The following is a 71,780-nucleotide window of genomic DNA, read 5'->3' as shown; positions in this document are numbered from 1 at the left end:
CCCCCCCCTAGTATGTATCAGGAGTATCGGGGAGATATTATAGACAGTATGATGTATCAGGAGTATCGGGGGAGATATTATAGACAGTATGATGTATCAGGAGTATCGGGGGAGATATTATAGACAGTATGATGTTCAGGAGTATCGGGGGAGATATTATAGACAGTATGATGTATCAGGAGTATCGGGGGAGATATTATAGACAGTATGATGTATCAGGAGTATCGGGGGAGATATTATAGACAGTATGATGTATCAGGAGTATCGGGGAGATATTATAGACAGTATGATGTATCAGGAGTATCGGGGGAGATATTATAGACAGTATGATGTATCAGGAGTATCGGGGGAGATATTATAGACAGTATGATGTATCAGGAGTATCGGGGGAGATATTATAGACAGTATGATGTATCAGGAGTATCGGGGGAGATATTATAGACAGTATGATGTATCAGGAGTATCGGGGGAGATATTATAGACAGTATGATGTATCAGGAGTATCGGGGGAGATATTATAGACAGTATGATGTATCAGGAGTATCGGGGGAGATATTATAGACAGTATGATGTATCAGGAGTATCGGGGGGAGATATTATAGACAGTATGATGTATCAGGAGTATCGGGGGAGGATATTATAGACAGTATGATGTATCAGAGTATCGGGGGGAGATATTATAGACAGTATGATGTATCAGGAGTATCGGGGGAGGATATTATAGACAGTATGATGTATCAGGAGTATCAGGGGGAGGATATTATAGACAGTATGATGTATCAGGAGTATCGGGGGAGATATTATAGACAGTATGATGTATCAGGAGTATCGGAGATATTATAGACAGTATGATGTATCAGGAGTATCAGGGGAGGATATTATAGACAGTATGATGTATCAGGAGTATCGGGGGGAGATATTATAGACAGTATGATGTATCAGGAGTATCGGGGGAGATATTATAGACAGTATGATGTATCAGGAGTATCGGGGAGAGATATTATAGACAGTATGATGTATCAGGAGTATCGGGGGAGATATTATAGACAGTATGATGTATCAGGAGTATCGGGGGAGATATTATAGACAGTATGATGTATCAGGAGTATCGGGGGAGATATTATAGACAGTATGATGTATCAGGAGTATCGGGGGGAGATATTATAGACAGTATGATGTATCAGGAGTATCGGGGGAGATATTATAGACAGTATGATGTATCAGGAGTATCGGGGAGGATATTATAGACAGTATGATGTATCAGGAGTATCGGGGGAGATATTATAGACAGTATGATGTATCAGGAGTATCGGGGGGAGATATTATAGACAGTATGATGTATCAGGAGTATCGGGGGAGATATTATAGACAGTATGATGTATCAGGAGTATCGGGGGGAGATATTATAGACAGTATGATGTATCAGGAGTATCGGGGGAGATATTATAGACAGTATGATGTATCAGGAGTATCGGGGGAGATATTATAGACAGTATGATGTATCAGGAGTATCGGGGAGATATTATAGACAGTATGATGTATCAGGAGTATCGGGGGAGATATTATAGACAGTATGATGTATCAGGAGTATCGGGGGAGATATTATAGACAGTATGATGTATCAGGAGTATCGGGGGAGATATTATAGACAGTATGATGTATCAGGAGTATCGGGGGAGATATTATAGACAGTATGATGTATCAGGAGTATCGGGGGAGATATTATAGACAGTATGATGTATCAGGAGTATCGGGGGAGATATTATAGACAGTATGATGTATCAGGAGTATCGGGGGAGGATATTATAGACAGTATGATGTATCAGGAGTATCGGGGGAGGATATTATAGACAGTATGATTTTATAGAGTATCAGGAGTTTCGGGGGAGATATTATAGACAGTATGATGTATCAGGAGTATCGGGGGAGGATATTATAGACAGTATGATGTATCAGGAGTATCGGGGGGATATTATAGACAGTATGATGTATCAGGAGTATCGGGGGAGATATTATAGACAGTATGATGTATCAGGAGTATCGGGGGAGGATATTATAGACAGTATGATGTATCAGGAGTATCAGGGGAGGATATTATAGACAGTATGATGTATCAGGAGTATCGGGGGGAGATATTATAGACAGTATGATGTATCAGGAGTATCGGGGGGAGATATTATAGACAGTATGATGTATCAGGAGTATCGGGGGGAGATATTATAGACAGTATGATGTATCAGGAGTATCGGGGGAGATATTATAGACAGTATGATGTATCAGGAGTATCGGGGGGAGATATTATAGACAGTATGATGTATCAGGAGTATCGGGGGAGATATTATAGACAGTATGATGTATCAGGAGTATCGGGGGGAGATATTATAGACAGTATGATGTATCAGGAGTATCGGGGGAGATATTATAGACAGTATGATGTATCAGGAGTATCGGGGGGAGATATTATAGACAGTATGATGTATCAGGAGTATCGGGGGAGATATTATAGACAGTATGATGTATCAGGAGTATCGGGGGAGATATTATAGACAGTATGATGTATCAGGAGTATCGGGGGAGATATTATAGACAGTATGATGTATCAGGAGTATCGGGGGGAGATATTATAGACAGTATGATGTATCAGGAGTATCAGGGGAGGATATTATAGACAGTATGATGTATCAGGAGTATCGGGGGAGATATTATAGACAGTATGATGTATCAGGAGTATCAGGGGAGGATATTATAGACAGTATGATGTATCAGGAGTATCGGGGGGAGATATTATAGACAGTATGATGTATCAGGAGTATCAGGGGAGGATATTATAGACAGTATGATGTATCAGGAGTATCAGGGGAGGATATTATAGACAGTATGATGTATCAGGAGTATCGGAGTGAGGATATTATAGACAGTATGATGTATCAGGAGTATCGGGGGAGATATTATAGACAGTATGATGTATCAGGAGTATCGGGGGAGGATATTATAGACAGTATGATGTATCAGGAGTATCGGGGGAGATATTATAGACAGTATGATGTATCAGGAGTATCGGGGGAGATATTATAGACAGTATGATGTATCAGGAGTATCGGGGGAGATATTATAGACAGTATGATGTATCAGGAGTATCGGGGAGGATATTATAGACAGTATGATGTATCAGGAGTATCGGGGGGAGATATTATAGACAGTATGATGTATCAGGAGTATCGGGGGAGATATTATAGACAGTATGATGTATCAGGAGTATCGGGGGGAGATATTATAGACAGTATGATGTATCAGGAGTATCGGGGGAGGATATTATAGACAGTATGATGTATCAGGAGTATCGGGGGAGATATTATAGACAGTATGATGTATCAGGAGTATCGGGGGAGATATTATAGACAGTATGATGTATCAGGAGTATCGGGGGAGATATTATAGACAGTATGATGTATCAGGAGTATCGGGGGGAGATATTATAGACAGTATGATGTATCAGGAGTATCGGGGGAGGATATTATAGACAGTATGATGTATCAGGAGTATCGGGGGAGATATTATAGACAGTATGATGTATCAGGAGTATCAGGGGAGGATATTATAGACAGTATGATGTATCAGGAGTATCGGGGGGAGATATTATAGACAGTATGATGTATCAGGAGTATCGGGGAGGATATTATAGACAGTATGATGTATCAGGAGTATCGGGGGAGATATTATAGACAGTATGATGTATCAGGAGTATCGGGGGAGATATTATAGACAGTATGATGTATCAGGAGTATCGGGGGAGATATTATAGACAGTATGATGTATCAGGAGTATCGGGGGAGATATTATAGACAGTATGATGTATCAGGAGTATCGGGGGGAGATATTATAGACAGTATGATGTATCAGGAGTATCGGGGGAGATATTATAGACAGTATGATGTATCAGGAGTATCGGGGGAGATATTATAGACAGTATGATGTATCAGGAGTATCGGGGGAGATATTATAGACAGTATGATGTATCAGGAGTATCGGGGGAGATATTATAGACAGTATGATGTATCAGGAGTATCGGGGGGAGATATTATAGACAGTATGATGTATCAGGAGTATCAGGGGAGGATATTATAGACAGTATGATGTATCAGGAGTATCGGGGGGAGATATTATAGACAGTATGATGTATCAGGAGTATCGGGGAGGATATTATAGACAGTATGATGTATCAGGAGTATCAGGGGAGGATATTATAGACAGTATGATGTATCAGGAGTGTCAGGGGAGGATATTATAGACAGTATGATGTATCAGGAGTATCGGGGGAGATATTATAGACAGTATGATGTATCAGGAGTATCGGGGGAGGATATTATAGACAGTATGATGTATCAGGAGTATCGGGGGAGATATTATAGACAGTATGATGTATCAGGAGTATCGGGGGGAGATATTATAGACAGTATGATGTATCAGGAGTATCGGGGAGGATATTATAGACAGTATGATGTATCAGGAGTATCGGGGGGGATATTATAGACAGTATGATGTATCAGGAGTATCGGGGAGGATATTATAGACAGTATGATGTATCAGGAGTATCGGGGGGAGATATTATAGACAGTATGATGTATCAGGAGTATCGGGGGGAGATATTATAGACAGTATGATGTATCAGGAGTATCGGGGAGGATATTATAGACAGTATGATGTATCAGGAGTATCAGGGGAGGATATTATAGACAGTATGATGTATCAGGAGTATCGGGGGGAGATATTATAGACAGTATGATGTATCAGGAGTATCAGGGGAGGATATTATAGACAGTATGATGTATCAGGAGTATCGGGGGGAGATATTATAGACAGTATGATGTATCAGGAGTATCAGGGGAGGATATTATAGACAGTATGATGTATCAGAAGTATCGGGGGGGATATTATAGACAGTATGATGTATCAGGAGTATCGGGGGAGATATTATAGACAGTATGATGTATCAGGAGTATCGGGGAGGATATTATAGACAGTATGATGTATCAGGAGTATCGGGGGGAGATATTATAGACAGTATGATGTATCAGGAGTATCGGGGGAGATATTATAGACAGTATGATGTATCAGGAGTATCGGGGGAGATATTATAGACAGTATGATGTATCAGGAGTATCGGGGAGGATATTATAGACAGTATGATGTATCAGGAGTATCGGGGGGAGATATTATAGACAGTATGATGTATCAGGAGTATCGGGGAGGATATTATAGACAGTATGATGTATCAGGAGTATCGGGGGGAGATATTATAGACAGTATGATGTATCAGGAGTATCGGGGGAGATATTATAGACAGTATGATGTATCAGGAGTATCGGGGAGATATTATAGACAGTATGATGTATCAGGAGTATCGGGGGAGATATTATAGACAGTATGATGTATCAGGAGTATCGGGGGGAGATATTATAGACAGTATGATGTATCAGGAGTATCGGGGAGGATATTATAGACAGTATGATGTATCAGGAGTATCGGGGAGGATATTATAGACAGTATGATGTATCAGGAGTATCGGGGGGAGATATTATAGACAGTATGATGTATCAGGAGTATCGGGGGAGATATTATAGACAGTATGATGTATCAGGAGTATCGGGGGGAGATATTATAGACAGTATGATGTATCAGGAGTATCGGGGGAGATATTATAGACAGTATGATGTATCAGGAGTATCGGGGGGAGATATTATAGACAGTATGATGTATCAGGAGTATCGGGGGAGATATTATAGACAGTATGATGTATCAGGAGTATCGGGGAGATATTATAGACAGTATGATGTATCAGGAGTATCGGGGAGATATTATAGACAGTATGATGTATCAGGAGTATCGGGGAGGATATTATAGACAGTATGATGTATCAGGAGTATCGGGGAGGATATTATAGACAGTATGATGTATCAGGAGTATCGGGGGAGATATTATAGACAGTATGATGTATCAGGAGTATCGGGGAGGATATTATAGACAGTATGATGTATCAGGAGTATCGGGGAGGATATTATAGACAGTATGATGTATCAGGAGTATCGGGGGAGATATTATAGACAGTATGATGTATCAGGAGTATCAGGGGGAGATATTATAGACAGTATGATGTATCAGGAGTATCGGGGAGATATTATAGACAGTATGATGTATCAGGAGTATCGGGGAGGATATTATAGACAGTATGATGTATCAGGAGTATCGGGGAGGATATTATAGACAGTATGATGTATCAGGAGTATCGGGGGGAGATATTATAGACAGTATGATGTATCAGGAGTATCGGGGAGGATATTATAGACAGTATGATGTATCAGGAGTATCGGGGGGAGATATTATAGACAGTATGATGTATCAGGAGTATCAGGGAGGATATTATAGACAGTATGATGTATCAGGAGTATCGGGGGAGATATTATAGACAGTATGATGTATCAGGAGGATATTATAGACAGTATGATGTATCAGGAGTATCGGGGGGAGATATTATAGACAGTATGATGTATCAGGAGTATCGGGGGGGGATATTATAGACAGTATGATGTATCAGGAGTATCGGGGGAGATATTATAGACAGTATGATGTATCAGGAGTATCAGGGGAGGATATTATAGACAGTATGATGTATCAGGAGTATCGGGGGAGATATTATAGACAGTATGATGTATCAGGAGTATCAGGGGAGGATATTATAGACAGTATGATGTATCAGGAGTATCGGGGGAGATATTATAGACAGTATGATGTATCAGGAGTGTCGGGGGAGATATTATAGACAGTATGATGTATCAGGAGTATCAGGGGAGGATATTATAGACAGTATGATGTATCAGGAGTATCGGGGGGAGATATTATAGACAGTATGATGTATCAGGAGTATCAGGGGAGGATATTATAGACAGTATGATGTATCAGGAGTATCGGGGGAGATATTATAGACAGTATGATGTATCAGGAGTGTCGGGGGAGATATTATAGACAGTATGATGTATCAGGAGTATCAGGGAGGATATTATAGACAGTATGATGTATCAGGAGTATCGGGGGAGATATTATAGACAGTATGATGTATCAGGAGTATCGGGGAGATATTATAGACAGTATGATGTATCAGGAGTATCGGGGAGGATATTATAGACAGTATGATGTATCAGGAGTATCGGGGGAGATATTATAGACAGTATGATGTATCAGGAGTATCGGGGAGATATTATAGACAGTATGATGTATCAGGAGTATCGGGGGAGATATTATAGACAGTATGATGTATCAGGAGTATCGGGGGGAGATATTATAGACAGTATGATGTATCAGGAGTATCGGGGAGGATATTATAGACAGTATGATGTATCAGGAGTATCGGGGAGGATATTATAGACAGTATGATGTATCAGGAGTATCGGGGAGGATATTATAGACAGTATGATGTATCAGGAGTATCGGGGAGGATATTATAGACAGAATGATGTATCAGGAGTATCGGGGAGGATATTATAGACAGTATGATGTATCAGGAGTATCGGGAGGATATTATAGACAGTATGATGTATCAGGAGTATCGGGGAGATATTATAGACAGTATGATGTATCAGGAGTATCGGGGAGGATATTATAGACAGTATGATGTATCAGGAGTATCGGGGAGGATATTATAGACAGTATGATGTATCAGGAGTATCGGGGGGGATATTATAGACAGTATGATGTATCAGGAGTATCGGGGAGGATATTATAGACAGTATGATGTATCAGGAGTATCGGGGGGAGATATTATAGACAGTATGATGTATCAGGAGTATCAGGAGGATATTATAGACAGTATGATGTATCAGGAGTATCGGGGGAGATATTATAGACAGTATGATGTATCAGGAGGATATTATAGACAGTATGATGTATCAGGAGTATCGGGGGGAGATATTATAGACAGTATGATGTATCAGGAGTATCGGGGGGGATATTATAGACAGTATGATGTATCAGGAGTATCGGGGGGAGATATTATAGACAGTATGATGTATCAGGAGTATCAGGGGAGGATATTATAGACAGTATGATGTATCAGGAGTATCGGGGGAGATATTATAGACAGTATGATGTATCAGGAGTATCAGGGGAGGATATTATAGACAGTATGATGTATCAGGAGTATCGGGGGAGATATTATAGACAGTATGATGTATCAGGAGTGTCGGGGGAGATATTATAGACAGTATGATGTATCAGGAGTATCAGGGGAGGATATTATAGACAGTATGATGTATCAGGAGTATCGGGGGGAGATATTATAGACAGTATGATGTATCAGGAGTATCAGGGGAGGATATTATAGACAGTATGATGTATCAGGAGTATCGGGGGAGATATTATAGACAGTATGATGTATCAGGAGTGTCGGGGGAGATATTATAGACAGTATGATGTATCAGGAGTATCAGGAGGATATTATAGACAGTATGATGTATCAGGAGTATCGGGGGAGATATTATAGACAGTATGATGTATCAGGAGTATCGGGGAGATATTATAGACAGTATGATGTATCAGGAGTATCGGGGAGGATATTATAGACAGTATGATGTATCAGGAGTATCGGGGGAGATATTATAGACAGTATGATGTATCAGGAGTATCGGGGAGATATCATAGACAGTATGATGTATCAGGAGTATCGGGGGAGATATTATAGACAGTATGATGTATCAGGAGTATCGGGGGGAGATATTATAGACAGTATGATGTATCAGGAGTATCGGGGAGGATATTATAGACAGTATGATGTATCAGGAGTATCAGGGGGAGATATTATAGACAGTATGATGTATCAGGAGTATCGGGGAGATATTATAGACAGTATGATGTATCAGGAGTATCGGGGGAGATATTATAGACAGTATGATGTATCAGGAGTATCGGGGAGGATATTATAGACAGTATGATGTATCAGGAGTATCGGGGAGGATATTATAGACAGTATGATGTATCAGGAGTATCGGGGAGGATATTATAGACAGTATGATGTATCAGGAGTATCGGGGAGGATATTATAGACAGTATGATGTATCAGGAGTATCGGGGAGGATATTATAGACAGTATGATGTATCAGGAGTATCGGGGAGATATTATAGACAGTATGATGTATCAGGAGTATCGGGGGAGATATTATAGACAGTATGATGTATCAGGAGTATCGGGGAGGATATTATAGACAGTATGATGTATCAGGAGTATCGGGGGGAGATATTATAGACAGTATGATGTATCAGGAGTATCGGGGGGAGATATTATAGACAGTATGATGTATCAGGAGTATCGGGGAGGATATTATAGACAGTATGATGTATCAGGAGTATCAGGGGAGGATATTATAGACAGTATGATGTATCAGGAGTATCGGGGGGAGATATTATAGACAGTATGATGTATCAGGAGTATCAGGGGAGGATATTATAGACAGTATGATGTATCAGGAGTATCGGGGGGAGATATTATAGACAGTATGATGTATCAGGAGTATCAGGGGAGGATATTATAGACAGTATGATGTATCAGAAGTATCGGGGGGGATATTATAGACAGTATGATGTATCAGGAGTATCGGGGGAGATATTATAGACAGTATGATGTATCAGGAGTATCGGGGAGGATATTATAGACAGTATGATGTATCAGGAGTATCGGGGGGAGATATTATAGACAGTATGATGTATCAGGAGTATCGGGGGAGATATTATAGACAGTATGATGTATCAGGAGTATCGGGGGGAGATATTATAGACAGTATGATGTATCAGGAGTATCGGGGAGGATATTATAGACAGTATGATGTATCAGGAGTATCGGGGGGAGATATTATAGACAGTATGATGTATCAGGAGTATCGGGGAGGATATTATAGACAGTATGATGTATCAGGAGTATCGGGGGGAGATATTATAGACAGTATGATGTATCAGGAGTATCGGGGGAGATATTATAGACAGTATGATGTATCAGGAGTATCGGGGGAGATATTATAGACAGTATGATGTATCAGGAGTATCGGGGGGAGATATTATAGACAGTATGATGTATCAGGAGTATCGGGGGGAGATATTATAGACAGTATGATGTATCAGGAGTATCGGGGAGGATATTATAGACAGTATGATGTATCAGGAGTATCGGGGAGGATATTATAGACAGTATGATGTATCAGGAGTATCGGGGGGAGATATTATAGACAGTATGATGTATCAGGAGTATCGGGGGAGATATTATAGACAGTATGATGTATCAGGAGTATCGGGGGGAGATATTATAGACAGTATGATGTATCAGGAGTATCGGGGGAGATATTATAGACAGTATGATGTATCAGGAGTATCGGGGGGAGATATTATAGACAGTATGATGTATCAGGAGTATCGGGGGAGATATTATAGACAGTATGATGTATCAGGAGTATCGGGGAGATATTATAGACAGTATGATGTATCAGGAGTATCGGGGAGATATTATAGACAGTATGATGTATCAGGAGTATCGGGGAGGATATTATAGACAGTATGATGTATCAGGAGTATCGGGGAGGATATTATAGACAGTATGATGTATCAGGAGTATCGGGGGAGATATTATAGACAGTATGATGTATCAGGAGTATCGGGGAGGATATTATAGACAGTATGATGTATCAGGAGTATCGGGGAGGATATTATAGACAGTATGATGTATCAGGAGTATCGGGGGAGATATTATAGACAGTATGATGTATCAGGAGTATCAGGGGGAGATATTATAGACAGTATGATGTATCAGGAGTATCGGGGAGATATTATAGACAGTATGATGTATCAGGAGTATCGGGGAGGATATTATAGACAGTATGATGTATCAGGAGTATCGGGGAGGATATTATAGACAGTATGATGTATCAGGAGTATCGGGGGGGATATTATAGACAGTATGATGTATCAGGAGTATCGGGGAGGATATTATAGACAGTATGATGTATCAGGAGTATCGGGGGGAGATATTATAGACAGTATGATGTATCAGGAGTATCAGGAGGATATTATAGACAGTATGATGTATCAGGAGTATCGGGGGAGATATTATAGACAGTATGATGTATCAGGAGGATATTATAGACAGTATGATGTATCAGGAGTATCGGGGGGAGATATTATAGACAGTATGATGTATCAGGAGTATCGGGGGGATATTATAGACAGTATGATGTATCAGGAGTATCGGGGGGAGATATTATAGACAGTATGATGTATCAGGAGTATCAGGGGAGGATATTATAGACAGTATGATGTATCAGGAGTATCGGGGGAGATATTATAGACAGTATGATGTATCAGGAGTATCAGGGGAGGATATTATAGACAGTATGATGTATCAGGAGTATCGGGGGAGATATTATAGACAGTATGATGTATCAGGAGTGTCGGGGGAGATATTATAGACAGTATGATGTATCAGGAGTATCAGGGGAGGATATTATAGACAGTATGATGTATCAGGAGTATCGGGGGGAGATATTATAGACAGTATGATGTATCAGGAGTATCAGGGGAGGATATTATAGACAGTATGATGTATCAGGAGTATCGGGGGAGATATTATAGACAGTATGATGTATCAGGAGTGTCGGGGGAGATATTATAGACAGTATGATGTATCAGGAGTATCAGGAGGATATTATAGACAGTATGATGTATCAGGAGTATCGGGGGAGATATTATAGACAGTATGATGTATCAGGAGTATCGGGGAGATATTATAGACAGTATGATGTATCAGGAGTATCGGGGAGGATATTATAGACAGTATGATGTATCAGGAGTATCGGGGGAGATATTATAGACAGTATGATGTATCAGGAGTATCGGGGAGATATTATAGACAGTATGATGTATCAGGAGTATCGGGGGAGATATTATAGACAGTATGATGTATCAGGAGTATCGGGGGGAGATATTATAGACAGTATGATGTATCAGGAGTATCGGGGAGGATATTATAGACAGTATGATGTATCAGGAGTATCGGGGAGGATATTATAGACAGTATGATGTATCAGGAGTATCGGGGAGGATATTATAGACAGTATGATGTATCAGGAGTATCGGGGAGGATATTATAGACAGAATGATGTATCAGGAGTATCGGGGAGGATATTATAGACAGTATGATGTATCAGGAGTATCGGGAGGATATTATAGACAGTATGATGTATCAGGAGTATCGGGGAGATATTATAGACAGTATGATGTATCAGGAGTATCGGGGAGGATATTATAGACAGTATGATGTATCAGGAGTATCGGGGAGGATATTATAGACAGTATGATGTATCAGGAGTATCGGGGGGGATATTATAGACAGTATGATGTATCAGGAGTATCGGGGAGGATATTATAGACAGTATGATGTATCAGGAGTATCGGGGGGAGATATTATAGACAGTATGATGTATCAGGAGTATCGGGGGAGATATTATAGACAGTATGATGTATCAGGAGTATCAGGAGGATATTATAGACAGTATGATGTATCAGGAGTATCGGGGGAGATATTATAGACAGTATGATGTATCAGGAGGATATTATAGACAGTATGATGTATCAGGAGTATCGGGGGGAGATATTATAGACAGTATGATGTATCAGGAGTATCGGGGGGGATATTATAGACAGTATGATGTATCAGGAGTATCGGGGGGAGATATTATAGACAGTATGATGTATCAGGAGTATCAGGGGAGGATATTATAGACAGTATGATGTATCAGGAGTATCGGGGGAGATATTATAGACAGTATGATGTATCAGGAGTATCAGGGGAGGATATTATAGACAGTATGATGTATCAGGAGTATCGGGGGAGATATTATAGACAGTATGATGTATCAGGAGTGTCGGGGGAGATATTATAGACAGTATGATGTATCAGGAGTATCAGGGGAGGATATTATAGACAGTATGATGTATCAGGAGTATCGGGGGGAGATATTATAGACAGTATGATGTATCAGGAGTATCAGGGGAGGATATTATAGACAGTATGATGTATCAGGAGTATCGGGGGAGATATTATAGACAGTATGATGTATCAGGAGTGTCGGGGGAGATATTATAGACAGTATGATGTATCAGGAGTATCAGGAGGATATTATAGACAGTATGATGTATCAGGAGTATCGGGGGAGATATTATAGACAGTATGATGTATCAGGAGTATCGGGGAGATATTATAGACAGTATGATGTATCAGGAGTATCGGGGAGGATATTATAGACAGTATGATGTATCAGGAGTATCGGGGGAGATATTATAGACAGTATGATGTATCAGGAGTATCGGGGAGATATTATAGACAGTATGATGTATCAGGAGTATCGGGGGAGATATTATAGACAGTATGATGTATCAGGAGTATCGGGGGGAGATATTATAGACAGTATGATGTATCAGGAGTATCGGGGAGGATATTATAGACAGTATGATGTATCAGGAGTATCGGGAGGATATTATAGACAGTATGATGTATCAGGAGTATCGGGGAGATATTATAGACAGTATGATGTATCAGGAGTATCGGGGGGAGATATTATAGACAGTATGATGTATCAGGAGTATCGGGGGGGATATTATAGACAGTATGATGTATCAGGAGTATCGGGGAGGATATTATAGACAGTATGATGTATCAGGAGTATCGGGGGAGATATTATAGACAGTATGATGTATCAGGAGTATCGGGGGAGATATTATAGACAGAATGATGTATCAGGAGTATCGGGGAGGATATTATAGACAGTATGATGTATCAGGAGTATCGGGGGGAGATATTATAGACAGTATGATGTATCAGGAGTATCGGGGGGAGATATTATAGACAGTATGATGTATCAGGAGTATCGGGGGGAGATATTATAGACAGTATGATGTATCGGGTCGGGTTCTTCTGGACGGTTTCTATGATGTCAGAGTCTCGGGCTCCTCCTCCCTTTTTCCCGGGGGCCCGGGGCTTTTTGCGTCTTGTTTTGACCTCCTTGTTGCCCCTCTGCCTCCTCCTCCGCAGTAATTTGTATCTTTCATATTTGCTTCTTCTTTTTGATATTTAGAGCAGATGTTGAAATGTTTTTGGTGACGTTTTCTTGAATCTATTTTTTCTTTCTCTCTTTCCCCCTTTCTCTCTCTCCCTCGGTTACTTTTTTTTTTATCTTTTTTTTTATCTTTTCTTTTTTTATTGTATTTTTTTCTTTTTTTTTTTTTTCTTTTTTTTATATATATATTTTTTTCGCCTTGACCTCCAGGTCCCCTTTCCAAATCTCGGGAGGAGTCCAGAAAGTCTCAGCACACTGCAGATGAAGGTAGATCTCACAGTCTTTTCTTGAATTTTTCTTCTTTTTTTGGGGCATTTTGCATGTTGTTCACTTTTCTTGATGAATTCTCCTCTGTCTGTGTATTGCTGGAGGATGCTGTGGTGTGTACGTGTGGGCCGGGAGCCAGGGGCTCCTCCTAGGTGCTCCAGCCAGTCCAGCCTGGAAGATCTGCAGAGTGTTGCTCCTGCTCCAGTCCTTCCTTAGCACAAAGATGTTGTGTCCACCTCAAAGTAATGATACCCTATAAAGGTCCTCAATGAATTGTCTGTACTCCGCATCATGGAGGTGACAGCTCTGTCCCGATGTCTCCTATGACTTCCAGGATCTCCCTGTATGATATGTGTGCTTCTTCTAGTTCATCATCCTTCAAGTCATTGTTTAACACATGTCTATCCAGCCACAAGGATGGAAAAGAATCATCCCAGATAATCAAAGGGTGTGAGGAGCCATAGGTAGGGCTCCCGCGGTTAACCAGAGCTGTAGGGTGCTGCCGATGGTGAAGAACGAGATGGAGCTTCTCTGGAGGACGTGTCATGTGGTAAAGCTGGAGATAATATGCAGTTGAGGGAAAACTGGGTCGGACGGAGGAAAATCTTGAGGACATTTCTTAGAGGATGTGGTAAGACAAGGTAAAGAGGACAAGGTCTCCCATCTAAGGACTGGAGAAGGTGAAAGAAGAGAAGGACCAAGCAAGGCAAAGGCAGATGTGTCTCGTACAGGTTTGTGAATGGTGGAGTTGGGGTAGATAATGATGGAGCTCTGGTAGATTAGTGGTGGATCTAGGAAGCTGGAGGAGAAGGGTTTGAATGTGGATCAGTGACACCGTGGGGGTCGATATACGGTGGCATTGAGGTAGGTGAATGCCACAGCCAAGATAATTCAATTGTGGAGTGAGACTAAATTGGATCAGGGGCAGATGAAAGTAGATAAACTGTGGAGATGAGGAGCTGATGGGTTTAGGGTCGACGATTCGTAGAGCGGGCGTAGACTGTGAGACATAAAGAGTTGAGCTCCGATAGATGAATGATGGAGCCGAGGTGGATGATGCAGGGTAGGGGAATCTTTGAACTGGATAAATGGTAAAACTGTGGAGCTAGGGGGTGGTGGAGCTAGGGGGGGGGGTGGAGCTAGGGGATGGTGGAGCTAGGGGGTGGTGGAGCTAGGGGGTGGTGGAGCTAGGGGGTGGTGGAGCTAGGGGATGGTGGAGCTAGGGGATGGTGGAGCTAGGGGATGGTGGAGCTAGGGGGTGGTGGAGCTAGGGGGTGGTGGAGCTAGGGGGTGGTGGAGCTAGGGGATGGTGGAGCTAGGGGGTGGTGGAGCTAGGGGGTGGTGGAGCTAGGGGATGGTGGAGCTAGGATGTGGTGGAGCTAGGGGATGGTGGAGCTAGGGGGTGGTGGAGCTAGGGGATGGTGGAGCTAGGGGGTGGTGGAGCTAGGGGATGGTGGAGCTAGGGGATGGTGGAGCTAGGGGATGGTGGAGCTAGGGGGTGGTGGAGCTAGGGGGTGGTGGAGCTAGGGGGTGGTGGAGCTAGGGGGTGGTGGAGCTAGGGGATGGTGGAGCTAGGGGGTGGTGGAGCTAGGGGATGGTGGAGCTAGGGGATGGTGGAGCTAGGGGATGGTGGAGCTAGGGGGTGGTGGAGCTAGGGGATGGTGGAGCTAGGGGATGGTGGAGCTAGGGGGTGGTGGAGCTAGGGGATGGTGGAGCTAGGGGGTGGTGGAGCTAGGGGGTGGTGGAGCTAGGGGGTGGTGGAGCTAGGGGGTGGTGGAGCTAGGGGATGGTGGAGCTAGGGGATGGTGGAGCTAGGGGATGGTGGAGCTAGGGGGTGGGGGAGCTAGGGGATGGGGAAGCTAGGGGATGGTGGAGCTAGGGGATGGTGAAGCTAGGGGATGGTGGAGCTATGAGATGGTGGAGCTAGGGGGTGGTGGAGCTAGGGGGTGGTGGAGCTAGGGGATGGTGGAGCTAGGGGGTGGTGGAGCTAGGGGGTGGTGGAGCTAGGGGATGGTGGAGCTAGGAGGTGGTGGAGCTAGGAGGTGGTGGAGCTAGGGGATGGTGGAGCTAGGGGATGGGGAAGCTATCAGATGGTGGAGCTAGGGGATGGTGGAGCTAGGGGTGGTGGAGCTAGGGGTGGTGGAGCTAGGGGGTGGTGGAGCTAGGGGATGGTGGAGCTAGGGGATGGGGAAGCTATCAGATGGTGGAGCTAGGGGATGGTGGAGCTAGGGGATGGTGGAGCTAGGGGGTGGTGGAGCTAGGGGGTGGTGGAGCTAGGGGATGGTGGAGCTAGGGGATGGGGAAGCTATCAGATGGTGGAGCTAGGGGACGGTGGAGCTAGGGGATGGTGGAGCTAGGGGGTGGTGGAGCTAGGGGGTGGTGGAGCTAGGGGATGGTGGAGCTAGGGGATGGTGGAGCTAGGGGGTGGTGGAGCTAGGGGGTGGTGGAGCTAGGGGGTGGTGGAGCTAGGGGGTGGTGGAGCTAGGGGGTGGTAGAGCTAGGGGATGGTGGAGCTAGGGGGTGGGGGAGCTAGAGGATGGTGGAGCTAGGGGATGGTGGAGCTAGGGGATGGTGGAGCTAGGATGTGGTGGAGCTAGGGGGTGGTGGAGCTAGAGGATGGTGGAGCTAGGGGATGGTGAAGCTAGGATGTGGTGGAGCTAGGGGATGGTGGAGCTAGGGGGTGGTGGAGCTAGGGGATGGTGGAGCTAGGGGATGGTGGAGCTAGGATGTGGTGGAGCTAGGGGATGGTGGAGCTAGGGGGTGGTGGAGCTAGGGGATGGTGGAGCTAGGGGGTGGTGGAGCTAGGGGGTGGTGGAGCTAGGGGGTGGTAGAGCTAGGGGATGGTGGAGCTAGGGGATGGTGGAGCTAGGATGTGGTGGAGCTAGGGGATGGTGGAGCTAGGGGGTGGTGGAGCTAGGGGATGGTGGAGCTAGGGGGTGGTGGAGCTAGGGGGTGGTGGAGCTAGGGGGTGGTGGAGCTAGGGGGTGGTGGAGCTAGGGGGTGGTGGAGCTAGGGGATGGTGGAGCTAGGGGGTGGTGGAGCTAGGGGGTGGTAGAGCTAGGGGATGGTGGAGCTAGGGGGTGGTGGAGCTAGGGGATGGTGGAGCTAGGGGATGGTGGAGCTAGGGGGTGGTGGAGCTAGGGGATGGTGGAGCTAGGGGGTGGTGGAGCTATGAGATGGTGGAGCTAGGGGATGGTTGAGCTATGATAGATGAATGATGGAGCTGAGGTGGAGGAATAGGAATGCTGGAGAAGAGATGATGAATGATGGAGCCGAGATAGAGCAATTATGCGAATCTTTGGAAATTTGGGGGTAAATGAATGGAGGAGCAGATGAATGATGGAGCTGTGATTGGTAGATGGTGGCGTAGATTGGATCTATAACTTAGAGGCATGGAGGCAGATTATGAGAACTGGAATAGGAGATGAAGGAATGGCTGGAGAATGGGGCCACCTCCTGTCAGACATGTACCATCAGCCGTGAGAAGAACCTTCAGATCACACAAAAATAAATGGTCTCCGGGACAGGATGTTGTTACTGTCTAAGGTAGAGCCATCTCCTGGTGGACACGAAGACCATGGAGCAGATCCAGGAAGGCTCCGGCCCATCACAAATCCTTCTCTCTGGTCACTCTCAATGTATGGACTGATGGTTCTCCACAGGAACCACCTCATCTTCAGAAGATCATGGACTCTAAAAATAAGGAATTTACTGGCACCAAAGGCCTAGCAAGGACACCACCCAAAGTACTTACAGCAGAGCACAAATGGGGCGTGTCCTCTCCTCCTAATATAAGGACAGACTAGATGGAGGGTGTCCTCTCCTCCTAATATAAGGACAGACTAGATGGAGGGTGTCCTCTCCTCCTAATATAAGGACAGACTAGATGGGGGGTGTCCTCTCCTCCTAATATAAGGACAGACTAGATGGGGGTGTCCTCTCCTCCTAATATAAGGACAGACTAGATGGAGGGTGTCCTCTCCTCCTAATATAAGGACAGACTAGATGGAGCGTGTCCTCTCCTCCTAATATAAGGACAGACTAGATGGGGGGTGTCCTCTCCTCCTAATATAAGCACAGACTAGATGGAGGGTGTCCCCTCCTCCTAATATAAGGACAGACTAGATGGGGGTGTCCTCTCCTCCTAATATAAGGACAGACTAGATGGAGGGTGTCCTCTCCTCCTAATATAAGGACAGACGAGATGGGGGGTGTCCTCTCCTCCTAATATAAGGACAGACTAGATGGGGCGTGTCCTCTCCTCCTAATATAAGGACAGACTAGATGGGGCGTGTCCTCTCCTCCTAATATAAGGACAGACGACATGGGGGGTGTCCTCTCCTCCTAATATAAGGACAGACTAGATGGAGGGTGTCCTCTCCTCCTAATATAAGGACAGACTAGATGGGGCGTGTCCTCTCCTCCTAATATAAGGACAGACTAGATGGAGGGTGTCCTCTCCTCCTAATATAAGGACAGACTAGATGGAGGGTGTCCTCTCCTCCTAATATAAGGACAGACTAGATGGAGGGTGTCCTCTCCTCCTAATATAAGGACAGACTAGATGGGGCGTGTCCTCTCCTCCTAATATAAGGACAGACTAGATGGGGCGTGTCCTCTCCTCCTAATATAAGGACAGACTAGATGGAGGGTGTCCTCCCCTCCTAATATAAGGACAGACTAGATGGAGGGTGTCCTCTCCTCCTAATATAAGGACAGACTAGATGGAGGGTGTCCTCTCCTCCTAATATAAGGACAGACTAGATGGAGGGTGTCCTCTCCTCCTAATATAAGGACAGACTAGATGGAGGGTGTCCCCTCCTCCTAATATAAGAACAGACTAGATGGAGGGTGTCCTCTCCTCCTAATATAAGGACAGACTAGATGGAGGGTGTCCTCTCCTCCTAATATAAGGACAGACTAGATGGAGGGTGTCCTCTCCTCCTAATATAAGGACAGACTAGATGGAGGGTGTCCTCTCCTCCTAATATAAGGACAGACTAGATGGAGGGTGTCCCCTCCTCCTAATATAAGAACAGACTAGATGGAGCGTGTCCTCTCCTCCTAATATAAGGACAGACTAGATGGAGGGTGTCCTCTCCTCCTAATATAAGGACAGACTAGATGGGGGTGTCCTCTCCTCCTAATATAAGGACAGACTAGATGGAGGGTGTCCTCTCCTCCTAATATAAGGACAGACTAGATGGAGGGTGTCCTCTCCTCCTAATATAAGGACAGACTAGATGGAGCGTGTCCTCTCCTCCTAATATAAGGACAGACGAGATGGAGGGTGTCCTCTCCTCCTAATATAAGGACAGACTAGATGGAGGGTGTCCTCTCCTCCTAATATAAGGACAGACTAGATGGAGCGTGTCCTCTCCTCCTAATATAAGGACAGACGACATGGGGGGTGTCCTCTCCTCCTAATATAAGGACAGACTAGATGGAGGGTGTCCTCTCCTCCTAATATAAGGACAGACTAGATGGAGCGTGTCCTCTCCTCCTAATATAAGGACAGACGACATGGGGGGTGTCCTCTCCTCCTAATATAAGGACAGACTAGATGGGGCGTGTCCTCTCCTCCTAATATAAGGACAGACTAGATGGGGCGTGTCCTCTCCTCCTAATATAAGGACAGACTAGATGGAGGGTGTCCTCTCCTCCTAATATAAGGACAGACTAGATGGAGGGTGTCCTCTCCTCCTAATATAAGGACAGACTAGATGGAGGGTGTCCTCTCCTCCTAATATAAGGACAGACTAGATGGAGGGTGTCCTCTCCTCCTAATATAAGGACAGACTAGATGGAGCGTGTCCTCTCCTCCTAATATAAGGACAGACTAGATGGAGGGTGTCCTCTCCTCCTAATATAAGGACAGACGAGATGGAGGGTGTCCTCTCCTCCTAATATAAGAACAGACTAGATGGAGGGTGTCCTCTCCTCCTAATATAAGGACAGACTAGATGGGGCGTGTCCTCTCCTCCTAATATAAGGACAGACTAGATGGGGCGTGTCCTCTCCTCCTAATATAAGGACAGACTAGATGGAGCGTGTCCTCTCCTCCTAATATAAGGACAGACTAGATGGATGGTGTCCTCTCCTCCTAATATAAGGACAGACTAGATGGGGCGTGTCCTCTCCTCCTAATATAAGGACAGACTAGATGGAGCGTGTCCTCTCCTCCTAATATAAGGACAGACTAGATGGAGCGTGTCCTCTCCTCCTAATATAAGGACAGACTAGATGGAGGGTGTCCTCTCCTCCTAATATAAGGACAGACTAGATGGGGGGTGTCCTCTCCTCCTAATATAAGGACAGACTAGATGGAGGGTGTCCTCTCCTCCTAATATAAGGACAGACTAGATGGAGGGTGTCCTCTCCTCCTAATATAAGGACAGACTAGATGGGGGTGTCCCCTCCTCCTAATATAAGGACAGACTAGATGGGGGTGTCCTCTCCTCCTAATATAAGGACAGACTAGATGGAGCGTGTCCTCTCCTCCTAATATAAGGACAGACTAGATGGAGGGTGTCCTCTCCTCCTAATATAAGGACAGACTAGATGGAGGGTGTCCTCTCCTCCTAATATAAGGACAGACTAGATGGGGGTGTCCTCTCCTCCTAATATAAGGACAGACGAGATGGGCGTGTCCTCTCCTCCTAATATAAGGACAGACTAGATGGGCGTGTCCTCTCCTCCTAATATAAGGACAGCCTAGATGGGGCGTGTCCTCTCCTCCTAATATAAGGACAGACGAGATGGGGGGTGTCCTCTCCTCCTAATATAAGGACAGACTAGATGGGGGTGTCCTCTCCTCCTAATATAAGGACAGACTAGATGGGCGTGTCCTCTCCTCCTAATATAAGGACAGACTAGATGGAGCGTGTCCTCTCCTCCTAATATAAAGACTGACTAGATGGAGCGTGTCCTCTCCTCCTAATATAAGGACAGACTAGATGGAGCGTGTCCTCTCCTCCTAATATAAGGACAGACGAGATGGAGGGTGTCCTCTCCTCCTAATATAAGAACAGACGAGATGGGCGTGTCCTCTCCTCCTAATATAAGGACAGACTAGATGGAGGGTGTCCTCTCCTCCTAATTTAAGAACAGACGAGATGGGCGTGTCCTCTCCTCCTAATATAAGGACAGACTACATGGGGGGTGTCCTCTCCTCCTAATATAAGGACAGACTAGATGGGGGGTGTCCTCTCCTCCTAATATAAGGACAGACTAGATGGAGCGTGTCCTCTCCTCCTAATATACAGTAAGGACAGACTAGATGGGGCGTGTCCTCTCCTCCTAATATACAGTAAGGACAGACTAGATGGATGGTGTCCTCTCCTCCTAATATAAGGACAGACTAGATGGGGGGTGTCCTCTCCTCCTAATATAAGAACAGACTAGATGGAGGGTGTCCTCTCCTCCTAATATAAGGACAGACTAGATGGAGGGTGTCCTCTCCTCCTAATATAAGGACGGACTAGATGGGGCGTGTCCTCTCCTCCTAATATAAGGACAGACTAGATGGGGGTGTCCTCTCCTCCTAATATAAGGACAGACTAGATGGGGCGTGTCCTCTCCTCCTAATATAAGGACAGACTAGATGGAGCGTGTCCTCTCCTCCTAATATAAGGACAGACTAGATGGAGCGTGTCCTCTCCTCCTAATATAAGGACAGACTAGATGGGGCGTGTCCTCTCCTCCTAATATAAGGACAGACTAGATGGAGGGTGTCCTCTCCTCCTAATATAAGAACAGACGAGATGGGCGTGTCCTCTCCTCCTAATATAAGGACAGACTAGATGGGGGGTGTCCTCTCCTCCTAATATAAGGACAGACTAGATGGGGGGTGTCCTCTCCTCCTAATATAAGGACAGACTAGATGGAGCGTGTCCTCTCCTCCTAATATACAGTAAGGACAGACTAGATGGAGGGTGTCCTCTCCTCCTAATATAAGGACAGACTAGATGGAGGGTGTCCCCTCCTCCTAATATAAGGACAGACGAGATGGGCGTGTCCTCTCCTCCTAATATAAGGACAGGCTAGATGGGGCGTGTCCTCTCCTCCTAATATAAGGACAGACTAGAGGGGGCGTGTCCTCTCCTAATATAAGAACAGACGAGATGGGCGTGTCCTCTCCTCCTAATATAAGGACAGACTAGATGGGCGTGTTCTCTCCTCCTAATATAAGGACAGACTAGATGGGCGTGTCCTCTCCTCCTAATATAAGGACAGACTAGATGGAGGGTGTCCTCTCCTCCTAATATAAGGACAGACGAGATGGGCGTGTCCTCTCCTCCTAATATAAGGACAGACTAGATGGGGCGTGTCCTCTCCTCCTAATATAAGAACAGACGAGATGGGCGTGTCCTCTCCTCCTAATATAAGGACAGACTAGATGGGCGTGTCCTCTCCTCCTAATATAAGGACAGACTAGATGGGCGTGTCCTCTCCTCCTAATATAAGGACAGACTAGATGGAGGGTGTCCTCTCCTCCTAATATAAGGACAGACTAGATGGGGCGTGTCCTCTCCTCCTAATATAAGGACAGACTAGATGGAGCGTGTCCTCTCCTCCTAATATAAGGACAGACTAGATGGAGGGTGTCCTCTCCTCCTAATATAAGGACAGACTAGATGGAGGGTGTCCTCTCCTCCTAATATAAGGACAGACGAGATGGGGGGTGTCTTCTCCTCCTAATATAAGGACAGACTAGATGGAGGGTGTCCTCTCCTCCTAATATAAGGACAGACTAGATGGAGGGTGTCCTCTCCTCCTAATATAAGGACAGACTAGATGGAGGGTGTCCTCTCCTCCTAATATAAGGACAGACTAGATGGAGCGTGTCCTCTCCTCCTAATATAAGGACAGACTAGATGGAGGGTGTCCTCTCCTCCTAATATAAGGACAGACTAGATGGAGGGTGTCCTCTCCTCCTAATATAAGGACAGACTAGATGGAGGGTGTCCTCTCCTCCTAATATAAGGACAGACTAGATGGGGGTGTCCTCTCCTCCTAATATAAGGACAGACTAGATGGAGCGTGTCCTCTCCTCCTAATATAAGGACAGACTAGATGGAGGGTGTCCCCTCCTCCTAATATAAGGACAGACTAGATGGAGGGTGTCCTCTCCTCCTAATATGAGGACAGATTAGAAGGAGCTCAGTCATCTGGGCTCTGTCCATCACCTGGTTCTGGTCCCGTGGTCCTATATCTGGGCACTGTCCATCCCCTGGTTCTGGTCCCGTGGTCCTATATCTCGTCTTTGTCCATCCCCTGGTTCTGGTCCCGTGGTCCTATATCTGGGCACTGTCCATCCCCCGGTTTTGGTCCCGTGGTCCTACGTTTGGGCTTTGTCCATCCCCCTGTTCTGGTCCCGTGGTACTATATCTGGGCTCTGTCCATCCCCTGGTTCTGGTCCCATGGTCCTATATCTGGGCACTGTCCATCCCCTGGTTCTGGTCCCGTGGTCCTATATCTCGTCTTTGTCCATCCCCTGGTTCTGGTCCTGTGGTCCTATATCTGGGCTCTGTCCATCCCCCGGTTTTGGTCCCGTGGTCCTACGTCTGTTCTTTGTCCATCCCCCGGTTCTGGTCCCGTGGTCTTATATCTGCGCTCTGTCCATCCCCCGGTTCTGGTCCCGTGGTCCTATATCTTGTCTTTGTCCATCCCCTGGTTCTGATCTCATGGTCCTATATCTGGGCACTGTCCACCCCCCGGTTTTGGTCCCGTGGTCCTATATTTTGTCTTTGTCCATCCCCCTCGTTCTGGTCCCGTGGTCCTACATCTGGGCTCTGTCCATCTCCTGGTTCTGGTCCTGTGGTCCTACGTCTGGGCTCTGTCCATCCCCTGGTTTTGGTCCTGTGGTCCTGTATCTGGGCTCTGTCCTTCCCCTGGTTCTGGTCCTGTGGTCCTACGTCTGGGCTCTGTCCATCCTCCGGTTTTGGTCCCGTGGTCCTATATTTTGTCTTTGTCCATCCCCCTCGTTCTGGTCCCGTGGTCCTACATCTGGGCTCTGTCCATCTCCTGGTTCTGGTCCTGTGGTCCTACGTCTGGGCTCTGTCCATCCCCTGGTTTTGGTCCTGTGGTCCTGTATCTGGGCTCTGTCCTTCCCCTGGTTCTGGTCCTGTGGTCCTACGTCTGGGCTCTGTCCATCCCCTGATTCTGGTACTGTGGTCCTACGTCTGGGCTCTTTCCATCCCCTGGTTCTGGTCCCGTGGTCCTATATCTGGGCTCTCTTCATTCCCTGATTCTGGTCCCGTGGTCTTATATCTTGTCTTTTTCCATCCCCTGGTTCTGGTCCCGTGGTCCTATATCTTGTCTTTGTCCATCCCCTGGTTCTGGTCCTGTGGTCCTACGTCTGGGCTCTGTCCATCCCCTGGTTCTGGTCCCGTGGTCCTATATCTTGTCTTTGTCCATCCCCTGGTTCTGGTCCCGCGGTTCTACGTCTGGGCTCTGTCCATTCCCTGGTTCTGTTCTGTGGTCCTATATCTGGGCTCTGTCCATCCCCTGATTCTGGTTCCGTGTTCCTATATCTCGTCTTTGTCCATCCCCTGGCTCTGGTCCCATAGTCCTATATCTGGGCTCTGTCCATCCCCTGGTTCTGGTCCCATGGTCCGATATCTGGGCTCTGTCCATCCCCTGATTCTGGTCCCGTGGTCCTACGTCTGGGCTCTGTCCATCCCCTGGTTCTGGTCCCATAGTCCTATATCTAGTCTTTGTCCATCCTCTGGTTCTGGTCATGTGGTCCTACATCTGGGCTTTGTCCTTCCCCTGGTTCTGGTCCATGGTCCTATATCTTGGCTCTGTCCATCCCCTGGTTCTGGTCCCGTGGTCCTATATCTTGTCTTTGTCCATCCCCCGGTTCTGGTCCTGTGGTCCTACGTCTGGGCTCATTCCATCCCCTTGTTCTGTTCCGTGGTCCTATATCAGGGCTCTGTCCATCCCCTGGTTCTGATCCCGTGGTCCTATATCTCGTCTTTGTCCATCCCCTGGTTCTGGCCCCGTGGTCCTATATCTGGGCTCTGTCCATCCCCTGGTTCTGGTCCCATGGTCAGATATCTGGGCTCTGTCCATCCCCTGATTCTGGTCCCGTGGTCCTATATCTGGGCTCTCTTCATTCCCTGATTCTGGTCCCGTGGTCTTATATCTTGTCTTTTTCCATTCCCTGGTTCTGGTCCCGTGGTCCTATATCTGGGCTCTGTCTATCCCCCGGTTTTGGTCCCGTGGTCCTATATTTTGTCTTTGTCCATCCCCTGGTTCTGGTCCTGTGGTCCTACGTCTGGGCTCTGTCCATCCCCTGGTTCTGGTCCCGTGGTCCTATATCTTGTCTTTGTCCATCCCCTGGTTCTGGTCCCGCAGTTCTACGTCTGGGCTCTGTCCATCCCCTGGTTCTGGTCCCGTGGTCCTATATCTTGTCTTTGTCCATCCCCTGGTTCTGGTCCCGCAGTTCTACGTCTGGGCTCTGTCCATCCCCTGATTCTGGTCCCATGTTCCTATATCTCGTCTTTGTCCATCCCCTGGCTCTGGTCCCATAGTCCTATATCTGGGCTCTGTCCATCCCCTGGTTCTGGTCCCATGGTCCGATATCTGGGCTCTGTCCATCCCCTGATTCTGGTCCCATGGTCCTACGTCTGGGCTCTGTCCATCCCCTGGTTCTGGTCCTGTGGTCCTACGTCTGGGCTCTGTCCATCCCCTGGTTCTGGTCCCGTGGTCCTACGTCTGGGCTCTGTCCATCCCCTGGTTCTGGTCCTGTGGTCCTACGTCTGGGCTCTGTCCATTCCCTGGTTTTGGTCCCGTGGTCCTTTATCTAGTCTTTGTTCATCCTCTCGTTCTGGTCATGTGGTCCTACATCAGGGCTTTGTCCTTCCCCTGGTTCTGGTCCATGGTCCTATATCTTGGCTCTGTCCATCCCCTGGTTCTGGTCCCGTGGTCCTATATCTTGTCTTTGTCCATCCCCCGGTTCTGGTCCTGTGGTCCTACGTCTGGGCTCATTCCATCCCCATGTTCTGTTCCGTGGTCCTATATCAGGGCTCTGTCCATCCCCTGGTTCTGGCCCCGTGGTCCTATATCTGGGCTCTGTCCATCCCCTGGTTCTGGTCCCATGGTCCGATATCTGGGCTCTGTCCATCCCCTGATTCTGGTCCCGTGGTCCTACGTCTGGGCTCTGTCCATCCCCTGGTTCTGGTCCTGTGGTCCTACGTCTGGGCTCTGTCCATCCCCTGGTTCTGGTCCCGTGGTCCTACGTCTGGGCTCTGTCCATCCCCTGGTTCTGGTCCTGTGGTCCTACGTCTGGGCTCTGTCCATTCCCTGGTTTTGGTCCCGTGGTCCTTTATCTAGTCTTTGTGAATCCCCTGGTTCTGGCCCCGTGGTCCTATATCTGGGCTCTGTCCATCCCCTGGTTCTGGTCCTGTGCTCCTACGTCTAGGCTCTGTCCATCCCCTGGTTCTGATCCTGTGGTCCTATATCTCGTCTTTGTCCATCCCCTGGTTCTAGCCCCGTGGTCCTATATCTGGGCTCTGTCCATCCCCTGGTTCTAGCCCTGTGGTCCTATATCTGGGCTCTGTCCATCCCCTGATTCTGGTCCCGTGGTCCTACGTCTGGGCTCTGTCCATCCCCTGGTTCTGGTCCTGTGGTCCTACGTCTGGGCTCTGTCCATCCCCTGGTTCTGGTACTGTGGTCCTACGTCTGGGCTCTGTCCATCCCCTGGTTTTGGTCCCGTGGTCCTATATCTAGTCTTTGTCCTTCCTCTGGTTCTGGTCACGTGGTCCTACGTCTGGGCTTTGTCCTTCTCCTGGTTCTGGTCCCGTGGTCCTACGTCTGGGCTCTGTCCATCCCCTGGTTCTGGTCCTGTGGTCCTACGTCTGGGCTCTGTCCATCCCCTGGTTCTGGTCCCGTGGTCCTATATCTGGGCTCTGTCTATCCCCCGGTTTTGGTCCCGTGGTCCTATATTTTGTCTTTGTCCATCCCCTGGTTCTGGTCCTGTGGTCCTACGTCTGGGCTCTGTCCATCCCCTGGTTTTGGTCCTGTGGTCCTAAATCTGGGCTCTGTCCATCCCCTGGTTCTGGTCCCATGGTCCTATATCTGGGCTCTGTCCATCCCCTGGTTCTGGTCCCGTGGTCCTATATCTTGTCTTTGTCCATCCCCTGGTTCTGGTCCCGCGGTCCTATATCTCGTCTTTGTCCATCCCCTGGCTCTGGTCCCATAGTCCTATATCTGGGCTCTGTCCATCCCCTGGTTCTGGTCCCATGGTCCGATATCTGGGCTCTGTCCATCCCCTGATTCTGGTCCCGTGGTCCTACGTCTGGGCTCTGTCCATCCCCTGGTTCTGGTCCCATAGTCCTATATCTAGTCTTTGTTCATCCTCTCGTTCTGGTCATGTGGTCCTACATCTGGGCTTTGTCCTTCCCCTGGTTCTGGTCCATGGTCCTATATCTTGGCTCTGTCCATCCCCTGGTTCTGGTCCCGTGGTCCTATATCTTGTCTTTGTCCATCCCCCGGTTCTGGTCCTGTGGTCCTACGTCTGGGCTCATTCCATCCCCTTGTTCTGTTCCGTGGTCCTATATCTCGTCTTTGTCCATCCCCTGGTTCTGGCCCCGTGGTCCTATATCAGGGCTCTGTCCATCCCCTGGTTCTGATCCCATGGTCCTATATCTCGTCTTTGTCCATCCCCTGGTTCTGGTCCCGTGGTCCTACGTCTGGGCTCTGTCCATCCCCTGGTTCTGGTCCTTTGGTCCTACGTCTGGGCTCTGTCCATCCCCTGGTTTTGGTCCCGTGGTCCTATGTCTGGGCTCTGTCCATCCCCTGGTTCTGGTCCCATGGTCGTATATCTGGGCTCTGTCCATCCCCTGGTTCTGGTCCTGTGCTCCTACGTCTGGGCTCTGTCCATCCCCTGGTTCTGATCCCGTGGTCCTATATCTGGGCTCTGTCCATCCCCTGGTTCTGGCCCCGTGGTCCTATATCTGGGCTCTGTCCATCCCCTGGTTCTGGTCCTGTGCTCCTACGTCTGGGCTCTGTCCATCCCCTGGTTCTGATCCCGTGGTCTTATATCTCGTCTTTGTCCATCCCCTGGTTCTAGCCCCGTGGTCCTATATCTGGGCTCTGTCCATCCCCTGGTCCCGTGGTCCCATGGTCTGATATCTGGGCTCTGTCCATCCCCTGATTCTGGTCCCGTGGTCCTATATCGGTGCTCTGCTCATCCCCTGGTTCTGGTCCCGTGGTCCTATATCTGGGCTCTGTCCATCCCCTGGTTCTGGTCCCATGGTCCTATATCTGGGCTCTGTCCATCCCCTGGTTCTAGTCCCGTGGTCCTACGTCTGGGCTCTGTCCATCCCCTGGTTCTGTTCCGTGGTCCTACGTCTGGGCTCTGTACATCCCCTGGTTCTGGTCCCGTGGTCCTATATCTGGGCTCTGTCCTTCCCCCGGTTCTGGTCCTGTGGTCCTATGTCGAGGCCTTTAGTCCTACATGTGGGATCCGGTTCCGGGCTCTGGCGCTTGGTTCTGTGCAGTTCTGATCCATCTAGAACCTTTCTGACAAGTAAGAAATGAGATAAAGACGATGACATTAAAGAGACGAGAATTAGGGAAGAGAAGATTGTGCTGATGAGTCTAATGAGGAGACTGACAGCTGCTGCCCCCCCCCCCCAGCCTCGTTAAGGCTTCTGACTAATTAATCCTCTCAAATTACAGCATGATTAATTAGACCTTGGTTACCATGGAGAAGGGAGCACTGGCAGACAATGGGTTAAAAGAACATCTTTTGCTCCTCTTTCCTCCCTGTCCTGGAGGGATGCTCTGCAGGAGAAGCTGTTAGGAGCAACACTCTGCAGCTCGCTGGCTACAAGATGGCTGAAATTACAAGGAGTGATAGTCTGCAGACTCCAGAACTGAAAAGAACCGTTACACTCAGGTATGGAGGTACCAGAACACAGGAGAGCTGCATCACAGCAATGCAGCACAGGAGGTAGCGCACAGGAGGAAGAGCACAGGAGCTACAGCACAGGAGGAAGAGCACAGAAAGTACAGCACAGGAGGCAGAGCACAGGAGGAAGAGCACAGGAGCTACAGCACAGGAGGAAGAGCACAGAAAGTACAGCACAGGAGGCAGAGCACAGGAGGAAGAGCACAGGAGCTACAGCACAGGAGGTAGAGCACAGGAGGTAGAGCACAGGAGGTAGAGCACAGGAGGAAGAGCACAGGAGGAAGAGCACAGGAGCTACAGCACAGGAGGAAGAGCACAGAAAGTACAGCACAGGAGGCAGAGCACAGGAGGAAGAGCACAGGAGCTACAGCACAGGAGGAAGAGCACAGAAAGTACAGCACAGGAGGCAGAGCACAGGAGGAAGAGCACAGGAGCTACAGCACAGGAGGAAGAGCACAGAAAGTACAGCACAGGAGGAAGAGCACAGAAAGTACAGCACAGGAGGTAGAGCACAGGAGGTAGAGCACAGGAGGTAGAGCACAGGAGGTAGAGCACAGGAGGTAGAGCACAGGAGGAAGAGCACAGGAGGAAGAGCACAGTAGGAAGAGCACAGGAGCTACAGTGCAGGAGCTACAGTGCAGGAGGAAGAGCACAGGAGGTAGAGCACAGGAGGTAGAGCACAGGAGGTAGAGCACAGGAGGTAGAGCACAGGAGGAAGAGCACAGGAGGAAGAGCACAGGAGGAAGAGCACAGGAGCTACAGTGCAGGAGCTACAGCGCAGGAGGAAGAGCACAGGAGGTAGAGCACAGGAGGTAGAGCACAGGAGGAAGAGCACAGAAAGTACAGCACAGGAGGTAGAGCACAGGAGGTAGAGCACAGGAGGTAGAGCACAGGAGGTAGAGCACAGGAGGTAGAGCACAGGAGGAAGAGCACAGGAGCTACAGCACAGGAGCTACAGCACAGGAGGAAGAGCACAGGAGGAAGAGCACAGGAGGAAGAGCACAGGAGGTAGAGCACAGGAGGTAGAGCACAGGAGGTAGAGCACAGGAGGTAGAGCACAGGAGGAAGAGCACAGGAGGAAGAGCACAGGAGCTACAGCACAGGAGGTACAGCACATGAGCTACAGCACAGGAGGTGTAGCACAGGAGCTACAGCACAGGAAGTACAGCACAGGGGGTACAGCACATGAGCTACAGCACAGGAGCTGCAGCACAGGGGATACAGCACAGGAGCTACAGCACAGGAGGAAGAGCACAGGAGCTACAGCACAGGAGGAACAGCACTGGAGCTACAGCACAGGAGGAACAGCACTGGAGGTACAGCACTGGAGGTACAGTGCAGGAGGAACAGCACAGTGGGTACAGCACATGAGATACAGCACAGGGGGTACAGCACAGGGGGTTCAGCACAGGAGGTACAGCACAGGGGGTACAGTTCAAGAGCTACAGCACAGGAGGTACAGCACAGGAGGTACAGCACAGGAGGTACAGCTCAGGAGGTGCAGCACAGGAGGTACAGCACAGGAGGTACAGCACAATACCACAGAGCTCTAATACTATAGGGATTGTATCATAGAGCTCCGGTAGTGTAAGAATTAGCAATGAACCGTAGGGCTCTACTACGGTAGGGAATATAAATTCTTTTGAGCAATGTAGGAATAAAAATGTACAATATTTTCTTAGAAGACACTGACCCCCATATAGGACCCTTTAAGTCTGGAAGACATTGACCCCCATATAGGACCCCTTGATTCTGGAAGACATTGACCCCCATATAGGACCCCATGAGCCTTGAAGACATTGACGACTTCCTCCCCATACAGAACCTCCTGAGCCTGGAAGACACTGACCCCCATACAAGACCCCTGAGTCTCTAAGACACTGACCCCCATACAAGACCCCCTGAGTCTCTAAGACACTGACCCCACATACAGGATCCTCTGATCCCAGAAGACGCAAACCCCCTTCCCCATAATGGACCTCTGGAAAGCACTGACCCCGGAAGGCTCTGACCCCGGTGCAGGACCGCTGAGTATGGAAGATACCGATGCCGGTGAAGGACCCCCTCATCCTGGAAGACAATGACCCCACATACAGGACCCTCTGAGACTGGAAAATACTGACCCCCACCTATAAAGGAACTAAGTTCCGAAGCCTGGAATTCACTGACCCCTATACAGGACCCCCTGAGCCTGCAAGACACTGATGACCCCTCTCCATTCAGGACCGCATAAGGCTGGAAGACAATGACGACTTCCCCCAAATACAAGCCTTGAAGAACCTCTTCCACTTACTGGACCTCCTGAGTCTGGAGGGCACTGACTCTGGTGAAGGACCCCCGATCCTGGAAGACACTGACCCGCCCCCCCTCCCATACAGGACCCCATGAGCCTGGAAGACACTGAACCCTGAGCCAGAAGGCACCTCTGCAGGACCCTCTGAGCCTGGAAGGAACTAAAGCCTGCACAGAATCTCCTGAGCTTGAAAGACACTGACCCCCGTACAGGACCTCCTGAATCTGGAAGGTACTGACCCCCGTACAGGACCCCCTGAGCCTTGGAAGGTACTGACCCCTGTACAGGACCCCCTGAGCCTTGGAGGGCACTGACCCCTGTACAGGACCCCCCTGAGCCTTGGAAGGTACTGACCCCTGTACAGGACCCCCTGAGCCTTGGAAGGTACTGACCCCTGTACAGGACCCCCTGAGCCTTGGAAGGTACTGACCCCTGTACAGGACCCCCCTGAGCCTTGGAAGGTACTGACCCCTGTACAGGACCCCCTGAGCCTTGGAAGGTACTGACCCCTGTACAGGACCCCCCTGAGCCTTGGAAGGTACTGACCCCTGTACAGGACCCCCCTGAGCCTTGGAAGGTACTGACCCCTGTACAGGACACCCTGAGCCTTGGAAGGTACTGACCCCTGTACAGGACCCCCTGAGCCTTGGAGGGCACTGAGCCCTGTACAGGACCCCTGAGCCTTGGAAGGTACTGACCCCTGTACAGGGCCCCCTGAGCCTTGGAGGGCACTGACCTCTCTCCAGGATCCAAGAATACTCTTGCTACAAAGTCTTCCCAACCCGCCATCTAGTGCCCCGGAGCCTCCTCAGATTCTGGAGGTAAAGTGTCCACGTTACCGTCTGCTATTGACTCCACATCTACCTTCCCCCCAATCCGTTCCTCTCCAATGTCTCCAATATCTCATAAACCTCTACCCTTTATTTTCTCCATTTCTTGAGGATTTCCTTCTTCTCCCTGAGGATGTATAACAATCATGGGAGCCCGGACCTCTCCAAGCTCTTCCACTGCTTCTGATTTCCGAGATGACCATCTGGAGCGGCTTCTCGTGTCAGTCCATGTACCTCCTCCATCAAGTCCATCGATCACTCTTGGTGCCTGGATCTCATTGTAGCAGGACACTATGGGGCTTATTTACTAAGGGTCCCACGGCCGCATTTTCGTCGGGTTTCCCGACATTTCGGGGATTGTGCCGCACGCAATCGGATTGTGTCACAATTGCGCCATCTTTCATAAATTGGGGGGCAGGCTGACGGACGATCGATGGAGTCAGACTACATGTGGGATTTAACATTTAAATTTCTGTCGCATACAATGCACTTACATGTACCTGGAAGAAGAAGGTGAACTCCGGGGACCTGAGCGGGGAAGCGACACATGCAGGATATCAGGCGCAGGATCTTAGTGACTCCCCGCACAGTGCATTATACACGGACAATGCACTTACATGTACCTGGAAGAAGAAGGTGAACTCCGGGGACCTGAGCGGGGAAGTGACACATGCAGGATATCAGGCGCGGGATCTTAGTGACTCCCCGCACAGCGCATTATACACGGACAATGCACTTACATGCACCAGGAAGAAGAAGGTGAACTCTGGGGACCTGAGTGGGGAAGCGACACATGCAGGATATCGGGCGCAGGATCTTAGTGACTCCCCGCACAGCACATTATACACGGACAATGCACTTACATGCACCAGGAAGAAGAAGGTGAACTCCGGGGACCTGAGCGGGGAAGTGACACATGTAGGATATCGGGTGCAGGATCTTAGTGACTCCCCGCACAGTGCATTATACACAGACAATGCACTTACATGCACCAGGAAGAAGAAGGTGAACTCCGGGGACCTGAGCGGGGAAGTGACACATGTAGGATATCGGGTGCAGGATCTTAGTGACTCCCCGCACAGCGCATTATACACGGACAATGCACTTACATGCACCAGGAAGAAGAAGGTGAACTCCGGGGACCTGAGTGGGGAAGTGACACATGCAGGATATCGGGGGCAGGATCTTAGTAACTCCCCGCACAGCATATTATACACGGACAATGCACTTACATGCACCAGGAAGAAGAAGGTGAACTCCAGGGACCTGAGCGGGGAAGCGACACATGCAGGATATCGGGCGCAGGATCTTAGTGACTCCCCGCACAGCGCATTATACACGGACAATGCACTTACATGCACCAGGAAGAAGAAGGTGAACTCCAGGGACCTGAGCGGGGAAGTGACACATGCAGGATATCGGGCGCAGGATCTTAGTGACTCCCCGCACAGCGCATTATACATGGACAATGCACTTACATGCACCAGGAAGGAGAAGGTGAACTCCAGGGACCTGAGCAGGGAAGTGACACATGCAGGATATCGGGCGCAGGATCTTAGTGACTCCCCGCACAGCATTATACACAGACAATGCACTTACATGCACCAGGAAGGAGAAGGTGAACTCCAGGGACCTGAGCAGGGAAGTGACACATGCAGGATATCAGGCGCAGGATCTTAGTGACTCCTCGCACAGCGCATTATACACGGACAATGCACTTACATGCACCAGGAAGAAGAAGGTGAACTCCGGGGACCTGAGCGGGGAAGCGACACATGCAGGATATCGGGTGCAGGATCTTAGTGACTCCCCGCACAGCGCATTATACATGGACAATGCACTTACATGCACCAAGAAGAAGAAGGTGAACTCCAGGGACCTGAGCGGGGAAGGGACACATGCAGGATATCAGGCACACGATCTTAGTGACTCCCCGCACAGCGCATTATACACGGACAATGCACTTACATGTACCAGGAAGAAGAAGGTGAACTCCGGGGACCTGAGCGGGGAAGTCACACATGCAGGATATCGGGTGCAGGATCTTAGTGACTCCCTGCACAGTGCATTATACACGGACAATGCACTTACATGTACCAGGAAGAAGAAGGTGAACTCCGGGGACCTGAGCGGGGAAGTCACACATGCAGGATATCGGGTGCAGGATCTTAGTGACTCCCCGCACAGCGCATTATACACGGACAATGCACTTACATGCACCAGGAAGAAGAAGGTGAACTCCGGGGACCTGAGCGGGGAAGCGACACATGCAGGATATCGGGGGGAGGATCTTAGTGACTCCCCGCACAGCGCATTATACACGGACAATGCACTTACATGCACCAGGAAGAAGAAGGTGAACTCCGGGGACCTGAGCGGGGAAGCGACACATGCAGGATATCGGGCGTATAATCTTAGTGACTCCCCGCACAGCGCATTATACACGGACAATGCACTTACATGCACCAGGAAGGAGAAGGTGAACTCCAGGGACCTGAGCAGGGAAGTGACACATGCAGGATATCGGGTGCACGATCTTAGTGACTCCCTGCACAGTGCATTATACACGGACAATGCACTTACATGCACCAGGAAGAAGAAGGTGAACTCCGGGGACCTGAGCGGGGAAGTCACACATGCAGGATATCGGGTGCAGGATCTTAGTGACTCCCCGCACAGCGCATTATACACGGACAATGCACTTACATGCACCAGGAAGAAGAAGGTGAACTCCGGGGACCTGAGCGGGGAAGCGACACATGCAGGATATCGGGGGGAGGATCTTAGTGACTCCCCACACAGCGCATTATACACGGACAATGCACTTACATGCACCAGGAAGAAGAAGGTGAACTCCGGGGACCTGAGCGGGGAAGAGACACATGCAGGATATCGGGTGCAGGATCTTAGTGACTCCCTGCACAGTGCATTATACACGGACAATGCACTTACATGCACCTGGAAGAAGAAGGTGAACTCCGGGGACCTGAGCGGGGAAGCGACACATGCAGGATATCAGGCGCAGGATCTTAGTGACTCCCTGCACAGCGCATTATACACAGACAATGCACTTACATGTACCTGGAAGAAGAAGGTGAACTCCGGGGACCTGAGCGGGGAAGTGACACATGCAGGATATCAGGCGCGGGATCTTAGTGACTCCCCGCACAGCGCATTATACACGGACAATGCACTTACATGCACCAGGAAGAAGAAGGTGAACTCCGGGGACCTGAGCGGGGAAGTGACACATGTATGATATCGGGTGCACGATCTTAGTGACTCCCCGCACAGCGCATTATACACGGACAATGCACTTACATGCACCAGGAAGAAGAAGGTGAACTCCGGGGACCTGAGTGGGGAAGTGACACATGCAGGATATCGGGGGCAGGATCTTAGTAACTCCCCGCACAGCATATTATACACGGACAATGCACTTACATGCACCAGGAAGAAGAAGGTGAACTCCAGGGACCTGAGCGGGGAAGCGACACATGCAGGATATCGGGCGCAGGATCTTAGTGACTCCCCGCACAGCGCATTATACACGGACAATGCACTTACATGCACCAGGAAGAAGAAGGTGAACTCCAGGGACCTGAGCGGGGAAGTGACACATGCAGGATATCGGGCGCAGGATCTTAGTGACTCCCCGCACAGCGGATTATACACGGACAATGCACTTACATGCACCAGGAAGAAGAAGGTGAACTCCGGGGACCTGAGTGGGGAAGCGACAAATGCAGGATATCGGGCGCAGGATCTTAGTGACTCCCCGCACAGCGGATTATACACGGACAATGCACTTACATGCACCAGGAAGAAGAAGGTGAACTCCGGGGACCTGAGCGGGGAAGTGACACATGCAGGATATCGGGGCAGGATCTTAGTGACTCCCCGTACAGCGCATTATACACGGACAATGCACTTACATGCACCAGGAAGAAGAAGGTAAACTCCGGGGACCTGAGCGGGGAAAAGACACATGCAGGATATCGGGCGCAGGATCTTAGTGACTCCCCGCACAGCGCATTATACATGGACAATGCACTTACATGCACCAGGAAGAAGAAGGTGAACTCCAGGGACCTGAGCGGGGAAGTGACACATGCAGGATATCAGGCGCAGGATCTTAGTGACTCCCCGCACAGCACATTATACACGGACAATGCACTTACATGCACCAGGAAGGAGAAGGTGAACTCCAGGGACCTGAGCAGGGAAGTGACACATGCAGGATATCGGGTGCACGATCTTAGTGACTCCCTGCACAGTGCATTATACACGGACAATGCACTTACATGTACCAGGAAGAAGAAGGTGAACTCCGGGGACCTGAGCGGGGAAGTGACACATGCAGGATATTGGGTGCATGATCTTAGTGACTCCCCGCACAGCGCATTATACACGGACAATGCACTTACATGCACCAGGAAGAAGAAGGTGAACTCCGGGGACCTGAGCGGGGAAGAGACACATGCAGGATATCGGGTGCACGATCTTAGTGACTCCTCGCACAGCGCATTATACACGGACAATGCACTTACATGCACCTGGAAGAAGAAGGTGAACTCCGGGGACCTGAGCGGGGAAGCGACACATGCAGGATATCGGGTGCAGGATCTTAGTGACTCCCCGCACAGCACATTCTACACGGACAATGCACTTACATGCACCAGGAAGAAGAAGGTGAACTCCAGGGACCTGAGCGGGGAAGCGACACATGCAGGATATCGGACACAGGATCTTAGTGACTCCCCGCACAGCACATTATACACGGACAATGCACTTACATGCACCAGGAAGAAGAAGGTGAACTCCGGGGACCTGAGCGGGGAAGCGACACATGCAGGATATCGGGGGGAGGATCTTAGTGACTCCCCACACAGCGCATTATACACGGACAATGCACTTACATGCACTGGGAAGAAGAAGGTGAACTCCAGGGACCTGAGCGGGGAAGAGACACATGCAGGATATCGGGTGCACGATCTTAGTGACTCCCCACACAGCTCATTATACACGGACAATGCACTTACATGCACCAGGAAGAAGAAGGTGAACTCCAGGGACCTGAGCGGGGAAGTGACACATGCAGGATATTGGGTGCAGGATCTTAGTGACTCCCCGCACAGCACATTATACACGGACAATGCACTTACATGCACCAGGAAGAAGGGGAACTCCAGGGACCTGAGCGGGGAAGGGACACATGCAGGATATCGGAGGCAGGATCTTAGTGACTCCCCGCACAGCGCATTATACACGAACAATGCACTTACATGCACCAGGAAGAAGAAGGTGAACTCCAGGGACCTGAGCGGGGAAGTGACACATGCAGGATATCGGGGGTAGGATCTTAGTGACTCCCCGCACAGCGCATTATACACGGACAATGCAATTACATGCACCAGGAAGAAGAAGGTGAACTCCGGGGACCTGAGCGGGGAAGCGACACATGCAGGATATCGGGTGCAGGATCTTAGTGACTCCCCGCACAGCGCATTATACACGGACAATGCACTTACATGCACCAGGAAGAAGAAGGTGAACTCCGGGGACCTGAGCGGGGAAGCGTCACATGCAGGATATCGGGCGCAGGATCTTAGTGACTCCCCGCACAGCGCATTATACACGGACAATGCACTTACATGCACCAGGAAGAAGAAGGTGAACTCCAGGGACCTGAGCGGGGAAGCGACACATGCAGGATATCGGGCGCAGGATCTTAGTGACTCCCCGCACAGCGCATTATACACGGACAATGCACTTACATGCACCAGGAAGAAGAAGGTGAACTCCGGGGACCTGAGCGGGGAAGTGACACATGCAGGATATCGGGCGCAGGATCTTAGTGACTCCCCGCACAGCGCATTATACACGGACAATGCACTTACATGCACCAGGAAGAAGAAGGTGAACTCCGGGGACCTGAGCGGGGAAGCGTCACATGCAGATATCGGGAGCAGGATCTTCATGAATTGCGGCAGAGTTCATCCTCGTCGGACACTCTGGATCAGGGATTGCGCAGCACTTGGTAAGTAAATGAGGAGCAATTATTATCGCCTTTCAAACAGAAAACTGGCAGAAATGTTTTTTCCCCTTGCTGCCCCTTAGTGATGAAGTGTCTGCGCCGTAATATTGATCCTTTTCCTACACTCATGACTTGTTCTTTTTTTGGGCGCACAATTGTGGCGCAGCTCTTGAATCTGACACTTTTCCAGTGCGTCTAATTTTCCAACACGTTTTGTGGTGCACAATTAAAGCAGCTTTTGGTCTATGTCGTTCTAAACCTTTTGGTTCATGTGCTAAATTTTTAACCCCTTGCGCCAAAAACTTATATCCGAATGAAAATTATCGCACGTTTCCTGCGCCCGAATTGATAAATGTCCTCTGTTCTAAGAAGCATTTATAGTAACAATTGCCCAACTTCTTAACAAGAAATTTGGAAATAAATGGGTCTCTTTCTCCGTCTCCAGGGGACACCCATATATGTTGTCTCCTCCACACACAGGAAGAGTCCAGTCTTGTGGCCTGGGTCGCCCTCGTGGGCGCACGGTTTGAGGAGCAGAAGACTGATGATGTTCCCTCTGCTGAGATGCCGCTGGTGCTGGTCCCTTTTAAGACCACTTCAGTTAATTCGGAGCTGAGAGCCGTTCCCATTAGATTGGTGCAGCGGACTTGTTAGCACACAGATTGGTTCTGCGGCTGTATCCTCTCCTGCCAGCACTCGCTCCGCACTTGGATCACGGTGAGGATATAGCTCGCTTCTTATTACACAAATTGCTCGCAGATAGTAAATTCTCAGAACTTTAGAGCCGCTCTGTTCCCTTTTACAAGCACTTCAGGAAGTTCAAAGCTAAGAAGGAGGAATATGGAGACGCTATAATGCATTGGTGATTGCACAAATTACACACCGATAGAAGAGCGAGAGCGGACGTGTTCAGAGCCACCACTACCTGACCTAAACTCAACACACCAACCCCCGGACACAGGATAGATCCGTCCTCAATGGACCCTCCATAGACCATCGCTATGATCCATGTGATCACACAGATAGAAGAGCAACAGTAGACGTGTTCAGAGCTATCACTACCTGACCTGCTCCTAATCTCAATGCACCTTCCCAGGACACAGGATAAATCCGTCCTCAATGGACCCTCCATAGACCATCGCTATAATCCATGTGATCACATTGATAGAAGAGCGAGAGTGGCCAAGCCCAGAACCAGCGCTGCCTGACCTGCCACTAATCCCAACACACCAACCCCCGGACACAGGATAGATCCGTCCTCAATGGACCCACCATAGACCATCGCTATAATCCATGTGATCACATTGATAGAAGAGCGAGAGTGGCCAAGCCCAGAACCAGCGCTGCCTGACCTGCCACTAATCCCAACACACCAACCCCCGGACACAGGATAGATCCGTCCTCAATGGACCCTCCATAGACCATCGCTATAATCCATGTGATCACATTGATAGAAGAGCGAGAGTGGCCAAGCCCAGAACCAGCGCTGCCTGACCTGCCACTAATCCCAACACACCAACCCCCGGACACAGGATAGATCCGTCCTCAATGGACCCACCATAGACCATCGCTATGATCCATGTGATCACACAGATAGAAGAGCAACAGTAGACGTGTTCAGAGCCATCACTACCTGACCTGCTCCTAATCCGAACACCCCAACCCCTTGACACAGGATAGATCCGTCCTTAATGGACCCTCCATAGACCACCGCTATAATCCATGTGATCACATTGGTAGAAGAGCGAGAGTGGCCAAGCCCAGAACCAGCGCTGCCTGACCTGCCACTAATCCCAACACCCCAACCCCCGGACACAGGATAGATCCGTCCTTAATGGACCCTCCATAGACCATCGCTATAATCCATGTGATCACACGAATAGAAGAGTGAGAGCGGCCGAGTTCAGAACCAGTGCTGCCTGACCTGCCACTAATCCCAACACACCAACCCCCGGACACAGGATAGATCCGTCCTCAATGGACCCACCTTAGACCATCGCTATGATCCATGTGATCACACAGATAGAAGAGCAACAGTAGACGTGTTCAGAGCCATCACTACCTGACCTGCTCCTAATCACAGCACACCAACCCCCGGACACAGGATAGATCCGTCCTTAATGGACCCGCCATAGGCCATCGCTATGATCCATGTGATCACACAGATAGAAGAGCAAGAGCGGCCGAGTTCAGAACCAGCGCTGCCTGACCTGCTCCTAATCTCAACACCCCAACCCCTGGACACAGGATCCGTCCTTAATGGACCCACCATAGACCATCGCTATGATCCATGTGATCACACAGATAGAAGAGCAAGAGCGGCCGAGTTCAGAACCAGCGCTGCCTGACCTGCTCCTAATCTCAATGCACCTTCCCAGGACACAGGATAAATCCGTCCTCAATGGACCCTCCATAGACCATCGCTATAATCCATGTGATCACATTGATAGAAGAGCGAGAGTGGCCAAGCCCAGAACCAGCGCTGCCTGACCTGCCACTAATCCCAACACCCCAACCCCCGGACACAGGATAGATCCGTCCTTAATGGACCCTCCATAGACCATCGCTATAATCCATGTAATCACATTGATAGAAGAGCGAGAGTGGCCACGCCCAGAACCAGCGCTGCCTGACCTGCCACTAATCCCAACACACCAACCCCCGGACACAGGATAGATCCGTCCTTAATGGACCCTCCATAGACCATCGCTATGATCCATGTGATCACACGGATAGAAGAGTGAGAGCGGCCGAGTTCAGAACCAGCGCTGCCTGACCTGCTCCTAATCTCAATGCACCTTCCCGGGACACAGGATAGATCCGTCCTTAATGCACCTTCCCGGGACACAAGATAGATCCGTCCTTAATGCACCTTCCCGGGACACAAGATAGATCCGTCCTTAATGCACCTTCCCGGGACACAGGATAGATCCGTCCTTAATGCACCTCCCCAGACACAGGATAGATCCGTCCTCAATGCACCTCCCCAGACACAGGATAGATCCGTCCTCAATAGACCCTCCATAACAATCATTATAATCTGTGCGACCAAACAGATAGAATAGCGAGAGCGCCCAAGCCCAGAACCACCACTACCTGACCTGCCACTAATCCCAACTCACCTCCCCAGACACAGGATAGATCCATCCTCAATGCACCTTCCCGGGACACAGGATAGATCCGTCCTCAATGCACCTCCCCAGACACAGGATAGATCCGTCCTCAATGGACCCTCCATAGACCATCGCTATAATCAGTGTGACCACCACATGGGACACACGAATGCAGCTCAGAGGGTCCCAACTCTAGTGGTGGAGGCGTATGACCACCATTATCTGCATAATTTATGAAAGAGCTGTGTAGGGATTAGATCTGATACTGTAGTGATTAGTAATTTCATATAAAGCTCTGTCAGTATAGGGATTATGAATCTACTATAGAGCTCTAGTACTGTAGGGATCAGTATTGCAAGGCTTATTAGTTTACTATAAAGCTCAGTCGGTGCAGGGATCAGTAATCTACCTCCATCTCTAGTACTGTAGGGATCAGTAATCTACCTCTATCTCTAGTACTGTAGGGATCAGTAATCTACCTCTATCTCTAGTACTGTAGGGATCAGCAATCTACCATCCATCTCCAATACTGTAGGGATCAGTAATCTACCATCCATCTCTAGTACTGTAGGGATCAGTAATCTACCATCCATCTCTAGTACTGTAAGGATCAGTAATCTACCATCCATCTCTAGTACTGTAGGGATCAGTAATCTACCATCCATCTCTAGTACTGTAGGGATCAGTAATCTACCTCCATCTCTAGTACTGTAGGGATCAGCAGTCTACCATCCAGATAACTGGAGAATGAGATGCCGTGAAGGACTTTCAGATGATTTTCTGATGATCTTTTTGTCTCCTCTTTGCAGATATCCGGGATAGTGGGAAGAAGCCGGTCATGATGTTTATCCATGGTGGATCTTACATGGAGGGGACTGGGAACATGTTTGATGGTAGTGTCCTTGCCGCCTATGGCAATGTGATTGTGGTCACTATAAACTACAGACTGGGAGTTCTCGGTATGTCACCGTTCTGTGGGTAACGTCATCTCCAATAATCCACCGCACGCTGGTCCACATGTACTAAGGCCCTGGCGCCAGTTTTCTGTCGGACTTTGCCAGTTCTATTCTGTGCAAACTGCTTGTACAGGTATATAGAGGCGCCCCTGCATTATACACAGGCAAACACTCTTTTAGGGCAGTGTCACTCCTCTTGGTGAATGTTCCCACTGTCCTGTAGCCATCTCCATGGCTGGTAAGAGATGGCCAGTGCTGGCACAAGCCAAAGTTCACCAACTTTTTTTGTGGTGCCCCTTTAACATGGGGCGTGCGACAAACTTTGCATGTCAGATCCGGCGCACGGTCCGACTGAGCACCGGACACCCCCTGATTTGTGTCGCATGGAGACTGGTTCAGCCGCACCACAAAACGGTCACGTGCGACACAATAGCAGCGCACTTCTTAAATACCCGTACAAGCAGTTCACACGTAAAAGAACTGGCGCAAAGCCCTTAGTCAATGTGCCCCAATGTGAAATGCTCGATACGGAGCGTGCACCTAATAACACCATTGCTTACTGTACTCTCTGTGGTTATCTCATAGGCTTCTTAAGTACTGGAGACCCAGCAGCCAAAGGTAACTATGGCCTTCTGGACCAGATACAAGCCTTGCGGTGGCTAGAGGAGAACATCGGCCATTTTGGAGGAGATCCTGAAAGAATCACTATCTTCGGGTCAGGGGCTGGAGCATCATGTGTCAGCCTCCTAATCCTATCTCACCACTCTGAAGGTACATGTATGCAGCAGTAAGACCCCAATCTTCTCCTGAAGGTGCACTATATGGACTGTAGGACCTCACTGCTGACCTGCAGGTGCAGGCGCTATCACTGGGTGACCATCTCCTAGGCCTAGTACAACACATGGTGGAATGAGTCTAAATTATGAGTATATTTTATAGTCGGAGCAGCTCCACGTAGTCTTGAAGCAAGGCCTCTGACTCTGTAATCTAGCTGATAGCACCATAAACTTCCATATATACACAGGGCCTTAGGCTTTTGTGCTTTCCATCATGAATGTCTAGGCCTCCGAGGCTCCTGGTTGTTCGGGGTGGTACAGTGGTCCATATCAGGAATTATATTTTACGACTCCGGGTCCGATGTCCATTATGAAAATTCCTTCTCGGGATTTTCTCTTCTACCAAATGGAAGTTTTGACTGATTTCATGATCCTTAGGCTCAATCTTAGTGAATATTCAGTGTAATTCATCTACATCGCTCTTCTAACTTTCCTTCTTCTATGGTCTTATCCTCATTAGTTCTCTTTTCGTCCACTTTGCAGGACTTTTCCAGAAAGCCATCGCACAAAGTGGGACTGCCATCTCCAGTTGGTCCGTGAACTATGAGCCACTGAAGTATACTCGCCTGTTAGCCGCCAAGGTGGGCTGTGATTACACTGACAATGCCGAGATGGTGAGCTGCCTCAGAAGAAAGCCCTACAGAGATCTTGTAGACCAGGACATCCAGCCCGCTAGATACCACATTGCTTTCGGACCTGTTGTGGATGGGGATGTGGTCCCAGATGACCCAGAGATTTTAATGGAACAGGGAGAATTTCTAAACTACGACATATTGATGGGAGTAAACCAAGGTGAGGGTCTCAAGTTTGTAGAAGACACTCTGGAAAGTGAAGATGGAATATCTGCCAGCTACTTCGACTTTACTGTCTCCAATTTTGTGGACAATCTATATGGCTACCCAGAAGGAAAAGATGTTCTGCGTGAGACCATCAAGTTCATGTACACAGACTGGGCAGACCGTGACAACGGTGACATGAGAAGAAAGACCTTGCTGGCATTGTTTACCGACCACCAGTGGGTGGCACCGGCTGTGGCAACAGCTCGATTCCATGCTGAGTACGAGTCTCCCGTCTACTTTTATGCTTTCTATCACCGATGCCAGGCCGAAGGAAGACCTGAATGGGGAGAAGCAGCCCATGGAGATGAAGTGCCCTACGTCTTTGGTGTGCCCATGGTGGGGGCCACAGACCTCTTCCCATGCAATTTCTCCAAAAATGACGTCATGCTTAGTGCTGTGGTTATGACGTACTGGACCAACTTTGCTAAAACTGGGTGAGATGTGATTCATATAGAAATATGTCCACCATCTCCAACCATCATTAGTGTTAATAGGGAAGCATTAATTCTATGTTTAAGTACATTCTATAGGGGGTTCACATACATAAATACCAGAACAAATGGAATTAAAAATTCCATTAACAATTTATATGGAGGGTACATGGAGACCCGAGGGGAGGACACAATCTATATGGGGGGTAGATGGAGACACGAGGTGAGGACACAATCTATATGGAGGGTAGATGGAGACACGAGGTGAGGACACAATCTATATGGAGGGTAGATGGAGACACGAGGTGAGGACACAATCTATATGGAGGGGAGACGGAGACGCGAGGTGAGGACACAATCTATATGGAGGGGAGACGGAGACGCGAGGTGAGGACACAATCTATATGGAGGGGAGACGGAGACGCGAGGTGAGGGCACAATCTATATGGAGGGGAGACGGAGACGCGAGGTGAGGACACAATCTATATGGAGGGGAGATGGAGACACGAGGTGAGGACACAATCTATATGGAGGGTAGACGGAGACGCGAGGTGAGGGCACAATCTATATGGAGGGGAGACGGAGACGCGAGGTGAGGGCACAATCTATATGGAGGGGAGACGGAGACGCGAGGTGAGGGCACAATCTATATGGAGGGGAGACGGAGACGCGAGGTGAGGACACAATCTATATGGAGGGTAGATGGAGACAGGAGGTGAGGACACAATCTATATGGAGGGGAGATGGAGACACGAGGTGAGGACACAATCTATATGGAGGGTAGATGGAGACACGAGGTGAGGACACAATCTATATGGAGGGTAGATGGAGACACGAGGTGAGGACAATCTATATGGAGGGTAGACGGAGACACGAGGTGAGGACACAATCTATACGGAGGGTAGACGGAGACGAGGTGAGGACACAAGCTATACGGAGGGTTGATGGAGACACGAGCTGAGGACACAATCTATATGGAGGGGAGATGGATACACGAGGTGAGGACACAATCTATATGGAGGGGAGATGGAGACACGAGGTGAGGACACAATCTATATGGAGGGTAGATGGAGACACGAGGTGAGGACACAATCTATATTTTGGGGGGATGGGGACACGAGGTGAGGGAGCAGAGCAGTTTTTGGGTGGGGACAGTCTGCACCATTTATCAGAGAGTTCCAGAGTAAGGACAAAACATGGGAGAAGTCCAGGAGGCATTTGTGAGAAAAGCAGATTTTGGAAGCGTGAAGCAGAAAGTCTTTTGAAGAAGAGAGATTACGTGTGGGATGGGATTGGCTCATTAGGTCAGAGATATATGGAGGGGACAGGTTATGGATGACTTTGTCTGTCATGGTTAGTATTTTATACTGAATTGAATAGGAAACCAGTGGAGATATTGGCAGAGATGAAACGAGGAGACAGATAGATGAGCCGGGCACAAGAGTTTAGGATGGATTGGAGAGGTGTCACACAGTTATCTGGGAGACCACAGAGAAGATAGTTGCAGTAGAAGAGATGATGAGGGCAGGGACTAGTAGTTTTGGAGACTCTGGATTGAGGAAGGGTCGATGTGAGAGATGTTCTTGCGATGGAAGCGTCAGGATGTAGTAAGGGCCTGGATGTGAGGCTTAATGGATAAGGCAGAGCCAAAGATAGATCAAAGAGGACGGACTTTAGGGACCGAGGACAGTGTGGAGGCATGGATAGTGATGGTTAGGTCTGAAGGGAGGGAAGTGTTCGGTGGAGGAAAGATTATGACTTCTGTTTCGTACAAGTCAAGTTTTAGAGGAGATGGTGGTATTATCTACTCATCCGTATCTTCATCTCCATAAGATTTCCAGTTCCTGTTCCCTCTGGCTTTGTCTTTGTACTCGATCTGTTAGATTTTCCTAGCGTCAGGAGTAGGACTCGCCTATCGTAGTGACACTCTTCATTAGATGTTTAGGAGTCACAGCTGGATCCAGGTTGGCTTGTTCATAGATCTACAGATATCGCTCTTTCCATCTGCATTTATCAGGATTTGTGACCTTTTACTCATTCTCTTTCATTGTGTTCTTTTCGATTGCAGAGATCCCAACCAGCCTGTTCCTCAAGACACCAAGTTCATCCACACAAAGCCCAACCGCTTTGAAGAGGTGGTATGGACCAAGTTTAATCCAAAGGAGAAACAGTATCTCCATATTGGCTTAAAGCCGCGCGTCAAGGACAACTACCGTGCCAACAAGGTGGCTTTCTGGTTGGAATTAGTTCCTCATCTCCACAACCTCAATACAGTTCAGCACCCTTCTACCACCACCCGATTACCTCCCTACAGCACCCGCTGGACACCTGGTTCCAGGACAAACAGTGGTAGTACTACACGACGCCCTCATTCCACACTTCCTCCTGATGTAGATGATGATGGGCTGGAGGAACGTCCTCGATATTCTCCCTTTCCAGGCGATTCTCGTGACTATTCCACAGAGCTCAGTGTGACGGTCGCTGTCGGAGCTTCACTCCTTTTCCTCAATATCTTGGCATTTGCGGCTCTATACTACAAAAGAGATAGACGTCACGAACTGCGTCAGCGGAGACACAGTCCTGGGCGAGGTGGTGCCCCTGGCAATGACTTGGCACACCATGGACCAGAAGAGGAGCTTATGTCCCTTCAGATCAAAAGAGCTGGCGGGGCTCCAGATCTGGAACCACTGAGGCCTCATGATATACTGCGTCCAGCCTGTCCTCCCGACTATACACTGGCACTGAGAAGGGCCCCTGAGGACGCTCCACTGCCTCCGCCACCTCCACCTCCTGCCTCTGTTATGGCCCCAAACACCATTTCGGGGCTACCCTCATTACATCCTTTTAATACATTCCCCACCACTGCCCACAACAATACCCTTCCTCATCCGCATTCAACCACCAGGGTATAGTGGTGCTAGGCATCTCTCCCGCGTCCCATATGCTGCCCCTGTCTCCCCCTCCTGTTACGAACAGCTATGCCGGCTATTTGGGCCTACCAAGCCTGAGCTGGATTTTGCCTTATGGCAGGGGATGGGGTAGATAAAAGACTTGTTTATAATGAGGGAGCCAGAGAAGAACTACCCACGCTCCCCGTGCCCCTCCTTGTCCTCCTCAGGCTATAAGGTACACCGAACCTGAACTGGAATCTCTGCCTACGTAATGGGGGCAACAGGGTCAAACCAAGGGGCAGGTATTTAATGGGATTGCAGGGGAAGATACAAGTGTTTGGATCACATAAATTATACCCCCTGCTTCTCTTTTTAGAAAGAGATGGGGGGGAGCGGCTACGGGAGGAAGAGCGGTCTACGTGACTAGGCCTAAATCCTCCAGGGACTTCTACACCGGCTTTATTATTTTTATTCAAGGACGATGTTCATTTGATGGGGACTTTACACTGGGTGGGGGCGTTACAGACCCCCTTACTCTGGTGTGTTCAATGCACTGAATCTACAAGGACTCAACTGCTCCCCAAAATTACCATCACAGGAAGAAGGGGTGTCCCTCCAGATGAGAAGCGGGAAGGGGGTGAATGTATCAGGGAGGGGTGAATGCATGAGAGGCCAAACTGAAGCCCCTTCCTCGTACCACACACACACACATAGTGCCAACGATCCCTTCCTCCTCACACCCGGGGGGCTCGTCAGTAACTGGGGGTCTCTGTTCTGCCTCTCCACTGCCATAGTCCTAGGACACCTGGGAAGAAACATGAGGGGAAGGGAACTGTGCCAAAATAAGAGAGAAGGGGCTCTCATCCGACTCATCCCTACCCCCGTCTTATGTTCTCCATGATGCACCCGATTCTTCTCCGTTTTCTCTCTTCTCCCCCTCCTTAGTTTCGGCTCCACCACCGCTCCGCTCCCGACGCCTGTTCTACTTCTCATCACAATAACGGGAATGAGGGTCAGAATCAGAAGCACATTGAGATCTCACGTTCTGGCTGTGGATGTGGGTCAAATACATGACGAGATGGGAGACGCGTCGGTCCGGGATCCCCAGGAGATTCAGGCCGATCCTGACGTCTGATGTCAGTCGCTGCAGGGTCAGAAAAACCTACAGATTTCTATACATGAAATCGCCCGAAACCTACAGGATTCCTACAAGTTACAGCGTCCAGGACTTATAGGAAACAGGGTGCGTGACGTCTCCTCTGATGGGTAATGGGGTCACACACAGGAATCCTATAAGTTATAGGGTGAGTGACGTCTCCTCTGATGGGTAATGGGGTCACGCACAGGATTCCTATAAGTTATAGGGTCAGTGATGTCTCCTCTGATGGGTAATGGGGTCACGCACAGGATTCCTATAAGTTATAGGGTCAGTGACATCTCCACTGATGGGTAATGGAGTCACACACAGGAATCCTATAAGTTATAGAGTGAGTGACGTCTCTTCTGATGGGTAATGGGGTCACGCACAGGATTCCTATAAGTTATAGGGTGAGTGACGTCTCCTCTGATGGGTAATGGGGTCACGCACAGGATTCCTATAAGTTATAGGATGAGTGACGTCTCCTCTGATGGGTAATGGGGTCACGCACAGGATTCCTATAAGTTATAGGGTCAGTGACATCTCCTCTGATGGGTAATGGGGTCACACACAGGAATCCTATAAGTTATAGAGTGAGTGACGTCTCTTCTGATGGGTAATGGGGTCACGCACAGGATTCCTATAAGTTATAGGGTGAGTGACGTCTCCTCTGATGGGTAATGGGGTCACGCACAGGAATCCTATAAGTTATAGGGTCAGTGACGTCTCCTCGGGTCACACACAGGATTCCTATAAGTTATAGGGTGAGTGACGTCTCCTCTGATGGGTAATGGGGTCACGCACAGGATTCCTATAAGTTATAGGGTGAGTGACGTCTCCTCTGATGGGTAATGGGGTCACGCACAGGATTCCTATAAGTTATAGGGTGAGTGACGTCTCCTCTGATGGGTAATGGGGTCACACACAGGATTCCTATAAGTTATAGGGTGAGTGACGTCTCCTCGGGTCACACACAGGATTCCTATAAGTTATAGGGTGAGTGACGTCTCCTCCGATAGGTAATGGGGTCACGCACAGGAATCCTATAAGTTATAGGGTGAGTGACGTCTCCTCCGATGGGTAATGGGGTCACGCACAGGATTCCTATAAGTTATAGGGTGAGTGACGTCTCCTCCGATGGGTAATGGGGTCACACACAGGAATCCTATAAGTTATAGGGTGAGTGACGTCTCCTCTGATGGGTAATGGGGTCACGCACAGGATTCCTATAAGTTATAGGGTGAGTGACGTCTCTTCTGATGGGTAATGGGGTCACAGACAGGAATCCTATAAGTTATAGGGTGAGTGACGTCTCCTCTGATGGATAATGGGGTCACACACAAGATTCCTATAAGTTATAGGGTGAGTGACGTCTCCTCTGATGGGTAATGGGGTCACACACAAGATTCCTATAAGTTATAGGGTGAGTGACGTCTCCTCTGATGGGTAATGGGGTCACACACAAGATTCCTATAAGTTATAGGGTGAGTGACGTCTCCTCTGATGGGTAATGGGGTCACGCACAGGATTCCTATAAGTTATAGGGTCAGTGATGTCTCCTCTGCTGGGTAATGGGGTCACGCACAGGATTCCTATAAGTTATAGGGTCAGTGACATCTCCACTGATGGGTAATGGGGTCACGCACAGGAATCCTATAAGTTATAGGGTGAGTGACGTCTCCTCTGATGGGTAATGGGGTCACGCACAGGATTCCTATAAGTTATAGGGTCAGTGACATCTCCACTGATGGGTAATGGGGTCACGCACAGGAATCCTATAAGTTATAGGGTGAGTGACGTCTCCTCTGATGGGTAATGGGGTCACGCACAGGATTCCTATAAGTTATAGGGTGAGTGACGTCTCCTCTGATGGGTAATGGGGTCACACACAGGAATCCTATAAGTTATAGGGTGAGTGACGTCTCTTCTGATGGGTAATGGGGTCACAGACAGGAATCCTATAAGTTATAGGGTGAGTGACGTCTCCTCTGATGGATAATGGGGTCACACACAAGATTCCTATAAGTTATAGGGTGAGTGACGTCTCCTCTGATGGGTAATGGGGTCACACACAAGATTCCTATAAGTTATAGGGTGAGTGACGTCTCCTCTGATGGGTAATGGGGTCACACACAAGATTCCTATAAGTTATAGGGTGAGTGACGTCTCCTCTGATGGGTAATGGGGTCACGCACAGGATTCCTATAAGTTATAGGGTCAGTGATGTCTCCTCTGCTGGGTAATGGGGTCACGCACAGGATTCCTATAAGTTATAGGGTCAGTGACATCTCCACTGATGGGTAATGGGGTCACGCACAGGAATCCTATAAGTTATAGGGTGAGTGACGTCTCCTCTGATGGGTAATGGGGTCACGCACAGGATTCCTATAAGTTATAGGGTCAGTGACATCTCCACTGATGGGTAATGGGGTCACGCACAGGAATCCTATAAGTTATAGGGTGAGTGACGTCTCCTCTGATGGGTAATGGGGTCACGCACAGGATTCCTATAAGTTATAGGGTGAGTGACGTCTCCTCTGATGGGTAATGGGGTCACACACAGGAATCCTATAAGTTATAGGGTGAGTGACGTCTCCTCTGATGGGTAATGGGGTCACACACAGGATTCCTATAAGTTATAGGGTGAGTGACATCTCCACTGATGGGTAATGGGGTCACGCACAGGAATCCTATAAGTTATAGGGTGAGTGACGTCTCCTCTGATGGGTAATGGGGTCACGCACAGCAATCCTATAAGTTATAGGGTGAGTGACGTCTCCTCTGATGGGTAATGGGGTCACGCACAGCAATCCTATAAGTTATAGGGTGAGTGACGTCTCCTCTGATGGGTAATGGGGTCACGCACAGGATTCCTATAAGTTATAGGGTGAATGACGTCTCTTCTGATGGGTAATGGGGTCACACACAGGAATCCTATAAGTTATAGGGTGAGTGACGTCTCCTCTGATGGGTAATGGGGTCACGCACAGCAATCCTATAAGTTATAGGGTGAGTGACGTCTCCTCTGATGGGTAATGGGGTCACGCACAGGATTCCTATAAGTTATAGGGTGAGTGACGTCTCTTCTGATGGGTAATGGGGTCACACACAGGAATCCTATAAGTTATAGGGTGAGTGACGTCTCCTCTGATGGGTAATGGGGTCACACACAGGAATCCTATAAGTTATAGGGTGAGTGACGTCTCCTCTGATGGGTAATGGGGTCACGCACAGGAATCCTATAAGTTATACGGTCAGTGACTCTGCGCTGTAACTTGTAAGAATCCCGCTCCAGACTCCGGTCACAGATGACTTACGAGAGGTAAGTACTGGAGGCACCAGAGAACCCCCCCCCCCCCCACTGACCTTAAGATTTATATGATATAGATTATATAATTAAAGGGACGTATATAATATATATGAGTATATGCACAGGATGCTCCACGCAGATGAGTGTATATGGACACGTGGCTATGGACGTGGTGACCCCACAGATCTGTCCACGTGTCATACACCAGGCACAGGTCATTGCCTTATTGCCTTTCCAGGTCCTGGCGCTGAATTGGTTAACTTCTGGCACTTTTTTTTTTCTTTTCTTTTTTTTTTCATTTTCTTCTGGTTTTGGGATCTTGGACTGAAATAAAATGACAAATTTTGGTGAAAACATCTTCAGTCTTTCTTTAAGGGAAGCGGAAAAGGTCCAGTAAGAGGTGAGCAGAGGCAGGGATGATGAAGAGGTGCATTATGGGGGAACAGGGGGAGGATCAGGGCCCCTCCTACACAAGGTTATGACCGACGGGTCCCCGGCTGTGAAGAGATTGTGCCCCCCCCCCCAGCTGGGCCAGATGATTAGCGTATAACATTGTATCTTACTACATGAATATAGCACCAGAACCAACCTTACAACAGAGATACCATACCAGAACCAATCTTACTACATAGACACAGTAACAGAACTAAGATTCCTACAAAGATACAGAACCAAGATTACTGCATAGACAAAGTAACAGAACAAAGATTCCTACAAAAATACACAACCAGAACCAAGATTACTGGATAGACACAGTAACAGAACAAAGATCCAGGCCCAGAACCAAGATTTCTGCATAGACACAGTAACAGAACTAAGATTCCTACAAAGATACAGGACCAGAACCAAGGTTACTGCATACACACAGTAACAGGACAAAGATTCCGACAAAGATACAGGACCAGAACCGAGATTACTAGATAGACACAGTAACAGAACAAAGATACAGGACCAGAACCAAGATTTCTGCATAGACACAGTAACAGAACAAAGATTCCGACAAAGATACAGGACCAGAACCAAGATTACTAGATAGACACAGTAACAGAACAAAGATACAGGACCAGTACCAGTACCAAGATTGCTACATAGACACAGTAACAGAACAAAGATTCCTAAAAAGATCCAGGACCAAGATTACTAGATAGACACAGTAACAGAACAAAGATACTGGACCAGAACCAAGATTCCTGCATAGACACAGTAACAGAACAAAGATTCCGACAAAGATACAGGACCAGAACCAAGATTATTAGATAGACACAGTAACAGAACAAAGATACAAGACCAGAACCAAGAATGATGCATAGACACAGTAAAAGAGCAAAGATACAGGACCAGAACCAAGATTACTGCATAGACACAGTAACAGAACAAAGATTCCTACAAAGATACAGGACCAGAACCGAGATTACTAGATAGACACAGTAACAGAACAAAGATACAGGACCAGAACCAAGATTGCAGCATAGACACAGTAACAAAACAAAGATTCCTAAAAAGATACAGGACCAGAACCAAGATTACTAGATAGACACAGTAACAGAACAAAGATACAGGACCAGAACCAAGATTGCTGCATAGACACAGTAAAAGAGCAAAGATTCCTACAAAGATACAGGACCAGAACTAAGATTACCGCATATATTTGTTACCAAATGTCAGGATTGGGGAACAGTGGATCCTCTAGATCACTGCGGGAGGTGGTACTAGCTGACACCTGGGGCGGAGTCTAAGTGGCACCTGGTCTTCACCAGAGCCCGCCGCAGCATAGACACAGTAACAGGACAAAGATTCCTACAAAGATTCAGGACCAGAACCAAGATGACTAGATAGACACAGTAACAGAACAAAGATTCAGGACCAGAACCAAGATTGCTGCATAGACACACTAACAGAACAAAGATTCCTACAAAGATACAGGACCAGAACCAAGATTACTAGATAGACACAGTAACAGAACAAAGATTCCTAAAAAGATACAGGACCAGAACCAAGATTACTAGATAGACACAGTAACAGAACAAAGATTCCTAAAAAGATACAGGACCAGAACCAAGATTACTAGATAGACACAGTAACAGAACAAAGATACAGGACCAGAACCAAGATTGCTGCATAGACACAGTAAAAGATCAAAGATTCCTACAAAGATACAGGACCAGAACTAAGATTACCGCATATATTTGTTACCAAATGTCAGGATTGGGGAACAGTGGATCCTCTAGATCACTGCGGGAGGTGGTACTAGCTGACACCTGGGGCGGAGTCTAAGTGGCACCTGGTCTTCACCAGAGCCCGCGCAGCATAGACACAGTAACAGGACAAAGATTCAGGACCAGAACCAAGATTACTAGATAGACACAGTAACAGAACAAAGATACAGGACCAGAACCAAGATTGCTGCATAGACACAGTAAAAGAGCAAAGATTCCTACAAAGATACAGGACCAGAACTAAGATTACCGCATATATTTGTTACCAAATGTCAGGATTGGGGAACAGTGGATCCTCTAGATCACTGCGGGAGGTGGTACTAGCTGACACCTGGGGCGGAGTCTAAGTGGCACCTGGTCTTCACCAGAGCCCGCCGCAGCATAGACACAGTAACAGGACAAAGATTCCTACAAAGATTCAGGACCAGAACCAAGATGACTAGATAGACACAGTAACAGAACAAAGATTCAGGACCAGAACCAAGATTACTAGATAGACATAGTAACAGAACAGAGATTCCTACAAAAATACAGGACCAGAACCAAGATTGCAGCATAGACACAGTAACAGAACAAAGATTCCTAAAAAGATACAGGACCAGAACCAAGATTACTAGATAGACACAGTAACAGAACAAAGATACAGGACCAGAACCAAGATTGCTGCATAGACACAGTAACAGAACAAAGATTCCTACAAAGATACAGGACCAGAACCAAGATTACTAGATAGACACAGTAACAGAACAAAGATTCCTAAAAAGATACAGGACCAGAACCAAGATTACTAGATAGACACAGTAACAGAACAAAGATACAGGACCAGAACCAAGATTGCTGCATAGACACAGTAAAAGAGCAAAGATTCCTACAAAGATACAGGACCAGAACTAAGATTACCGCATATATTTGTTACCAAATGTCAGGATTGGGGAACAGTGGATCCTCTGGATCACTGCGGGAGGTGGTACTAGCTGACACCTGGGGCGGAGTCTAAGTGGCACCTGGTCTTCACCAGAGCCCGTGCAGCATAGACACAGTAACAGAACAAAGATACAAGACCAGAACCAAGATTACTGCATAGAAACAGTAAAAGAGCAAAGATTCCTACAAAGATACAGGACCAGAACCAAGATTACCGCATTTAATTGTTACCAAATGTCAGGATTGGGGAACAGTGTATTCTCTGGATCATTCTCTGCGGGAGGTAGTACTAGCTGACACCTGGGGCGGAGTCTAAGTGGCACCTGGTCTTCACCAGAGCCCGCCGCAAAGCGGGATGGACTGTGGCAGGTACTACCAGGTCGTTCCACAGGTGTGAATAGTCCGCGGTGGCATCCAAGGTCAAGGTACCTTAGCAGAAGACAGTCTTGGGGTCAGGCACAGGGTCAGGGCAGGCGGCAGAGATGCAACTTCAAGTCCAATCGGAGGTCAGCAACGGGAGGTCCAGGCAGATGGGAAATGGGAACACAGGAACGGACTGAAAAAGACAGGAGCGCGGGAACACAGGAGTAGGAGAACGCAGGAATAACGCATATGGCATGGGCTCAAAGGTCCGTCAGGAAGTGTAGGAAGAGGCCGGCTTACACAGCTTTCTGAAAATGGCCAGCGCCAATTAGAGGTGCGCTGGGCCTTTAAATTTACTGAAGCCGCTGTGCGCCCGCCCTAGGAGTCAGGAACGCGCAGATGGGCGGGACAGGTAAGAAGCACGGGCGACGCACCAGCGGGGGGAGAGAGGCACCGGTGAGCCTGCAATATGGGTTGTGGGAGAACCTGTATGGGTCCAGAATATTCTCCTCAGGCTCCCAGGATCTCTCCTCAGGCCAGAATCCTTTCCAGTCCACAAGGAAGAACCGCTTCCCTCTCACGGTCTTCATGTCCAGTACCTCTTTTACCTCGTAGACATCCGCTGAGTCGGCCTCTGGAGTAGGAGGAGGAGGTTGCTGAGAGAAGAGGTTCAAGATGAGAGGTTTCAGAAGGAGTTCGGGATGTGCTTAGTGGGAGGAAGGCGGAGCTTGTTCGCCACAGGATTAATGCGCTTTAACACCTCAAAAGGACCAAGAAACCGTGGACCGAGCTTGTAACTGTGAATCTTCAGTTGGACATATCTAGAAGACAACCACACCGTGTCACCCGAAGAGAAGACAAGGAGTCCTACGTCACTTATCAGCAGAGGCCTGAAGTAGAGACGTCCCCAGACAGATATGAGGTCCTGCACCAAGTCTTCAACCGCAGGGACATCAGAGGGAACTGACAGATGAAGCAGTGGGCGAGGAATTCGTCCATAGACAACGAAGAAAGGAGCCGCCTTGGCAGCCTCAGTGTCCAGAGATTTATGGGGAACTCTGCCCATGGTGACTGGACCAATCATCCTGACGAGCAGAGACAAAATTGCGGAGATAACAGCCCAAGGTTTGGTTCACCCTCTCCACTCGACCATTCTACTGAGGGTGGTAGGCAGAAGAGAAGTCCAAAGTCACTTGCAACTGATTGTCCAGGTTCTGGTTATTCTTGTGCACAAACTGAACTCCTTGATCAGACAAGATGGAGTTCATTTACTAAGGGTCCTGGGATTTTGGCCCACGCAATCATATTTTGGTGCATCGGCGCTGGCTTGCACTCCGTAGAAATCGGGGGCGGTCCGTTGGACAACCCGACGGATTCGGACAAACCGCAGAATTTAACATTTAGAATTGTGTCGCAAGACACGCACTTATATACACCGGGAAGAAGAAGGTGAACTCCTGCGGACCTCGGCGCAGACGCGACACATGCAGGAACTCGGGCACACGAGTTTAGTGAATCGCGGCAGACCCGAATCCTTGTCGGACAACGCACCGCGGGACCGCGACAGGACCAGGTAAGGAAATCTGCCCCAATATGTCGAGGAAGACCATCAGCCGGAAGATATGCTGAAAGAACAAGCTGGCAAGACGTGGAGCAGACAGACAACCTGGAGGGGGGATCAAGTGAGACATCTTCGAAAACCTGTCCGTCACCACCCAGATGCCAGTATAGCCAGAGGAAGGTGGAAGGTCTGTGACAAAGTCCATAGCCACGTGTGACCACGGGCGACTGGGTATTGGTAACAGCAGCAAGAGACCAGCTGATTTCTCCTGGGAAGGCTTATTATGGGCACAGGAAGTGCACAATCCCATATAGTCCCTAAATCCCTGAGATTAAGACATTGGGCTGTCTGGAGATACAAGAGGTTTTTATGGTCCGGATGGCGAGCTCCCTCCAAAAGATATCGCCATTCCTCCAGGGCAAACTTAATGGCTAAAAGTTTTCTATCCCCCATAGAGAAAAAGTTTTAGAGAAGAATCCGCACATGAGTGTTCGGCCCTTAGGCCCTTTCTGAGTGAGCACCGCCCCAGCACCTACAGAGGATCCATCCACCTCAAGAAGAAAGGGCTTCTCCGTGTCAGGCCTAGTGAGAACCGGAGCTGAGGAAAAGACAGGTTTTAACCGGTTTGCGACCGCCCGCCGTGTATGCACGGCGGCGGTCGCGTTCCGATTCATGGAGAGGGCTCGCGGGCCGAGCCCTCTCCATAGCCGGTAAGTCTCTGCTGCATATTGCAGCAAAGGCTTACCAGTAACACCCGCGATCGGTGCCGGCACCGATCGCGGGTGTTTTCTTGCTGAAAACATGGGCGCCGCCTTCTTTCCGAGGATCGCCGCTCCCCGTGACGTCATCGGGGAGCGGTGATCCCTCGCCATGGTAGCTTCGGGTCTCACAAAGACCCGAAGCTACTTCCGGTTAACCCATTCATTACAATGTGCTATCAGCACATAGAGAAATGAGGAATAAACTGCCAGTAATAGTTTGCAAAGCCTAGGAACCTATGGATTGTTCGTAGACCTTCTGGACATGGCCACTGCAGAACTGCAGACAGTTTAGCAGGATCCATCTGGATGCCTTTGTCGGAGATAACCGAGGAATGGAAGGCTTTGTTGGTGGAACTGACACTTCTTAAGCTTGGCGTAGAGACGCTTAGCCCGTAGGCGGCCAAGAATCTGCCTTACGTGAGATTGATGGGTCTCAAGGTCTGGGGAGAACACCAAAATGTCGTCTAGGTAAACCACGACACATGTATACAGCAGATCTCAGAGATTGTCATTGACGAATTCGTGAAAGACAGTGGAGCATTACAAAGTCCAAATGGCATCACAAGGTACTCGAAATGTCCATCTGGGGTGTTAAATGCTGTCTTCCATTCGTCACCTTTGCGGATCCGGATAAGGTTGTAGGCCCCACGAAGATTCAGCTTGGAGAACATCTTGGAGCCGCGTAGACAAGTTCTGTGATCAACGGCAGAGGGTAGCGGTTCTTAAACGTGATCTTGTTAAGCCCGCGATAATCAATGCAAGGGCAGAGGGAGCCATCCTTCGTGGTCTCGAAAAAGAACCCTGCACCAGCTGGAGAGGAAGATTTCTGCAGGTTCTCTGTAATATACATGGCAGTGGTCTCTGGAACGGAGAGAGAGTAAACCCGATCCCGGAGTGGAGAGGTACTCGCCAACAAATCTATAGGGCAGTCATATGGACGGTGTGGTGGCAATGTCTCTGCCTGCTTCTTAGAGAATACATCGATAAAGTCCTGGTAACACGTTGGTAGGCCATCCAAAGGCCTGGGAGTCACGGTGGAGGCCAAGACAGGTACAGGCCGAGACGCCACCATACAGCGGGAAAACACTCTGGTCTCCAACTAAGAATCTCCCCGGTCATCCAGTTAAGGACAGGTGCATGGAGCTGCAGTCACGGAAGACCCAGGAGGAGGGGCGAGGTTGAGCAAGACAGGATGTAGAAGGACAGTCTCTCCTTATACATAGCACCGACTTTCAGGGAAATTGGCTCAGTGCGATACAGGATTGGATTGGCCACTGACCGAGGAAATGGCAATGGACTGCTTAATCGGAACCACCAGAAAGCGATGCCAGGAGACCAGTGTGGCATCCACAAAGTTCCCCGCAGAACCAAGTAAGCTGAGACCTGAACCGAAGTGCTGGTGCTGAGACTGAGGAGCACCGGGTTAGTCAGGCGTGGAGAAGCTTTACTCACACCTAGGGACACTTCTCCCAAGAACCCTAGGTGCTGGCATTTCCCAGACGTTGGTGATGGATTGGACAAGCCCCAATTAAGTGCTTCGGACTGGCACAGAGGTTCTCCTGCCGTCGCCTGGAACGCTCCTGGAGGGAGAGCCGAGCTCTGTCCACCTGCATAGGTTCCACTGCAGACAGTGTGGCCAGAGGCTGGAGCAGCCTTTGGAAGGCAGGAGCCAGACGAGGAAGACGTCGAGGTCGGGCTTGAGGAAACTCGTGACGTAACTCCTCATCACGTTCCATGAACCACACATCAATCCGGGTGGCTAGTGTGATAACATCACTCAGAGTATAAGGCAGGTCACAAGCGGCCTTGACTTGAGGTAATAGTCTCTTTTCAAATGTGGCAGACTGGGCCGCATCATTCCAAGAGAGTTCGGAGGCCAAGGTGCAGAACCGAACAGCATACTCTCCTACGGACAAGTCCCCTTGGTGCAGGTTCAGCAACAAAGTTACAGCTGAGGAAGCTTGTGCAGGCTCCTCAAACATGGACCGGAATTCTGCCATGACTGCATCGTCTCTGTCCCAAAGAGGGGTGGCCCAGGCCAGAGCCTTTCCAGAAAGGAGACTGATGATAAATGCCACCTTGAATCGCTCTGAGACAAACTGAGTCGGTTCAATATGCAGGGAACATTGGGTTAATAAAGTCTAGGCTCTGCGGCAGGAAGACAAGCCGGATCTTACTGTCAGGATTGGGGAATAGTGGATCCTCTGGATCACTGTGGGAGGTGGTACTAGCTGCGCCTGGGGCAGAGTCTAAATGGCACCTGGTCTTCACCAGAGCCCGCCGCAAAGCGGGATGGACTTGCTGCGGTAGGTACCACCAGGTCGTTCCACAGTTGCACTAGCCCGCGGTGGCAGCCGAGGTCAAGGTACCTTTGCAGGAGTCTCGTGGTCAGGGTCAGGGCATGCGGCAGAGATGCAAGGTCAAGTTCCATCCGAGGTCAGCAACAGGAGGACCAGGCAGTAGGTAACAGGAACATGCAGGAGCACAGGAACACACAGGAGCACAGGAACAGGAACACGCAGGAGCACAGAAACACGCAGGAGCACAGGAACAGGAACAACCAGGAAAACAGGAATACTCAGGAATAACGCAGGGGAGCTTTCTCTATGGCATGGGCTCAAAGGTCCGGCAGACAGTGTAGGAAGAGGGAGTTGTAAATAGTTCTCTGGAGATGGCTTGCCCTTTAAGTTTACTGAAGCCGGAGCGAGGGCCCTAGGAGTCGGGAACGTGCAGGGATGGCCAAGACAGAAGCCGGGACAGGTAAGTGGCGTGGGCGACACGCCAGCTGGGGGAGAGAGGCACGGGTGAGCCCACGACCCGTAATATGGGTCAGAGGAGCACACAGGACACCAAAGATTCCTACATAGATACAGGACCAGAACCAAGATTACAACATAGACACAGTAACAGAACCAAGATTACTACATAGACACATTAACAGAGCAAAGATTACTACATAGATACCGGACCAGAACTAAATTTACCACATAGATATGTAACCGCAACTAAGATTACTTATTGATACCGGACCAGAACCAATGTTCCTCCATACATTCAGCACTTCCTGGAATGATAGCCCCTGTGTAGCGCTGGATTGTCAGTAACCTTCAGGCTACATGTGGAGCCAAGTACTCTGATGACACAAGGGTGTAGGGTACCAGGTCCTGATGTGGAGCCAAGTTCTCTGATGACACCAGGGTGTAGGGTACCAGGTCCTGGTGTGGAGCCAAATTCTTTGATGACACCAGGGTGTCGGGTGCCAGCTCCTGGTGTGGAGCCAAGTTCTTTGGGTGTAGGTACCAGGTCCTGATGTGGAGCCAAGTTCTCTGATGACACAAGGGTGTAGGGTACGAGGTCCTGGTGTGGAGCCAAGTTCTCTGATGACACCAGGGTGTAGGGTGCCAGGTCCGGATGTGGAGCCAAGTTCTTTGATGACAGAAGGGTGTAGGGTGCCAGGTCCGGATGTGGAGCCAAGTTCTTTATGGACACCAGGGTGTAGGGTACCAGGTCCCAGTGTGAGGCCAAGTTCTCTGATGACACCAGGGTGTAGGGTACCAGGTCCTGATGTGGAGCCAAGTTCTCTGATGACACAAGGGTGTAGGGTACGAGGTCCTGGTGTGGAGCCAAGTTCTTTGATGACACAAGGGTGTAGGGTGCCAGGTCCTGGTGTGGAGCCAAGTTCTCTGATGACACCAGGGTGTAGGGTACCAGGACCTGATGTGGAGCCAAGTTCTCTGATGACACCAGGGTGTAGGGTACCAGGACCTGATGTGAAGCCAAGTTCTTTGATGACACCAGGGTGTAGGGTACGAGGTCCTGGTGTGGAGCCAAGTTCTCTCATGACACCAGGGTGTAGGGTGCCAGGTCCGGATGTGGAGCCAAGTTCTTTGATGACAGAAGGGTGTAGGGCACCAGGTCCGGATGTGGAGCCAAGTTCTTTATGGACACCAGGGTGTAGGGTGCCAGGTCCCGGTGTGAGGCCAAGTTCTCTGATGACACCAGGGTGTAGGGTACCAGGTCCTGATGTGGAGCCAAGTTCTCTGATGACACAAGGGTGTAGGGTACGAGGTCCTGGTGTGGAGCCAAGTTCTTTGATGACACAAGGGTGTAGGGTGCCAGTTCCTGGTGTGGAGCCAAGTTCTCTGATGACACCAGGGTGTAGGATACCAGGTCCTGATGTGGGGCTAAGTTTTCTGATGACACCAGGGTGTAGGGTACCAGGTCCTGATGTGAAGCCAAGTTCTCTGATGACACCAGGGTGTAGGGTACCAGGTCCTGGTGTGGAGCCAAGTTCTCTGATGACACCAGGGTGTAGGGTATCAGGTCCTGGTGTGGAGCCAAGTTCTTTGATGACACCAGGGTGTAGGTTACCAGGTCCTGATGTGGAGCCAAGTTCTCTGATGACACAAGGGTGTAGGGTACCAGGTCCTGATGTGGGGCTAAGTTTTCTGATGACACCAGGGTGTAGGGTACCAGGTCCTGATGTAAAGCCAAGTTCTCTGATGACACCAGGGTGTAGGGTACCAGGTCCTGGTGTGGAGCCAAGTTCTCTGATGACACAAGGGTGTAGGGTCCCAGGTCCTAATGTGGAGCCAAGTTCTTTGATGACACCAGTTTGTAGGTTACCAGGTCCTGATGTGGAGCCAAGTTCTCTGATGACACCAGGGTGTAGTGTACCAGGTCCTGATGTGGGGCTAAGTTCTCTAATGACACCAGGGTGTAAGGTACAAGGTCCTGGTGTGGAGCCAATATCTATGATGACACAAGGTTGAAGGGTACCAGGTCCTAATGTGGAGCCAAGTTCTCTGATGACACCAGGGTGTAGGTTACCAGGTCCTGGTGTGAAGCCAAGTTCTTTGATGACACCAGGTTGTAGGGTACCAGGTCCTGATGTGGAGCAAAGTTCTTTGATGACACAAGGGTGTAGGGTACAAGGACCTGATGTGGAGCTAAGTACTTTGATGACACCAGGGTGTAGGGTACCAGGTCCTGATGTGGGGCGAAGTTCTCTGATGACACTAGGGTGTAGGTACCAGTTCCTGATGTGGAGCCAAGTTCTTTGATGACACCAGGGTGTAGGGTACGAGGTCCTGGTTTGGAGCCAAGTTCTCTGATGACACCAGAGTGTAGGGTGCCAGTTCCTGATGTGGAGCCAAGTTCTTTGATGAAACCAGGGTGTAGGGTGCCAGGTCCTGATGTGGAGCCAAGTTCTTTGATGACACAAGGGTGTAGGGTGCCAGGTCCTGGTGTGGAGCCAAGTTCTTTGATGACACAAGGGTGTAGGGTACCAGGACCTGATGTGGAGCCAAGTTCTTTGATGACACCAGGGTGAAGGGTACGAGGTCCTGGTGTGGAGCCAAGTTCTCTGATGACACCAGAGTGTAGGGTGCCAGTTCCTGATGTGGAGCCAAGTTCTTTGATGAAACCAGGGTGTAGGGTACCAGGTCCTGATGTGGAGCCAAGTTCTCTGATGACACCAGGGTGTAGGGTACGAATTCCTGATGTGGAGCCAAGTTCTTTGATGACACCAGGGTGTAGGGTGCCAGTTCCTGGTGTGGAGCCAAGTTCTCTGATGACACCAGGGTGTAGGGTACCAGGTCCTGATGTGAAGCCAAGTTCTCTGCTGACACCAGGGTGTAGGGTACCAGGTCCTGGTGTGGAGCCAAGTTCTCTGATGAGACAAGGGTGTAGGGTCCCAGGTCCTAATGTGGAGCCAAGTTCTTTGAGGACACCAGGGTGTCGGGTGACAGGTTCTTATGTAGAGCTAAGTTCTTTGATGACACCAGGGTGTAGGGTACCAGGTCCTGATGTGGGGCTAAGTTCCCTGATGACACCAAGGTGTATGGTACCAGGTCCTGGTGTGGAGCAAGGTTCTCTGATAACACCAGGGTGCAGGGTACCAGGTCCTGGTGTGGAGCCAAGTTCTCAGATGACACAAGGGTGTAGGGTACCAGGTCCTAATGTGGAGCCAAGTTCTTTGATGACACCATGGTGTAGGTTACCAGGTCCTGGTTTGAAGCCAAGTTCTTTGATGACACAAGGGTGTAGGTTACGAGGTCCTGGTGTGAAGCCAAGTTCTCTCATGACACAAGGGTGTAGGGTACCAGGTCCTGATGTGGAGCCAAATTCTCTGATGACACAAGGGAGTAGGGTGCCAGGTCCTGGTGTGGAGCCAAGTTCTCTGATGACACCAGGGTGTAACCAGGTCCTAATGTGGAGCCAAGTTCTTTGATGACACCAGGGTGTAGGGTACCAGGTTCTGGTTGAAGCCAAGTTCCCTGATGACACCAGGGTGTAGGGTACCAGGTCCTGATGTGGAGCCAAGTTCTTTGATGACACCAGGGTGTAGGGTACCAGGTCCTGAGGTGAAGCCAAGTTCCCTGATGACACCAGGGTGTAGGGTACCAGGTCCTGATGTGGAGCCAAGTTCTTTGATGACACCAGGGTGTAGGGTACCAGGTCCTGAGGTGAAGCCAAGTTCCCTTATGACACCAGGGTGTAGGGTACCAGGTCCTGATGTGGGGCTATGTTCCCTAATGACACAAGGGTGTAGGTTACCAGGTCTTGGTGTGAAGCCAAGTTCTCTGATGACACCAGGGTGTAGGGTACCAGGTCCTGGTGTGGAGCCATGTTCTTTGATGACACCAGGGTGTAGGGTACCAGGTCCTGGTGTGAAGCCAAGTTCTCTGATGACACCAGGGTATAGGGTGCATGGTCCTAATGTGGAGCCAATTTCTTTGATGACACCAGGGTGTAGGGTACCAGGTCCTGGTGTGGAGCCAAGTTCTCTGATGACATCAGGGTGTAGAGTGCCAGGTCCTGGTGTGGAGCCAAGTTCTCTGATGACACCAGGGTGTAACCAGGTCCTAATGTGGAGCCAAGTTCTTTGATGACACCAGGGTGTAGGGTACCAGGTCCTGAGGTGAAGCCAAGTTCCCTGATGACACCAGGGTGTAGGGTACCAGGTCCTGATGTGGAGCCAAGTTCTTTGATGACACCAGGGTGTAGGGTACCAGGTCCTGAGGTGAAGCCAAGTTCCCTTATGACACCAGGGTGTAGGGTACCAGGTCCTGATGTGGGGCTATGTTCCCTAATGACACAAGGGTGTAGGTTACCAGGTCTTGGTGTGAAGCCAAGTTCTCTGATGACACCAGGGTGTAGGGTACCAGGTCCTGGTGTGGAGCCATGTTCTTTGATGACACCAGGGTGTAGGGTACCAGGTCCTGGTGTGAAGCCAAGTTCTCTGATGACACCAGGGTGTAGGTTACCAGGTCCTGGTGTGAAGCCAAGTTCTCTGATGACACCAGGGTGTAGGGTACCAGTTCCTGATGTGGGGTTAAGTTCTCTGATGACACCAGGGAGTAGGGTACCAGGTCCTGTTGTGGAGCCAAGTTCTTTGATGACACCAGGGTGTAGGTTACCAGGTCCTGATGTCGAGCCAAGTTCTCTGATGACACCAGGGTGTAGGGTACCAGGTCCCGTTGTGGAGCCAAGTTCTTTGATGACACCAGGGTGTAGGGTAACAGGGCCTGATGTGGGGCTACGTTCTTTGATGACACCATGGTGTAGGGTACCAGGCCCTGATGTGGAGCCAAGTTCTTTGATGACTCACCCGTGCCCCTCACTCCCCACAGGCACTGTTCAGCACCTCATACCTGTCCCAGCTCCCGAGTCCCGGCCTTGCTCCATGTGTTCACGTCCGCGTGTCCTAGGGCGCTCGCCACTGCAGACAAGTCATGCCTCAGGAACGACCTGGTGGTACAACGCCGCAGCTTGTCTAACCCGCTTTACAGCAGGCTCTAGTGAAAACCGGGTACCACTTAGACTCCGGTCCCAGGTAGTGGCTTGAGTCATCGTCTGCAGTGGTCCAGAGGATCCACAATCTGCAAGCCTGACTGTAAGATCCGGCCATGGATCCCACTGAGGTTCCGCCTTCCAGTAAGCCTGATCTCACTACCATTGTGATCCACCAATCTCGACAGATTGCCGCACAACGTGATCAGTTGGAACAAGTCACCGCCATGCTGCAGCAACTACTAGCTAACCAGCAACAGGTTCCTGAGGCTATCCCTGCAGCTTCTATTGCCCCGGCTTGTCTTCCCGCTGTTGAACCTAGACTACGGCTGTCCATGCCCAGCAAGTACGATGGTGACTCCAAGATGTGCAGGAGCTTTATTACTCAGTGCTCCCTGAACATAGAACTTATGCCGTCCCAGTTCACCACGGAGCGATCTAAGGTGGCCTTCATAATCAGCCTTCTCTCTTATGAAAGCCCTGGCCTGGGCTACTCCCCTTTGGGACAGAAATGACCCGTTACGGCTTCTCTTGCGGCCTTTTTGTCTAAATTCCGGTCCGTGTTCGAAGAACCGTCCAGGGTCTCCTCCGCCGAGTCTGCCTTGCTGAATTTACTTCATGGGAATTCCTCCGTGGGAGAGTATGCGGTCCAGTTCCGCATTTTGACTTTGGAACTTTCCTGGAATGATGTCTTGCCTCTCATGTGAAGGACGCTCTGGCCGCTCGTGATCTGCCTTCTACTGTGAGTGGTCTCATCACATTGGCCACTCGGATAGACGTGCGGTTTATGGAGCGTGCTGAGGAGTCATGCCTCAAGCAACCTCAAGTCCGTCCTCGACGCCTGCCTCGCCTGGCCCTGGCCTTCCAAAGACCACTCCAGCCTCTTGTCGTACCATCTGCAGAGGAGCCTATGGAGGTGGACAGAGCTAGACTATCTTCCCAGGAACGCATCAGAAGACTCCATGGTAACCTCTGCCTTTATTGTGCTAGTCCGGAGCACTTCATCGGGTCCTGTCCTACCTGTCCCCAGAGTCTGGGAAACGCCAGCACCTAGGGTTCTTGGGAGAAGTGTCACTAGGTGTAAGCAAAGCTTCTCCACATCTGATGATTCTGGTGCTTCTCAGCTTTGGCACCGGCCCCCAAATCCAAGTCTCCGCTTTCTTGGACTCCGTTTCTGCAGGAAATTTCGTGGATGCCGCTTTGGTCTCCCGGCATCACATCCCAGTGGTTCGCCTCGAGAAGCCGTTGGTCATCTCCTCTGTAAGTGGCCAAATCCTCTCTGACCCGGTCCTGTACCGCACCAAGCCTCTGTTCTTGCAGGTTGGAGTGCTGCACAAGGAGAGATTTTATGTCCTTTTATGTGCTACCTCGGTCCACGTCCTCTATCTTGTTGGGTCTACCATGGCTGCAGCTCCATGCACCAGTTCTCAACTGGATGACAGGGGAGATCCTTCATTAAGGTCCAGAGTGCCGGTCCCGCTGTATGGTGGCATCTGTATTGGCAGCCTCCGTGTCTTCAAAGTCATTGGAAGGTTTACCAACGTGCTAACGGGACTTCTCCGACGTGTTCTCTAAGAAACAGGCTCAAACTCTGCCACTGCATCGTCCCTACGATTGCCCTATTGAGTTGTTGCCGGGTACTTCTCCTCCCCGAGGTCGGGTGTATCCGCTCTCCGTTCCTGAGACCACAGCCATGTCGGAGTATATCAAGGAGAACCTGCAAAGAGGTTTCATTCAGAAATCCTCCACTCTTGCGGGTGCAGGATTCTTCTTTGTTACCAAAAAGGACGGCTCCTTGCGTCCTTGCATAGATTATTGTGGACTTAATAAGATCACGGTAAAAACCGCTACCCTCTGCCGCTGATCACAGAACTGTTTGACTGCCTGCGCGGTTCCAAGACTTTCTCTAAGCTGGACCTTCGTGGGGCCTACAATCTCATTCGGATCAGCAAGGGAGACGAATGGAAGACAGCATTTAAAACCCGAGATGGTCATTTCGAGTACCTATGTAATGCTCCAGGTGTCTTCCAAGAGTTTGGCAATTACATCTTCAGAGACCTTCTGTATATGTGTGTAGCGTTCTACCTAGATGACATCTTGGTGTTCTCTCCAGACCTCGAGACCCACCAGTCTCACGTACAACAAGTCCTTGGCCGCCTTCGAGCTAATCATCTCTACGCCAAGCTCAAGAACTGTCTCTTCCATCAACTGAGTCTACCTTTTCTTCGCTACATCATCTCCGACAAAGGTCTCCAGATGGATCCTACCAAACTTTCTGCCGTTCTACAGTGGCCATGTCCAGAAGGTCTTCGAGCCATTCAGAGGTTCCTGGGCTTTGCAAACTATTACTGGCAGTTTGTCCCACATTTTTCTACTCTAGTCACTCCTATCATGGCACTCACCAGGAAGTGCGCTAATCCACGCCTTTGGCCTTCAGCAGCTGAAGACACCTTTGCCACAGCTCCGGTCCTCTCTTGACCCGATACATAGAAGCCTTTTACCCTTGAGGTGGACGCATCTTCTGTCGGTGCAGGGGCTGTGCTTACCCAGAACGGGCCTAGGGGCCGAACTCTCACATGCGGCTTCTTTTCCAAAACTTTTTCCCCTGCTGATAAGAACTACTCTACTTTTGGCTATCAAACTTGCCCTGCAAGAATGGCGTTATCTTTTGGAGGGGGCTCGCTATCCAGTCTGTGTTTACACAGATCATAAGAACCTCTCGTACCTCCAGACAGCCCAATGTCTTAATCCCAGGCAAGCCCGTTGGTCACTATTATTCTCCCGCTTTAACCTGATGATCCACTTCCGACCTGCAGAGAAGAATATCAGGGCTGATGCCCTTTACCGTGTCTCAGATGTTTTTGGAGAAGAGCCGGTTCATCAACATATCATCTCTCCGGAACAGTTGGTTGCAGCCGCTCCTGTGGATCTTCGGCAGCTTCCCCCTGGCAAGACATATGTCCAACCTGCTCTGCGGAAGAGGATTTTGTTTTGGGGACATTCTTCACGCCTGGCTGGGCACCCTGGGGTGCAATGCTCCATGGCCCTCATTTCCCGCTACTACTGGTGACCTGACTTGGTCAAAGACGTTCAGGACTTTGTGGGATCCTGCACCTCCTGCGCTCGTAATAAGCCGTCTCGTCTAAAACCGGCTGGTCTCTTGCTTCCGTTGCCGATACCCAGTCGCTCGTGGTCTCACATGGCTATGGACTTTATCACGGACCTTCCATCCTCCACGGGCAATAGCGTCATCTGGGTGGTGACAGACCGATTTTTCGAAGATGACTCATTTTGTCCCTCTTCCAGGTCTACCGTCTGCTCCACGTCTTGCCAGCCTCTTCTTCCAACATATATTCCGGCTACATGGGCTTCCTCTGCATATCATCTCTGATCGTGGAGTTGAGTTTGTTTCCCGCTTCTGGCGCTCTCTCTGCAGCCAACTGCAGGTGAAGTTGGATTTCTCGTCAGCTTACCACCCTCAGTCCTATGGACAAGTGGAGAGGGTCAACCAGACTTTGGGCTGCTACCTTCGTCATTTTGTCTCTGCCCGTCAGGATGACTGGTCCACTTTATTGCCATGGGCAGAGTTCTCCTACAACTCTCTGGATTCAGAATCAGCTGGTGCAGCTCCATTCTTTATTGTTTATGGAAGAATTCCACGCCCACCACTACCTCTCTTAGTTTCTTTGGATGTTCCTGCGGTGGAAGAATTGATGCAGGACCTCAGTTCTGTCTGGAAACAGACTCATCAGTTTCTACTTCGGACATCTGCTCGCACTAAAATCCAGGCCGACAAGAGACGCAGGCCTCCTCCGTCTTCTCTCCTGTGGACGAGGTCTGGTTATCTTCCAGGTACATCCGGCTGAAGATACCCAGGTGCAAGCTCGGTCCTCGATTTTTGGGTCCTTTCGACGTTCTGGCCTGTATTAATCCAGTATCCTTCCTCCCACCATGCACATCCCGGACTCCTTTCATGTCTCTCTGCTCCCGGCAAGTACCTCCTCCCACCCCTGTGACTGACTCCTCTGACACCTATGAGGTAATGGACATCCTTGATATGAAGACGATAAGGGGGAATCGGTTCTTCTTGGTCGACTGGAAGGGGTTCGGGCCGGAAGAGAGGTCATGGGAGCCGGAGGACAATGGCAGAGATTCCTCCAGCCCAAGAAGAGGAGGCGGCTGAAGGGGGGGGTACTGTCACGGGTGGTCCCGCGACTATTGCGATTTTCCTGCGTTCCAGTGTCTCCAGTGTTCCTGTGTCTCCTGCGTTCCTGAGCCCCTCCGTGTTCCTGTGTTACCTGACCTCCTCCGTGTTCCCATGTACCAGTGTTCCTCCGTGCTGCTGTCCTGTGTGCTGTGTTCCCGTACCCCTCTGCTTGGACCTCCTGTTGCTGACCCCGGATTGGACTCTGACGTTGCATCTCTGCCGCCTGCCCTGACCCTGTGCCTGGAGATTGATTGTCATTCCTGCTGCCACTGCAGACAAGTCATGCCTGAGGAACAACCTGGTGGTACCACGCCGCAGCTTGTCTAACCCACTTTGTGGCGGGCTCTGGTGAAAACCGAGTACCGAGTCCAAAGAATCCACAACCCGCAAGCCTGACAGACACCAGGGTGTAGGGTACCAGGTCCTGATGTGGAGCCAAGTTCTCTGATGACACCAGGGTGTAGGGTACCAGGTCCTGATGTGGAGCCAAGTTCTTTGATGACACCAGGGTGTAGGGTACCAGGTCCTGATGTGGAGCCAAGTTCTCTGATGACACCAGGGAGTAGGTTACCAGGACCTGATGTGGAGCTAAGTTCTCTGATGACACCAGGGTGTAGTGTACCAGGTCCTGGTGTGGGGCTAAGTTCTCTGATGACACCAGGGTGTAGTGTACCAGGTCCTGGTGTGGGGCTAAGTTCTCTGATGACACCAGGGAGTAGGTTACCAGGACCTGATTTGGAGCCAAGTTCTCTGATGACACCAGGGTGTAGTGTACCAGGTCCTGGTGTGGGGCTAAGTTCTCTGATGACACCAGGGTGTAGGGTACCAGGTCCTGATGTGGAGCCAAGTTCTCTGATGACACCAGGGTGTAGGGTACCAGGACCTGATGAGGAGCCAAGTTCTCTGATGACACCAGGGTGTAGGGTACCAGGTCCTGATGTGGAGCCAAGTTCTCTGATGACACCAGGGTGTAGGGTACCAGGTCCTGATGTGGAGCCAAGTTCTCTGAGGACACCAGGGTGTAGGTTACCAGGACCTGATGTGGAGCCAAGTTCTTTGATGACACCAGGGTGTAGGTTACCAGGACCTGATGTGGAGCCAAGTTCTCTGATGACACCAGGGTGTAGGGTACCAGGTCCTGATGTGGAGCCAAGTTCTCTGATGACACCAGGGTGTAGGGTACCAGGACCTGGTGTGGAGCCAAGTTCTTTGATGACACCAGGGTGTAGGGTACCAGGTCCTGATGAGGAGCCAAGTTCTTTGATGACACCAGGGTGTAGGTTACCAGGACCTGATGTGGAGCCAAGTTCTCTGATGACACCAGGGTGTAGGGTACCAGGACCTGATGTGGAGCCAAGTTCTCTGATGACACCAGGGTGTAGGGTACCAGGACCTGGTGTGGAGCCAAGTTCTTTGATGACACCAGGGTGTAGGGTACCAGGTCCTGATGAGGAGCCAAGTTCTTTGATGACACCAGGGTGTAGGGTACCAGGACCTGGTGTGGAGCCAAGTTCTTTGATGACACCAGGGTGTAGGGTACCAGGTCCTGATGAGGAGCCAAGTTCTTTGATGACACCAGGGTGTAGGGTACCAGGACCTGGTGTGGAGCCAAGTTCTTTGATGACACCAGGGTGTAGGGTACCAGGACCTGATGTGGAGCCAAGTTCTCTGATGACACCAGGGTGTAGGGTACCAGGTCCTGATGAGGAGCCAAGTTCTCTGATGACACCAGGGTGTAGGGTACCAGGTCCTGATGTGGAGCCAAGTTCTCTGATGACACCAGGGTGTAGGGTACCAGGTCCTGATGAGGAGCCAAGTTCTCTGATGACACCAGGGTGTAGGTTACCAGGACCTGATGTGGAGCTAAGTTCTCTGATGACACCAGGGTGTAGGGTACCAGGTCCTGGTGTGGAGCCAAGTTCTCTGATGACACCAGGGTGTAGGGTACC

At 49.4% G+C, this 71,780-nt stretch overlaps 1 protein-coding gene across 1 annotated transcript; it reads left to right on the top strand.

Moving 5' to 3' along the window:
- The first annotated feature begins 14,358 nt into the window (after positions 1 to 14,358).
- On the top strand, positions 14,359 to 52,359 carry LOC140111088 (neuroligin-2-like). The gene is made up of 5 exons (XM_072132319.1): positions 14,359 to 14,411; positions 42,414 to 42,563; positions 43,146 to 43,331; positions 43,880 to 44,669; positions 46,735 to 52,359. The coding sequence occupies exons 2-5, from the start codon at positions 42,443 to 42,445 to the stop codon at positions 47,576 to 47,578; spliced, it is 1,941 nt and encodes a 646-aa protein (XP_071988420.1). The 5' UTR covers positions 14,359 to 14,411; positions 42,414 to 42,442; the 3' UTR covers positions 47,579 to 52,359.
- The last annotated feature ends 19,421 nt before the right edge of the window (positions 52,360 to 71,780 follow it).

Source organism: Engystomops pustulosus, unplaced genomic scaffold (genome assembly GCF_040894005.1).
Source record: "Engystomops pustulosus unplaced genomic scaffold, aEngPut4.maternal MAT_SCAFFOLD_380, whole genome shotgun sequence".
NCBI classification, from domain to species: Eukaryota; Metazoa; Chordata; class Amphibia; order Anura; family Leptodactylidae; genus Engystomops; species Engystomops pustulosus.
Note: the sequence above shows the minus strand (reverse complement) of the source record. Positions and strands in the feature narration are given on the sequence as shown.

Coding starts and splice junctions, on each gene's coding strand:
- LOC140111088 (XM_072132319.1), top strand. CDS start 42,443: ATGATGTTTATCCATGGTGGATCTTACATGGAGGGGACTGGGAACATG. Junction 43,332..43,879: donor CCTATCTCACCACTCTGAAG/GTACATGTATGC, acceptor TCCACTTTGCAG/GACTTTTCCAGAAAGCCATC. Junction 44,670..46,734: donor ACCAACTTTGCTAAAACTGG/GTGAGATGTGAT, acceptor TTTCGATTGCAG/AGATCCCAACCAGCCTGTTC.